The 72,089-nt window shown below is 35.8% G+C and overlaps 6 protein-coding genes and 1 long non-coding RNA gene across 8 annotated transcripts in view; 4 read left to right on the forward strand and 3 right to left on the reverse strand.

Moving 5' to 3' along the window:
* Positions 1 to 22,607: 22,607 nt before the first annotated feature.
* On the forward strand, positions 22,608 to 24,413 carry LOC108215566 (uncharacterized). Its single transcript, XM_017388068.2, has one exon. The coding sequence runs from the start codon at positions 22,649 to 22,651 to the stop codon at positions 24,248 to 24,250; it is 1,602 nt and encodes a 533-aa protein (XP_017243557.1). The 5' UTR covers positions 22,608 to 22,648; the 3' UTR covers positions 24,251 to 24,413.
* Positions 24,414 to 30,271: 5,858 nt separating this feature from the next.
* On the reverse strand, positions 30,272 to 30,904 carry LOC108219712 (uncharacterized). Its single transcript, XM_017393217.1, has one exon. It carries the CDS (start codon positions 30,902 to 30,904, stop codon positions 30,272 to 30,274), a length of 633 nt encoding a protein of 210 aa, XP_017248706.1.
* Positions 30,905 to 30,919: 15 nt separating this feature from the next.
* LOC108219719 (uncharacterized) lies at positions 30,920 to 32,539 on the reverse strand. The gene is made up of 2 exons (XM_017393224.1): positions 32,354 to 32,539; positions 30,920 to 32,170 (listed from the first exon to the last, which is right to left on the reverse strand). Exons 1-2 carry the CDS (start codon positions 32,537 to 32,539, stop codon positions 30,920 to 30,922), a joined length of 1,437 nt encoding a protein of 478 aa, XP_017248713.1.
* Positions 32,540 to 33,013: 474 nt separating this feature from the next.
* On the reverse strand, positions 33,014 to 36,283 carry LOC108200554 (uncharacterized). Of its 2 annotated transcripts, none has more exons than XR_001802729.2 (4): positions 36,133 to 36,283; positions 35,960 to 36,053; positions 35,782 to 35,877; positions 33,014 to 34,752 (listed from the first exon to the last, which is right to left on the reverse strand). It is a non-coding gene; the product is annotated as an uncharacterized LOC108200554 (long non-coding RNA). The 2 variants fall into 2 exon arrangements; XR_010289214.1 differs by having other exon boundaries at positions 33,014 to 34,762.
* Positions 36,284 to 37,639: 1,356 nt separating this feature from the next.
* On the forward strand, positions 37,640 to 38,206 carry LOC108219729 (uncharacterized). The gene has a single exon (XM_017393235.2). The coding sequence runs from the start codon at positions 37,640 to 37,642 to the stop codon at positions 38,204 to 38,206; it is 567 nt and encodes a 188-aa protein (XP_017248724.2).
* Positions 38,207 to 60,451: 22,245 nt separating this feature from the next.
* On the forward strand, positions 60,452 to 66,995 carry LOC108204904 (alpha-L-fucosidase 2). Its single transcript, XM_017374578.2, has 10 exons — positions 60,452 to 60,963; positions 61,441 to 61,586; positions 62,694 to 63,571; positions 64,071 to 64,203; positions 64,346 to 64,504; positions 64,915 to 65,139; positions 65,225 to 65,326; positions 65,446 to 65,581; positions 65,838 to 66,033; positions 66,521 to 66,995. Exons 1-10 carry the CDS (start codon positions 60,741 to 60,743, stop codon positions 66,828 to 66,830), a joined length of 2,508 nt encoding a protein of 835 aa, XP_017230067.1. The 5' UTR covers positions 60,452 to 60,740; the 3' UTR covers positions 66,831 to 66,995.
* Positions 66,996 to 67,729: 734 nt separating this feature from the next.
* The window catches only part of LOC108204905 (alpha-L-fucosidase 2), a 5,190-nt gene continuing 830 nt past the window's right edge, over positions 67,730 to 72,089 (forward strand). Inside the window, exons 1-9 of the mRNA XM_017374581.2 lie at positions 67,730 to 67,993; positions 68,145 to 68,290; positions 68,780 to 69,618; positions 69,939 to 70,071; positions 70,239 to 70,397; positions 70,877 to 71,101; positions 71,180 to 71,281; positions 71,385 to 71,520; positions 71,756 to 71,951. Of these exons, the coding sequence (XP_017230070.1) occupies positions 67,807 to 67,993; positions 68,145 to 68,290; positions 68,780 to 69,618; positions 69,939 to 70,071; positions 70,239 to 70,397; positions 70,877 to 71,101; positions 71,180 to 71,281; positions 71,385 to 71,520; positions 71,756 to 71,951 (2,123 nt within the window). The 5' untranslated portion in view covers positions 67,730 to 67,806. The remainder of the gene's footprint in view (positions 67,994 to 68,144; positions 68,291 to 68,779; positions 69,619 to 69,938; positions 70,072 to 70,238; positions 70,398 to 70,876; positions 71,102 to 71,179; positions 71,282 to 71,384; positions 71,521 to 71,755; positions 71,952 to 72,089) is intronic.

A 72,089-nucleotide genomic window follows, 5' to 3' on the forward strand; every position in this document is an offset into this window, starting at 1 on the left:
CAGCTTCAGCCCAGAAATAGATTGGAAGTCTTGATTGACTAATCATAGTCCTTGCTGCTTCAATCAAGGTTCTGTTCTTCCTTTCTACGACACCATTTTGTTGTGGAGTCCTTGGAGCTGAATACTGACGAGAAATGCCCTTATCAGTACAGAAGTCATTAAGAACAGCATTACGAAATTCTGTTCCATTATCTGATCTGATTGCCCTTACTGGCAGATCTGCTTCCTTTTCAATCTTCTTGATATGATCAATGATGACGAGTGCTGCTTCATCCTTTGAATGTAAGAATAATACCCATGTGTATTTTGAGTAGTCATCGACGATCACAAGAGCATATCTTTTCCTTGATATAGAAGGAATGTTGACTGGTCCAAACAGATCCATATGAATCAGTTGAAGGGGTGAACCAATATCAGTCATGCCTTTGCTCCTGTGTGATGCTTTCTTTGACTTCCCTTTTTCACATGCATCACAGAGTCCTTCTTGACAGAATTCTTTCTGTGGCAATCCTCTCACAAGTTCCCTTTTGACTAAAGAGTTCATAGTCTTAAAGTTCAAGTGTGAGAGCTTCCGATGCCATAACCAACTATCATCAGCAGAGGCCTTGGTGTAGAAACACTTGACCTCCCCCTTACTTGCTGAGTCTATGTCGGCTATAAACAAACTTGATTTTCTTACACCACGGAGTGTAAGATCCTTGTTCTTCCGGTTCTGGATTAAGCAAACTTCCTTCTGAAAAATTACGTCGTATCCTTTGTCACAGAACTGACTGATACTTAATAAATTATGCTTGAGTCCTTCCACCAGAGAGATGTCTTCAATTATGACATTTCCAACTTTCAGCTTACCATATCCCGTTGTAAAACCTTTGCTGTCATCTCCAAAGATTACAATTGGGCCGGTTCTCATCACCACATCTGTGAGCAGGGACTTTTCACCAGTCATGTGTCTTGAACAACCACTATCAAGAACCCACACAACTTTTCTTTTCTTTCCTGTGCCCTGCATTCACAAATGGATTAAACTTTCTTTGGTACCCAGACGTTCTTGGGTCCAGGTGATTTAGTAGAAACAGGATTATCAACAGGAACTTGTTTAACATGTGCTTGTTCAGGGGTGACTGGACTCTTCTCCTTTTTAGTCTTAGCAGAAGTGCTTTTAGACTTGGAGTTAGGAGTTTCCTTCTTCTTAGAAGGACTAGCAGTCTTTGCCACAGGGGCAACAGAAGGTGCAGGCATATTCATATTCATGGCAGATGGTGCAGAAAAAGATGCATTCAACATGGTAAAGCATGCAGACATCATATTCATAGCACATTGCATGCAACCTACTCTACCACATGGCAAATGAACAGCATTCATGTTAACAATGTTTGGCATGCTAGAAACAGAATTATCTACTTTAATCACTTTACATGCATGAGTAAGATGATTAGTAGAATTGCAGTTATTACAAACCTTTCTAGCATTAGAATTCCTAGAATTGGTGTTCTTAGGATCTAACTTGCCATTTCTGTTGTTCTTCTTTTTGTTGGAACTAGTACTTCCTAATCCAGTTTTATCGGAGTCATCTCTGACATGGGAATTAGAAGGTACATCTTGTGATTCCTGTTTTACTTGAGGCTTAACAACTTCCTCATTTTTCAACTCTTCCTTGATGACAAGGTCTTCTTCTATCAGAGGTTCTGTTTGTGCCATTCTAAAGATAGGGGTCTTGGTGTTCTTTAGAATTTTAGGTATATTTGTTCCTTCAGGAGCATTCTCAGTTCCTGCTGAAACAAATATGCCTTCATTCTCTTTTCTTTTCTTTCTTTTAGCTCTTTCCAAAGAACTATAGTCAAGGCCAATAGCAACCTTCTTATCAACCCTTTGACTATCCAAGATCTCTTTCTGTAGAAAGGCAGAATTCTGATAGGCCCTAAGCTTAGTTTCTAGGTCAGCAATCTGAGACCTAAGGGACTCCTCAATTTCTGCACTACACTTCTCCTTATTCTCTAGATATTCAATTCTATCTTTAAGGTTAGTGTTTATGAGTTTCTCTAAAGCTAATTCATCTACTCTTTCTTCAAGTTTAGCTATCTTTAGAGAAAGACTACTGTTATCTGATTCTGAAGCTAATAAACTAGTGTGCAAGTTATACATCTCTTGACCTAGTTCATTTATAGTCTTTTTATAATCAGCAGTAGTCATGTCATCAACAGAAATTTCAGGAGATACCTGAGATGGAGATTCCTCGACAGTGTCAGCCATTAATGCAAATGCATAATTGCTTTGGACAGGTTCATCATCAGAATCTGTGTCATCCCAGCTTTTTCCCTCAGCAATGTAAGCCCTTCCTTTGTGCTTGGCCACCATTGCTTCCAACTTAGCTTTCAGCTTCTCATTCTCTTTCTTCAGATCCTCATAAGAATTCTTCTTATCATATGAGTTGCTTCTGACAGGAGCAGCTTTGGGTTTCCTGCACTCTGTTGCAAAGTGCCCTAAGTCATTGCAGTTGTAGCATCTGACCTTGCTCTTGTCGTACATGTTTGGTTTGAAACTGCCAGTAGTCTTTGACCCTGAGCCTGAGTATCCTCCTTTACCCTGAAACTTGTTCCCTGAAGTTTTCTTGTACCGGGGGTTCTTCCTGAACTTGATATGCTTGAACCTTGCAGCCATATAAGCCATTGACTTATCTTCCAGCTGCTCCAGCTCTTCTTGAGTGTAGAACTCATCCTCCGGTTCTTCAGAAACTTCATCAACTTCAGCTTCTACAATCTCAGTAATGGTAGAAGGATAGTCAGCTTTGATGGATGAACAATCACTCTGAGCAACAGTGTGATCATTGATACCATATTCAACTAATTGTTGATAACCAAAGTATGGTTGATCAGCAATCAGTGCAGTGGTCTTCTGTAAGGCCATACTCTTGGATTCTGTTGATCCACCACCATATATGATCTTTCTCTGTTCAAGTTCCATCTCAAACGTCTTCAGTTTTCCAAACAGCTTTTCCAAAGTCATAGTCCTGAAGTCGCTTCTTTCCCGGATGGTCTCTGTCTTAACAACTAGATGGGGTGGCATCACAAATGAGAACTTTCTGTTTATCTCTTTCTGTGGATAAGTCTTTCCATGCAGGGTGAGTTCATTCAGTAACAACATGAACCTCTCGTAGATTTGAGAAATGTTCTCTCCAGGTATTGCCTGAAATGCTTCATATCTGGCAATTAGCATATCGTATCTGTTTTCCCTGACTTCTTCAGATCCCTCCATCAATGCCTCAATAGTATCCCACATCTGTTTTGAAGTTTTCAGACTTAGTATCAGATGTGTCATTGTCTTGGTCATTGATTCAACAATTATGAGTTGCAGATTATGATCTTGTGCAACATATTCCTTATCAGTGTCAGTGTATTCACTTTTCTCTTTTGGAACAGACTTCTGTGGAATACGAACACCATTTTCAACAGATTCAGGAATAATCTTCATAGGCACAAATGGACCATTTTCCAGAATCCCAATGAACATGGGATTAGCAACTCTGATGTACAGCAACATCTTCATCTTCCAGTTGTTGTAGTCATCCTTGTCAAATGGAGGTACTTTGATTCCTAACTTGTGCGTCGACATTGTTATCAGATAAAATTACGATTGTACGGACAGCTAGCTTTTCAGATTGGTTACGGATCTCAGATCTGTATATCGATCAGCTAAGCTCTGATACCAATTGTTAGGTCCAATCAGACGTAGAAGGGGGGGTTGAATACGTCGTACCAATTTCTTCGATTTAATTTAATTGCGGATAATCTGTTTCAGTCCATGTTAAATCAATCGTAAATAAATAACTCCAGCAAGTCGGGGAATATTCTTATATTAGAAATAATCCTCGGGTGCTACAAATTCCAACACAAGTGTCGGCTGCAGAGACTACAATCACTCTATTACAAACTCTCGATAAATACGATCTTCTAATTGAACTCTCGAGAACGTGTATAGTGTGTGCACTTACAAAGTGTGTAGTTGTTTTCAAATGAAAACATCAAGCTCTATTTATAGGCTTCTCAACAACTAACCATGGTTAACGAGTTCGTCCTGGACGACTTGAGTTCGTCCTGGACGGATTCGATTTATAAAAATAAATCTAACTCCACAATATGCAGGAAGTGGCGCCAACTTTATATACATATATATACTTGTATATATATATAACAAAGTTGCGCTCCATTTACTTATTACTGCATTCCCTTTACTTAGAATAAATCTCAAGTAAAAGTGTGTGAGGGGACTGTATTGAAAGGAGGCGCAACATTTGACTTTTGGTCAAATGTTGCGCTCCATTCTCTAGTGGAGTGGCCTTCACAGTGTAAACAACTTAGAGAATTAGTGAGAAGTGGCGCTCAGGTTGCTTTACTGTATGAGGGTGGCGCCAACTTTGACTGGAGTCAAAGTTTGCGCCCATATACCTCCAGTAAGGTGTCCACGTACTTAGACAAATTTCCAGTGCTTGTATATGTGCATTGGACACTGTTGAAGTCGCAACCTTTGACTTGGTCAAAGGTTGCGCCCCATCTCACTGTGTAGTCCATTGCCTTAGAATATTTTGCCTTAGTCTTCCATTTGCACTACTTATTAAATATATATATATATATATATATATATATAGAATTAATTGTGTTTAATTAATTACTTGAATTATTTATGTTCAAGTAATTCACAATTAATATATATACATATACATATGTATATTAATAAGTTCTTTGACGATATTCTGGAGCAGCTCGATTGACTTGATCAATTAATTCGTTGATCGAATTCACTGAATACTTTCGTACGTCCTGACGTCCTGTGCACTGGTCTGGTTCACGAACGACTCGAACTGAAATAATCCTTTGAATCCTTTGCTTGATAATATACTTGATCAGTCATTCCGGGTTAGATGTTGCTTCGATAAATTTGATTATAAATAATCAAATTAACTATACTGGAATCTTCTGGTCTTTGATACTTGATCTTCAGGCAATATTGATATCAGACACATTGAACTTTATTCTTCACTGAGGCTTGAACATATTAATGAACTTCTTTCAGTGGACGGATGCTCGTCTCAGATATCTTGATTGTCTTTGTCTGTTCGTATCGAATCTCCAACCTGTAGATTCCTGTATTATACTTACGTATTGTTTCCTGTCTTTTGTTGTGTTGAGTTATCGTAATTACATTTACGTTACATTATGCTTTACAACAAATCCTGATTTCAAGTTTCAGTTTTCAAATGTCATTTTCGACCTCATCTTTGGAGTCATTATATATATATATATATATATATATATATATGGATTCCAAATATGAGGTCGAAAATGACATTTGAAAACTGAAACTCGAAATCAGGAATTCAGTTGCATATATAGTTGCATATGGTTGTATTCAGTTGCATATGGTTGCATTCAGTTGATTATATTGCAATCTAATGGCCCCGCCAGGGGCACACCATACATCCGTTGCAACTTACAGTTTTCAGTTGCATTTAGTTGCATATGAGGTTGCATTTAGTTGCCTATGAGGTTGCATTCAGTTGATTCTATTGCAATCTAATGGCCCCGCCAGGGGCACCCATACTTCAGTTGGAACTTACAGTTTTCAGTTGCATATGAGGTTGCATTTAGTTGCATATGAGGTTGCATTCAGTTGATTCTACACTACTAGAAATTCGTCAATAGACATCGCACATTAGACATCAGTCAGAAATGTCCCCGATGTAAAATGCCTTTTTTACATCGCTCGTTTAATATGTGATGTCTTTCGGGTATCTTTACATCAGTCCTTAACATAAGTGATGTCTAGGCTCTCATTTTAAAATTTTTTCACATCACATTGTTTATGAAGCGATGTCTAATGGCCCCGCCAGGGGCACCCATACATCATTTGGAACTTACAGTTTTCAATTGCATTTAGTTGCATATGAGGTTGCATGCAACCTCATATGCAACCGAAACTGTAAGTTGCAACTGATGTATGGGTGCCCCTGCGGGGCCATTAGATTACAATAGAATCAACTGAATACAACCTCATATGCAACCATATATGCAACTGAATCCCTGATTTCAAGTTGCAGATTTCAAATGTCATTTTCGACGATGAGGTCGAAAATGACATTTGAAATCTGCAACTTGAAATCAGGATTTGTAGTTGCATATATGGTTGCATATACAACCACAGTATTTTTGAAAATATTTTAGAGAAGGTAGTATTTTTGAAAATAAGATTGGATAAGGTAATATTTTTAGAAATAAGATTGAAATCGTGGTTATGAATAAAAAAAACCCAATGAAAAATACTAGATAACTTTTTGTACAGATAAATGTATAAAGGTGTGGTAAGTGACAACTTGTAACAGTAAACAACAAAATATTGAAGGGCTGAGTGTTACTCCGTGAGCATGCAGATTGTCTGGTATTAACCAACCAGTTTGTCTGCTTGCATTTCTTCCTCATTACAGATATCTAGCTAAACAACTTGAGAGAAATTATGCTGGTTTTGCTTGCTTTCTACAATACCATTTACACTTAAAACCCAATAACAAAGAAACTATGTCATTAATTTCTTCTGCTAGATCATCCTTTTGACAGTAATCAATGATGATTAATATAGTGCAGAGATATAGTCTATACATCATCGTCATGAGCCCTTGAAAGAATGTAATAATAACAGTACTATAGTATATTGACGTATGATCATGTTACAAAAAATACCTATAAAAAAACAAAAACCGAATACATAACTTATATATATTCACCTCGTACAAAATCTAAAACAAACGCAAACTTCTGATCCTACGAAGCTGCATCTCCACCGTTTTGATGCTGCAAGCTCTTCATATTAGTAGGCTTTAATTCCCAGATTTTATGTACCAGAATAATTAATTGAGAAGCTTGTAGTTAATGCCCACGGCCGCGACGGCTAGGCCCCGAGTAAGCCCTCTCCAGCAGCAACCCGAGAAAACACGAAGACGACGACGATGAGGAGTAATTATTAGCAATTGGCCGCGAGCTCTGGACGCTCGAGATCATGAGGAAAAATATGACGACAAAAATGGCATTGAAAGCCAGAAGAAGAGAGGATGCCATTTTTGGTTGTTATGAATAATAAGAGTACAAATGGGAATGGGTGTATATATACATGCAAAGAGCTGGGAAAGGGGGCAGGTGCTTTCTTGAACAAGTTAAGGGAGTATGTTTCTTTGACATTTCTGAGGCGAGGTGGGCTAGCACGAGGAATGAGTTCTCATTTGGAGCAACTCTATTTATTACATTTTGAATTGTTTTGTGTTCCAAACGTGTAGCTCAAGAACTCAACATGCCGGATTTCAAGCCTTATTCCAAGTCAATAATAAACACTATCCTCTCCGGTTTTAAAATGCAGATAATTTAATCAAGCTAGTAATTAATAAAGTTGTCATTTTTATTTGCTTGCTTTCGAGTTTTTAATAGGGACTAAAATCAGTGAAGATACACAAATTCATCAGCATATTTTCATTTCAGATGATATTTTCATTTCAAAATTATGATAAAAGGAATTTATTTATATTTGTATATCTGCAAAAATCGACCTACCACGGACGAACAAATTACTAATTAATTAATTTTGTATTTGTAGTAATCACTCAGCTAAGCCTCGGTTAAACTAATAATAATGTAAATGACCACAGTCCACAGATCGACTTGGTGCCTAGATTTGCTAGCACACCTGTGTGTGGGTACATATAATATATTGACTTCCGTCCTGTACTATTTGACGTTTATGGAGTTTGGTAATAATTTTCAATACATTTGAAATTTTCAATATTCAAATTTTCATGGCTTTAATTTTTCCAAACCTACTCTAATTTGCAAGATTTACCAACCATATTTTAGGTGTCCGGCTGTTATATGTCAAATGATAATACTCGCTAGCTTACTACTATTCATTCGGATAGTATTTTTGTTAGAAAATGAGAAATTTGGAACATATTATTAATATGTTCTTGATGTAATTTTTTAAAATTAATAGTTGCAAGTTGTTCCTAATTACGAGGACTTAAATTTACATTTTTGAATCTAAAACAATTTTTTAATATAATACATAAATAAGTTGAGACGAAACGACTAGTTTTAAATGGGTGTGTTTGATTGAATTTTGTAAAACATGAGAACCACATTAATTTGATAACAGAGAGGTTGTTGCTTTATAGTTCGTGACATGCAGTTGTAATATAGAACTATTAAGACATACGAGGGTTCATGTGTCTGTGCTTCACGCGCCGCCGCCGTCACGTCTCGCCACATCACACGCCACCGCCGCCTCGCCACGTCACGGCATGATTCGGGTCAAAGGACAATTTGAACGAATGTTTTGGCGTCTTGAATATGCGATTCGGATCGGGTCGAAGGCCGATTTGAACGAATGTTTCGGCATCTCACGTACACGAGACGATTTGGGAGAAAATTTATTATCAAATGAAATTAAAATAATTATTGATTTAATATTATTTTAATGTGAATATTAATTATAATTTTTGTATATTATATATACAAAAATTGTGCCGTTACATATAATTATAACAGATTCGGATGAATATTCTGTATTAAAATTAATTAATCAAATTAATTATATTTAATTATATATTTTTTCTAGCTACTCTTTTGCTTATATATGGAACTAAAATGTACTCCCTCCATCTGATATTATGTGTCTTGTTTTGGCTATTGAAAAATCAAGTTAACTAAACTTTGACCACAAATTACACATATATTATTCATTTTAAAAAGATTAAAAAATTTATTTTATTAGAAAGTATATCTAATCCCTTTCAATATCCATTTTTCAGATTTTTAAAATAATTAATAAATTTTCTATAATTAATGGTCAAAATTTGGTCAAATTGACTCCTTTTTTTTTTTTTTGACAGAAGGTCAAATTGACTCCTTAATAGTACACATAATATCAGATACAGGAGTATTGACGAGAGATATAGCAAATTCTACTCCTAGCAGCCTCTACTCTATCTATCTTGATTTTCATACATACATATTGTTCTCGAGCAAATTGAAGTGTTGATCGTTGTTGATCGTTATCGTATTTGTGAACAAATCGATTTATCCGTGTTTGTGAACGAATCGATTTATGTTGTTTTATCCTAAAAGTGAAGACTGCAGCAACTCATCACAGGATAAGTGTGGTAATATTCACTTCAAGTACCGTCTAGTCATTATCGTGGGGTTAGATGACTTAGCTGATTTATAGATCTTCTGGCTTGTATTTGTCAAAGCGACGTCCAGCTAAGATTTCTTCTTTTCTTGTTAATTTTTTCGTCGCTGATTTATGTCGTGATGTTTTGTCGCTGATTTATGTCGTGTTTTCATCATAGTGATTTGTTTCTTATTCAATTGTGGTTGTTCCTGTTTATATATATATATAACTGTTTGCTTGTTTTGTTTCCAACATTTTTTCTGTCAGTTCGTCCAGGATTCAGATAGTGTTCATTTTCATAACTGAGAAAAGCGTCAAACATATAGAATATATATTTTGCATAATATCTCTCGCCTTCTTTGTGTTGCACCACATTTTCAAACACCTTAGATTCTAAAAGTCTTCCGGTCATATTTTTATATGGGACGCCTTAAGATTTGAGGTCAACCAAAGGGGGCGAATTTAATTTGTTTGAAGTCTTATTTTACAAATTTTAAACTCTTTTTTTTGTATAAATGTTCAAAAAAGGCACACAGAGCAGCACCCAAACTTCAAAAACAATGATGCATATAACTTGATTTTCCTCCCCAGTTCACAAACACGCTATTCCGATAGTCAATAGTAAACACAAGTACTGGAGAATTGATTTTTATCTTCTCGGGCAATAGAAAATTATTTTAACGGAATAATATTTGACTTTTATTCATGTGAACTAAAACGGAGTGCTTTGTTCAACAGGTAAACAGGGAAGAAAGAAATGGTCCGGTTTTGAAGCGGCAGATGATACAAGTCAATGATAAATGGTTCCAACTTCCAGGTGTATGCAACAACTAGAGGTGGCCATTCGGGCGGTTTGGCTCGGCACGAACCGGACCGAACCGCCATTTAACCCGTATTTTAACGTGCCCGGTTCGAACCGGCACGAACCGGCACTAACCGTGGTTGCTGACGAGCCAGTTACGGTTCCTGGATCTTCGATTCGCAAACCGCCATGAACCGGCACGCCAAACCGAGCAAACCCGCGTTGAACCGCGAACCGCGCAAGCCCGCGGTGAACCGCGAACCGCACAGCCCGCGGTTCCTCCAACCCGCATAATCCGTGTTTTGTTTACTTCCATCAGGAAATGCTAATCAAAAGTTTGTAGTCAATAAAATATAGGAATACATTATGGGCGTATTTGATTTATATCATCAGCCTTATTGACAGTTTGACTTTATTATAAATAACTTACAAGTCATTTTAGCATAAAACTAATTTATAATTTCTGAATTGTAATTAACTTAGAAATCCAGCCAAACAATAATAAATGTATTTATTTCGTTATGTATTTATTTATTTAGTTTGTACAAGCGGTTTGTTCTGTTGAATTTTTTAGAGAGGAATCCTCTCACATTATTTGTAAAATCTATTTTCAATATATAAAATTGTTATTATTTATTACTAAAAAATTGTTTATTAGTTTACAATTTATTAAAAATGGGTTAATTATCTAGTTGGTCACTGAAGTGGGCTTAATGTATCAACTTGGTCACTCAACTCAAAACGGTATCAAAATGATCACTGAAGTGGCCATAAATATCAAACAAGTACCTTGAAATATGAGTTCAAGGAGTAAAAATATTATTTATAAAGTTGCACACATTATTTTTGAATGTTACCAAAACCAAGTAAAAGGTTATGACTTCTAATATTTATGATAATATATTTAGATTTCATCAAGTTTATTTATTATTCATTTTTAATTAAAACAAAGAAATAACTATATAATAAAATATATATAATAAATAAACTTGATAAAATATAAATATATTATTTTAAATACTAGAAGTCATAACCTTTTAGTCGGTTGTGGTAACATTTAAAAATAATGTGTAAAACTTTATAAATAATATTTTTACTGCTTGAACTCATATTTCAAGGTACTTGTTTGATATTTATAGTGACTTTAGTGACCATCTTGATAGCATTTTGAGTTCAGTGACCAACTTGATACATTAAGTCCACTTCAATGACCAACTTGATAATTAACCCTATTAAAAATTAGTCATATAAAACTTTATTATCGATTTTTAAAATTTAAGAATTATTAAAATTTAAACATGTAATTATAAAACAAAATAAACTAAAAAAAGAAAAAGAAAAACGCACGCACGCATAGTCTATTCAGTAACAGTGCTACAGGCTATAGCCTATATGCTATGTTCACATCACATACCACAACTAAAGTGACCGGACACGATTGAACCGCAGTCAGCCGAACGTCAACCCACCGAACCGCTTAAACCGGAGAACCGTTTGAACCGTATTCCACGGTTACGGTTTCCAAATTCTCAGCCCGGCCCGGCCCGAACCGGACCGTCAGTATTGGCGTGCCGGTGACGGTTCCACTGGTGACGGTTCCAAAACCGCCTGAACCGGCCCGAACCGCCCCGGCCCGCCCGAATGGCCGGGTCTAGCAACAACATATCCAGCAGGCAAACCTTGTGTATGCATGTCATGATCAGGATATAATAAATTTTGCTTTACTTTATTTATGTTTTGTACTATTAAAATTGATACTCTTTGTGCTCTTTTTCACAGGTTATTTGACATTTTCATATAAATTCAGAAGCTTTGAACACATATTTAAAATTTATAATTTATAAAATTTTATTTTTTTGAATGAAAATATTTGTTTCATATTTTTAATCGCAAGCAGAAAATATGTAAATAGTTAAACTATGGGAAAATAGATTTTTTCGCCACCCAACTTATTGTGTATGTGTATTTAGAAACTTACCACTAAACTATAATTTTTTTTGTCACTAATGTTAGTTTCGGATTTTTTCATCATTAACGTTAGGTTTGGATTTGATTATTAACATTATGTTATATTTTTTAGCATCATTAAAACATAGTGGTCGTCTGTAATATTATGATGATTTAATATATGTTTATATGTAGTACCCCCAAGTGGTTTATGTTGGAGAACGAGAGTTTGACACGAATTTTAAGGCTTCTAAAAAATTTAGTTTCATAAATTATTTTAATTATTTTTGATTAAAATTATGATTGTCTATTGTCTATATTATATATTGTTTTATATTATTGCAATTATTTATACTATTGTACAAAAATAAGAACGAATACTATAACAAAAATAGACTATAGTCAATTATAGAAATTCCTAATCTTGATTTGTGATTTATATGATATCTAAATTGGTGGTTGAACTCCACAAAAATATAGTATCACTTGACTCAATTTTTCTTGAGAATTGATTGTTGATGATGTATTGTTTGAAATCATTGATTTCAGATTGATGATTTAATGTGATTTTTTAGAATTCTAATTATAATTCTTCCCGATTTCACCGCTCAATTATGTTATTATTACTCCCTCCATCAATCTCATTTATTTTAGGAGCTTTAAAATTCTTGTCAAACTCTCATCCTCCAACATAAACTACCTAGGGTACATATGGAGTACTACATATATAGATATAGACACATATCAGATCACCATAATATTGCAGACTACCACTATATTTTTATTTTGACGGAAAGCTGGGGATTTTATTAATTCAATAAATCCTTCTCAATACATTTTATTACGCTGATAGGCACAGGCCACCTATCCAGCTTACGACTAGATATTATATATGATTCCGTAGCAAGCTAATTGGCCACCATATTTGCAGATCGTTTCACAAATAACAATTCCGTATTGTTTAGACGATGCATAATATTTCGGCATTCCAGAATGATTATACCAAAATGAGACCGCATCGGAGCATTACTTCTAATTGCCTAAACCACTACCAGACAATCCGACTTCAACATGACAATCGGCCATTTCATGTGCTTAATCCAGCTCAAGACCTCTTTCACTCTCATGGCTTCTTCTACAACCGGATCTGACAGCTGACTATGGGCTACTGCTTTTGCTTCAATGAGGCCACCATCCGAGTCTCTTGCAACCATGCCAAAACCAATCTTTTCCCTGTCTTCGAAAACTACAGCATCAACTGAACTTAAATATGTTTGGTTGGGGCTTTGCCAAGAAAGAAACTCTATCTCCCTTATGAAATGGTTGAAGAGGAATAGAATAAGACCTATTCTGAGCTAATTTCCATTGTTGCTTTGCTGTTGCTACAATTCTGCCGACTGTTGATGATTTCTGGTTCCAAATCAAATCATTTCGAGCTCTCCATATATATAGCCCAACAAAGAGTTACAGCTGATTCCCGACGCTGTTCTGATTCTGCGCATAACATTTCTTCCATCAATGCTCTAAGATCTGAATGTTGATCACCAGTAACTTGCAAATTTAAAAGCAGCCAATATTGTTTTGCCAATGAACACGACACCAAGCTATGCATTACAGTATCGGGTTCTTCTTGACAGAATGGACACCACACCTGCACTGGAACGTGCTTTAACTGAAGGTTAATAAGACTTGGTAAACATAGTGTTAACACTACAAAAAAAACAGCTTCAGACAACGCTCAAATGAAAAAGTGTTGCCTAGAGTTAACAAACAATCGTCTATTTTCATCTTCAATTTCACGTTGTCTAATCCAAGGTTACGACAACTGTTTTGCAAACCATTTTGTGAATGTTACAGTTATCAAGCTACTAGACAACCGTTTATAAAGCGATTGCGTTATACCATATCAGACAATGAGTGTATTGAGGCCTTACACTACATTTTACAAAACACTTGTATTATAGCTATCTACATAACAATATATTAACCGTTGTCCTAACGTGCAATGGTTATTTACCTTGTATTAGGCATTGCACAAGTTTAGTTTCAGATGCCAAACTAAAAAACCTTTGTTTTAACCGGTGTTCAAACAACAGTTTCAGATGCCAAACTCGTTGTCTTCCTTCTAATAAGACAACAAGCAGTGTCGTTCTGAGACGCATAAGAGACGGCTCCCCGATAGTCAACGGAAAAAAATGGAATTGACAACGGATAAAAACCGTTGTATGAGCCATTTTTCTTGTAGTGTAATAATCGAATCCGAACCTAACATTAGTGGCAAGAAAAAAATCAAATCGAACATTAGTGACAAAAAGAAAAAAAATTATAATTTAGTGGTATGTTTCTAAATATACAATAAATTGGATGGCAAAACAATCTGTTTTCCCTTAAACTATTTATAAACAAGATCAGAAGGAATATATTCTTTTATTTGACCTATACAGTTTAACTCTTGCAAATAATCAATAAACAATTACCCCCGTCCCCTAAGTTGTATATGCAGGAGGAGCGGCAAACACTTTAATACTTCTCTGAATTATAGTTGATCCTGTTCCTTGCCAACTGGTTGCCGGGAAGGGGTTATCTAACACACTGTACGGGGGCCATTAGATTTAGATTTCAAGGGCTCAGATCCAATCTTGAGTTTTTAATGTATCCGCGGATATTATCCGCGGAAAGGAAAACTTCCCTTCCGCGGATATTTATAGCGGATACCTTAAAAACTCAGATTGGATATGAGCCCTTCAAATCTAATTCTAATGGCCCCCGTACAGTGTGTTAGATAACCCCTTCCCGGCAACCGGTTGGCAAGGAACAGGACCCATTATAGTTTTATAAGTTATTCCCTCTGTCCCCCTTATTTCTTTAAGTTACTTTTTGGCACGCTTTTTTACACTCATCTAAAGTATAGTTCCATAATATATTTTTAAAAAATTTTCACTCTGTATAAAAGTTTGATATTTAAACTTTTATTCAAAAAAAGAAACTATATAGGAGCCTCAAAATGCGTGCAAACAGTGAACGTAAACTACCTAGAGGGACGAAGGGAGTATTTTTTAAATATTTTTCTGAATAAAAATTAACTATTATATTTTTATTTAGAAAAAAAATCTTAAAAATAAGTTATATAATCATATTTTGTGGAAACATTAAAATATGTGTCAGATATTGAATGTATAGAATTAAATGGGACATGGGCAATATGTTTAAGATTTTAGTCCTTTTGTTCGCTATTTTCTCCGTCCCACTGAATTTTTTACGATTTTGATATTTGGATATCTCGTCATTTCTTTACATTATAAAATTTTTCAAAAACAATAGAGTTTTATAACATAAGAACTTTGAGAAATGTTATTTTCGGAGCAAATTTTTTATTTTCAAAGCTGAAAAAGCATGAAAAGACGAGATTACTCTCACATTATTTTGTTCTTTTACTGTAATTATGTATGCATGGGTCAGTTTTTGTCTTTTCATGCTTTGTTTGTTCTGACAATTCAAAATCAACTCTGGTATAACATTTCCCAATACATTTCTAAATACAACTTTTTAGTAGGGATGGCAGAAAAGACCGATCCGAATGGATACCCGACCGTTTCGACCCGAATGGATTTTACCGAACCCGATAGTTTGGATTTGGATTTGGATTTAATTTTTAGACCCGAACGAGTTTGGATTTGGATTTGGATATTAGGTATTCCATATCGAAACCCGACCCGAAATCCAAATCCGATCCGAACCCGATCCAAACCCGAAACCCGAAATAAAATCCGAATAATATATTATATATAAATATATATTATATTATTTATAATTACTGAGGCCATAATCTGTAATATACATATATTTTCAATTTTTAGTGGTGGTTTAATATTATATATTATGTTTAGGGATGAGCAAAACCGAATCAAAAACCGAAACCGAAACCGAAACCATAAAAAACCGAACAAAACCGCACCATTAAAAACCGAACCATTTAATAACCAAACCGAATAAAAACCGAACCAATAATATGGTTACGCTTTGGTTTTAAATTTTTTAAAACCGAATATAAACCGAACCGAACCGAATAGAATTAATTATACTAGCCTTAAACCCGTGCAAAGCACGGGCGACTATGTAATTGCATATTTATTATTTATAATTTAAATTTTAATATTATTTTATTAGTGTTTTAGTATTAATGAATTAAAATTTTATTAAATTATATTAATTGGATAATTATATTCATTCCTGAAAATTTAACTAATTATAAATTATATAAAGGAATGGTGGAGTTTTTATCATCTCCTGGTACATGACAAAGTGTTTGTAATTTGAACAATATGAAACTGTTTAATGGTGTAAGAGGGATAGAACTCTACTTGTTGCAGACTTATAGTTATAAAGGAAAATGACCGAACCAAAATTTTGGACGACTACAAATTATACCTATGTTGGCTTATTATATTATAGTATATATAGTATATATATATATATATATATATATATATATATATATATATATATATATATATATATATATATATATATATATATATATATATATATATTAAATTATATATATAATAATAATATCTTAATATAAATTTATAAATTATATTATATAATTTTTCATTTATGTTTCTTGCTAGTGTTTGTCTGCTTTTCTGTTCTATGCTTTTATTTCTGATCCTTGGAGTCTGCTGTTCTATTCTGTGCTTTTAGTTATTGATCTACGGGGTCTTAACTTACTTTATTCAAGGTTTATGTCATCTGCTAATCTTTTAAATTCTGTACAGATGTTCTTACCTATGCTAAACCAAACAATTATGCTTGCTAATATTTTTAAGTCTGCTTTACTCTCCCCCATTTTGTCAACTGTATTATCAATCTGGTATAGCTTATTCATTTACTTATTGATTGCATCTTGCTTTCTTGTACTCAAATTCTAACATCATCTAATATTAAAAAGATAACAAGAAAAAATTTAAATTAGAAAAACAATACAAGAATTTTTTTAATTTGGTTTAAAACCGAAACCAAACCATTTTCAAACCGAAACCATGATTAAAAACCGAAACCGCACCAACGGTATATGGTTTGGTTTTGGTTTTTGATTTTAGAAACCGAATAAATATGGTTACGGTTTGGTTTTCGGTCGAAACCGAACCAAACCGAACCACGCTCATCCCTAATTATGTTAAGTTACTAAATACTTTACTCATTCAATAACTTAAGTCACGTGCATTTCAGTCATTCACGGGTCATTAGACTCAATAGACAATACCTCAAGTCTCACCTCTCATCTCCCCTCTCAGCGATCAAATTAAAAACCCTAATTTTTATTTTCATCTCAGCCTCTCCGCCGCCTAGTTCAAGTCGCCACCTGCAACTCTGTTGTCCACCTCCGTTGCTTTGTCTCTGAGTCCGCTGTCCGCCTCCAGGCTCTGCTGTCTCCACGTCCGCTGTATATTGATGTTATTGTATGTATTTGAACTATAAAGCACTGTGTAAGCCTAGAGTCTAATGCTTAATGTTGCTTAATTATTTAGATGCTATTTTGATTCCAATTCAGGTACTGTTGTTCAATTATCAGTTAAATTTTTTTTGTCAAAATTCGGGTTTGGATAAAACCCGAACCCGATCCGAAATCCGTTGGATCGGGTTCGGGTTTGGTTTTTCAAATCCAAACGGGTTTGGATCGGGTTCGGGTTTGGTGAAAATTTTCGGGTTCGGGTTTGGATATCACAGATATCCGAACCGATCCGACCCGTTGTGATCCCTACTTTTTAGCTGATAGTCGCAGGTCAGTATAACGCTCATGTGTAATGGATTCAGTTCGTCCAACACAAGCTCGGTCCAAGTAGGCTCGATCCACTAGATACGTTTGCTTTTGAAAATAGGAAAGAAAGAAAGTGAAAATTAATTGTGTTCCTTCATCCGTTCTGTTTATTTGTATATGTTTTTTTAACTTTCTAGCACGTATTTTAATACTTTTATATATAATAACTAGTGAAAAAAGCCGCGCTTCGCGGCGGCGTTATAAATTTTGATATGAATAGCATAAAAATTATTTTAAGTCATCTTCCCATTAAACATATCACTAATAAAAAAATATTATAATTAGTATAAAAATTTGTATAAGTGGTCATCATGTAAAACACAATAGTAATAATAAAATTAGTTCAAACTTCTCTCCCGTCAAAGATAATATTAATCCATAATTATTATTTTTAAGATAAAATTAAATATTATAATTTAGATCAAAATTAGTTTGAGCCGCTCTCTTGTCAAACACAATACTAATAACAAAACATTATAATTTAGATATTAGTTTGAGTCGCTCTGTCAAACACAATACTAATAAAATTATTCTAATTATGATAAAATTAAAGATTATAACTGGATAAAAATTAATTTGAACCGCGGTACCTTTTCAACAAAAAAAATATATTATAACATGGACAAAAAATTATTTTAGCCACTTTCCCGTCAAACATAATACTAATAGAAAATTTATTATTATTTAGATAAAAATTTGTTTGGGCCGCCTCCCGTGCCCGTCAAACACAATACTAATCAAGAATCATTTACATTATTATAAGATCAATATATGATTCCTATTTTATATATCCTAATTTATTTTGTAATTATTTTGGACCGCCGTTTTAACACAAAAAATATTATAACATAGATAAAAATTATATTAGCCACTCTCCCATCAAACATAATACGAATAGAAAAATTATTATTATTTAGATAAAAATTAGTTTGGGCCGCCTCCCGTGTCCGTCAAACACAATACTACTCAAGAATCATTTACATTATTATAAAATCAATATATGATTCTTATTTTATATATCCTATTTTTTGTTAATTATTTTTATTTTATGATTCCTATTTATTGGTTAAAACCTGATTTTTTAAATATAATTCTATTTCTTTTAGGGTTACTAAATAAGAAAAAAAAATGTATCATCTTTAGAATTCAATAAGAAATACTAAATAAAAAGGAAAAGAGTTGTATCATCTTTAGAATTCAATAAGAAAAGAGCTGTATTACTTTTAGAATTCTTGAACCTTATTTTTTGAATTATAATTATATTTTCTCTCCGAAATTTAAGAAAAATTAGAAGACTGAATCGAACAATTCTAGAGACCCCCGCATCCTCCTTTATATATATATATATATATATATATATATATATATATATATATATATATATATATATATATATATATAGGGGCTTATTCCACTACAAACCACACTCTCATACAAACCTAAAAACCACTATTTCCACTCCCATTTTTGCTATGAGCACTCCAATCTTTTTATTTTTTATTTTTTTTATTTTTCCGGGGGGGTCCACTGCTGACATCATCTGCCACGTCAGCACCTGCTGACGTGGCACTGCCACATCAGCTGCCACGTCAGCACTGGGTCAGCCCACTGCTGCCGTGGCAGATGACGTGGCAGTGCCACGTCAGCAGGTGCTGACGTGGCAGATGACGTGGCAGTGCCACGTCAGCAGTGGGTGTGACCCAGTGCTGACGTGGCAGTGCCACGTCAGCAGTGGGGGACCCCCTGCGCTGACGTGGCGTGGTGACGTGGCGGGGTGGAAAGTGTAAGTTTGGGGAAGTTGATGGCAAAGCTAGGGGGGGTGATATTGTTAGTTTTTAAGAGTTTAGGGGATATTTGTTTAGTTTTGAAATTGGTTTTTAGGTTTTTATGATAAAGTTGGTTTGTATTTGAACAAACCCCTATATATATATATATATTGATGATATACTCTATTTTTAAAATTTTTTTTCTGAATAAAAATTAAAATTTGTAAAAACAATCTGAATAAAAATTAAAATTTTCAAAAACAATCTTAAAAATAATTTATACAACTATAATTCACAAAAGCATTAAAGTACTTGTCACGTCCTCATGCCCCACATATACAAGTCAGAGGATAACAGAGTACTATATTTGAATTAGGGATCATTTGATAACGCCTAGAGGATAAAAATTATGAACTCATTCAAAATGAAGACTCGTTAAGATTATTTGATTGTAATTTATTCAGACAGGACTTTCTTGGGATGACAAGTAAAAGGTTATTTGGACGACGCATCCTCGATTAATCGTCTCGATAGCTCTCCAATTCATCGATTCCTAAGATAACTCGTTATTGTTACATCTGATTCGCAGGTTTTTTTAGGTTTTTTGGCACGTATACTTCTCACTTCTGCTTTTTAAGTATTTACCGAGTTGTGTAGTTTCTTCTCATCTCCCAATCCCATGTCTTCACTTTGGTACTAGTTTTTTCGACCTAAATTGTTAATATTAGTATATTTTTGTTTCGTCGGTGTGTTGTTTTTCATGTGTGTTTTGTTTATCATTTTTATGGTCTCACCTCTCAAACAACTTTGCAAATTGTTAATCATGTGTAGAAAAATTACAATTTACAATCATCCTCAAATTTCTAGTGTTTACTTTAACAGTATTGGAACAATTGTTACTTCTAATATAGCAATGACATAGTTAGATGTTAGTTATTCTTGGAAATTTATGGTCTATTTTGTCATGTATGTGATTTTGAACGTATGTGATTTTGAACGCATTGACATTCATTGGCCTTTTTCGTGAAATGATTCAATAGTTTAATATTTCAAAAAGTTTATCTACTATGTTAATATCGAATTTTCTAGTGTGTACTACACACACTAACAACCATTTTTTGACGAGATAAAGAATTTCTATTGATTAAAATCTCATTAATAATCTTGACCCCATGCATACACAAAAAATATGATCAATAAAAATCTCCTATCTCAACCAAAAGTAGATGTTATTTGTTAGTGTGTGCACATGGGCACGCACTAGAAAGACTACAGTTGTTTAGTTTGCTGGCACTGCACTCCATTTTGGGTTTATGGTAAATTTAAAGAATACAATTGAGGTTTGTAATGCATGAAAGCAGGAGTGAAGGAGTGAGAGTTTAGTTAATAATTAATACTCCCTCCGTTTCTTTTTTCTTTTCCTGTTTGTGATGTCGGTATTGTTCATAACATGAGACATATTACTAATTTACATCTAATCTATAAAACTAAATATAGTCATGAGTGATCTTGTTAGATTCGTATTCACGAGTATTTTAATACGGTGAAGTTTTTATATTTAATGCTACTACGAAATGAAAGATATGAACGATCAAAAGTGTGTGTTGGCAAACGTGAAAAGTACAAACAGGAAAAGTATTTAGAGACGGAGGGAGTAATAATTTCAACAATACTCCACGTGATAATATTATAAGTCATAATGATCACTCTATAAAGATATGTAATTATCTTGAATATATTATTCATTTCTTTTTTTTCTCCCGGCCGTCTCGAAAAGACAAAAGAAAGATCTTGTTGTTTCTTCAACAATTTATGATCTCTAGTGGACCTTTCAGTAGGATTCGAACCCAGATGAAGTTTTGATCATCAGTTAGAGAAAAAAAAACGAACGGATCTTGTAGAATTCCCAAGAAATTCTTCGATTTCTTCCGGAAGCAGATGATAATCATCTGCTTCTCACATTCCGTGAATAGCCAGGATGTAGATTCCGATACTCTATCCGCATAATACATAAATACTTTCAAGTTTTGAATGTAATGATGAAATTTGTAAAAGAAATCATTGATCCTATACTAACAAATCAAAACTCAAATATTTCATAGGTACAGAGAAAACTATGAAAAATATTTGTGGTTAGTATGATTATGTTTTTATTCGTTACTTATTATATTTTGATTAATACTTGTCACTACATTCTTATGATATTCAACATATATTCTTATGATGTTTTGGATATTAAATTCACAATATATTTTTTAAAAAAAAGATATTTTGACAAAAGGCCAAATACCTTTTATTTATATAATTTTGCAGCAGATAAAAATATTTACTTGTTTTCTGACATATGATCAGTTTAAGTAAATTTATATATTTTGATGAATGCATGGTTCTTGTATCTTGACACTTCAAAATTTATCAATATTTTTTATGGTACCACAATAATGTTATCACAGACACAGAGGATTTATTTATATTTGCTTAACGTGTATTCATGTACATGCAACTCGTATCCTGAATTTGCACCACACAAGTCCTCATCCCTACTACAAACAAACAACATTCCACGTCCCCATTTTTCATTCGTCAATTACCATCGTCCATGCAAATTTTACAATAAATCATCACAATTTGTCATAATAAATTATAATGTTATCATAATCACAGGCGGAACAAAGGAAGAAGCTGCTGCTAGGACGAAGGCTCAACTTAGCAAAGAAATCAATAGATATTTTTATTTTTATTTTTAATCATCAAATTTTAATTTTAAAATCAGTATATCTGTTCGCTTGAATAACTGTTAATCTGGAATAATTAATAAACAATTAGCATTCTGGAATTTAGCGCGGGCCGTGCCAATTTCTGATTGATCTGGTCATTCACAAGAACATACAAAACTTGATATTCAAGAAACAAAATCTTCTTCATGCAATTAATGCAAACCGAATTCGTGCCTCAAATCCGCAACTCTAACTTACAACCACCGGTTCTGTACCTCCATACACGGCCAAAACCTATCCTAACATGGCTCAATCTCCACCGTTCACTGCATCTATAAATCCATTTCTCGTTCATCTATTCATGAAACCTTAAACAACTTAAACTTTGGAAATGGAGATTTGGTCTTGGATATGTGAGCTTCTCGAGTTCGGCCAGTGGAGCACCGATGAGTCCAACTCGCCACTCTTCTTCCCACTCGTTACTAGTTCCGCCTATAAATCACCGAGTCGAGTGTCAGACAAGGGTACTGGCGATGATTTTCAACCGATTCAAATCAAAGCTGAAAGATCATTCGACACTGACTCGGGCGCAGCGGCGACCTTTTCGATACTCCACGGGGAGAACACTCTCTGGGTCTCTGACACATGTCCCTTAGATTCGAAACAGCCTTTCCTTCCTCTCATCCTACAGCTTCTCCAGGAAATTATTTCATGCGCACCCACGGCGCAGGACGGCTGCTGCCCTCGTTCACAGCTCCAGAAGCTGAAACCCGACCCTGTTTTGTGGATCCTCGAATCCCACTCATCCGAATCCATCTCAAATTTTTTCGACGTGGTTTTGTTGATGCGCTTATTCTGGCTGTGCGTCTGTAACGCACCGCCAGAAGTCGGCTCCATGTACTTCCACACTCTTCTGGCTCCGAACCTCGAATTGTTCTCGTGTAGCCAGGCGCCTGTGCTGCGAAACTTCTTCGTATCCGTTGGCGTCGACGTGGAAATGTGTTTTATGCGCACCTTCGGATACATGACAGCGAAGCTGCTGATTCTGAAGGAGTTAGGCGTAGGGTTACAGATGGTAATGCCTCAGCCGTTTCGGAATCTTGGATTTTCTTATGCGGTGGAGTCGCATGGATTATGGATCATGAAGTCTTATGCAGCTGTTTCCGCAATGAGGCTCACGCGTCGTAACAAACAAATAGGCCGATTTTCGGGCTTGCATCCTCAGGAGGCTGTGCTGAAATACGCCTTGGCACACCAGCAGCTCGAGGCCGTTATGCAATTGGAATATTCAGTCAAGTTTAGTGATGGTTTCATCCAAGTTGGCGCGCGTGTCGATAATCTCCGGTTCCACATTGCAAAATTAGGCTTTAATAAGAACGAAGATGACGATTTTATCAACGAGATGTATTTCCCCTCGAAAGTGAAGGTTTGGGTTGGACCGGAAATGGGAGCAAATTATGTGACGAGTTTGAGTCTAGGCCGGTCCACGGATAATTCGGAACAAGAAGTGGAAACGCAGAGGGTTCTGAAGGGTAATTTCGGGAAGCTAAAAGCACCGGAACTAAAGACCACGTCAAGAACTATGACGAGATCGAAGATGAGGAGTTGGAGGTGGGATCAGAGTGCGGATGGAAATGTGGCTAATTTTGAATCAACATTGTGTGATAACGCGACGGGCGTTGAGGTGGCGTCGTGGGAGCCATCGAACGGGGGTGGAGATTATAAGCTGGGTGAGCATTTTCGAGATCGTTACACCGGGGCGAACCGGGCTTTTGGGAAAAACGGGGACTTGATCTTCAGCGGGAGTGAGTGTGGGGAAAGGGTTGAGTGGAGATTGAACAGAGAAATGGAAGGGAGTGTGTTGAAGTGGAGGATGGGAGGGCAGGTTTGGCTCAGTTACTTGCCTAATGAAGTGAGTAGTTCGTATTTCGAAACGAGATGTGTGGAGTGGTGTGATGAGGTTGATTTACCTTTGATCATTAGCGATCAGTAAGCATTTGTGTAGTATACAAGTGTGTATATACTAATAAACAAACTGTACTCTGCAGATCAATTCAAATGATGTATAATCTCGTTATCATGCAAAAGCTTAATGAGTTTGTACCAACATTAATTGGCTTATATACACAGAGGCATATATATTTATACATGGTTAATTCTCGAGGCCAGCAGATTTTAATTCATCATTTTCGATTATTGAGGACTTGAAGTCGTAGATGGCCATAGTATTTGCCGAATCGAGGTCATGTGCCCTTAGTATGAGTTTGTTGTATCAGTAGTTGTTCTGAGTTTCATGTTTTTGCCGGGTTTGGTTCTTTTGAAACTGAGAGACCACAGTCAGAGTTTACAAAATAGAAAACAACTAACTTAATCTATAATTCTAAATATATTTTCTAAATACTTGATTTAAGGGTTTTATATCAAAAGAGTCACTTATTCTGTCCAAAAATCTCACCTAGACCACCTATTAAAAAACCATATCATTTACACCACTAAATTGAGTATATATATCATTCTGTTTGATAACGTCATGGTAATTGATGGAGAATGATAAATTTTTAAACTTGCTATCCCTTTCAAACTTGAGGGGTCGAATTTATGACCTCTCAAATGCATTTTCTCCCGAATGAATAGTTTAATTTGGGCTTTTATTCTACTTACATGTTTTTATTAGGTTGGCCCGATTAATCTATTTAATTTATCTTTTTTTCTAGACGCCATGTCGGATGCATGCCGGAAGCAACGTTGTTGAACACGTCAACTTTGAATTGGGACAGAAAGTTTAAAAACTTAACATTTTGTGTCAATTACCATAACCTTACCAAACAACGATATATATACTCAATTTAGTGGTCTAAATGATATGATTTTTTAATGGGTGGTCTAGATGAGATTTTTGAGCAGAACGAGTGGCCCATTTGATATAAAACCCCTTGATTTCGCATAGTCATAATCATGGGCTAAATTGGACCCGTTAAAGCATCTCCAACCATGAGAAGTCCTTAGCTAAAAGTCTAGGTGGTTTACCTGAAGGAATTTACGGAAGAGCGGAAGCATGATATAACAATTATCAATCCATAAATCATGAATCGCGCATATAGAAAGACACATAAATTACACATACGATTTATGAAATAGTTTTAGAATCGAATTCTAACCTTTAAAAGCGATCCAAGGAAGACAAAGAGAGGTCCTAGCAGTTGCTTCTCAATGCGTGAAGCACTCTACCGGTATCCACCAAGATTAATCCTTCGATGAAACTTTTATAAAGATGGAGCCCTTCTACTTTTGAGAGAGAGAGAGAGATGAAGAAGGTGAGGGAGGCTACTAGGTTTTCACAAAACCCCCAGTTGTCTAAAGCCTTCTCATCTCTTTCTTTATATAGGGCTCTCCTAGGTTTTACACAATTATTATATCAATATATATTAATATATATAAATCCCACACTTTATCTTATAAAATGTTTAAATAATAATTAAAACTATTTTAATTATTATTATTTTCTAAACTCCTTAGAAAATAACCTGCTCTCTCAAAAAATCCCTTCATCAATAAATTAATCTTTTTATGGTGTGACCCTGTAGGTTCAATATTATGCCGGTAGTAGAAATAAATAATAATAAACCTTTTATTAATTATTTATATGAATTCTAAAATTCACTAAATATAATTAACTGATTAATTATATTTATTCTACATCGTGAGTGATGCTTCTCAACATATCGCGACTATCCGGATAATATGAATTCTCTGCTTAGAATAACAAGAACCTGTCAGTGACTAGTTACCGTACAATTAATTCCTTCTACCCTTACAATATCCCGATTAAATACAAGGCATGGATCTCGTGTCAAGCCTATCAAATTTAATCATATGATTTCTTGTTCTTAATGCGAAGTTCATATTAATGCAAATTAGAAACTCCTTTCTAATTTCATACACTCTGGCCAGAGATTCCAGAACTTGCATAGAAAGAATAACATAGGATATTCTCTTCCTATACTGGAAGGGGTAGATCCTCTATTGACGTTAACTATCTCTATACATAAATCCCTATGCCCAGAATAGTCCTAATGGTTGTCCTTGAGACTAAGGACTAAACCAAAGCACAGTTCTTTATATATAAGATAACTTTAACGATCTCAAGTCTTTGGACACTTGTACAACTATCACTCAGTGAATAACTATTGACACGTGAGTAATCTCCATTAGTTATTCAACTTATCGAGTCATGTTCAGTGAACTTATTCCCCAATAAGCACCTACATACTGGCTATAGTGTCACCACACAAATGCCTATGAGAACAGACATCCTCCTCAAGGGAGCAAGCACAGTATGTACCAATCTTTGCGGATTTACTAACTTCCGATTAGTTATCCTATGATCAGGAACTGTTTAAGTCCAGAGTTATCATCTTCTAGATCTCACTATTATAATCTCATTATAATTCTAGAAGCTTTACTCCAAACTATGGAACATCTTATTTAAAACACTTTAAATAGATAAATCCCATAATAAAATCAAAACTAGTCTTTTATTAATATTAATGAAATCAAATACGAATACAAGAAAGTATTTCCTAACTCATCATACATGATTGGATTTAGGACAAACACTTTCATTACCAAAATGAAAAATTATAGCTAATGCCCACAATAAACAATGCTCCAACCACAGCAAACCCTTGTCTCTAATTATAGTCATCCCCCTTATGGATGGCTATAATTGTCGATCTGTAGTGATTACCACGTCATCTCCCGCAATTTATTTTCCTTCTTCCCGCCGATTACATATTATTTCTACCATATTAAGCTGATATATTCTATTTATAACAATCAAAGTATTAATAACATACTATTCTAAATTATAGCCAACCAATATAGTCAATACCATTTAAGCACAATGTCTTACAGGTTTAGAAAATTTTACATAATGTCTTATAGGTCGAGTTTAGCCAACGATTATAGCCAACGCCATTGGAGATGCTCTTAGACATTATTCAAAATACTTGATTTAATCGCATAGCCAAAATAGCCAAGAACATCTCCAACGGGGTTGGACATAATGATTGGCAAATTGGATCCGTAGGACATTATGTAAAATTTGCTGAAGTTGTAAGAAATTTTGCTTCGATGGTATTGACTATATTGGTTGGCTATAATTTAAAAATAGTATATTATTAATATTTTAGATGTTATAAATAGAACCTTTTTGGAAGTTAGAGATTTGCGGTAAAATTAGAGGTTTGGAGTGGTTTAGAGGTTTGACCGTTTCAATCGGCTAATGCTAGTGTTTGATAGTTAGCGAATTGATATAGTAGTTTTGTCTCAAAAAGCTAATTTTCAAAAAGTTACTTTGAGAGGTTTTTTGGTTTGGAGGTTTTGATATGTGTCACAAAAAATTAATCAAGCAGCTATTTACCAAACAATTTCACAATAAACCGCTAATCCATTCCGCCAGTCAAAGCATCTAATTCAATCCGCTAATAGATAACCGCTAACTGTTAATTCCCAAACTGAATCTATCATTTTTATATTTGACATGCCAACTGAGATTTTAGTTAAGGGTTTCTCATGATTGGAAATGCTTTAATTTCACTGACTTCTAACTGGCAATTGCCAAATATGTCATCAACTCTAGCTTTAAGAGCTATTATTAATGTTTATTTGCGGTTCAAAACAAATTTAATAATGTCACGTGTTTACTGATTAAAGTAAATAAATGACGATTTTTTGTTGAAAAGTTTTTTTTATACCAAGGAGTATCGCATATTGTGAAAAATCGGGAAAAAAAATATAAAACATGGCCCAAGGTTTTTCAAGCACACTATCAATCTCGTGTATTGCACTCAAAGTAATATTCATTTGATAGATCCTCCTCGGAATTGCGTGCAATGTTTCTTGCATTTTGGTCTCGTGAAACATTGGAGCAGTGATTTTGTTTTGTAGCAAAAAATCTCACGAATCGTGTGAGATCTGTATCAATTTCAGTACTTTAACTAATATTTTAAAGTTTTATACTCTATTAACTTAAAATTGAAAATAATACGATCATAATTTCATTATAATAAAAAAAGATAATTTTATTTACAATGATAAAAGATAATTTTCACCTCTTCCCAAACTAACCTACTTTTTATATTTTCTAATATTTAGTTATAATTACAAATTATATAATATTATTAATATATATACTGAATTATTAGTATGATAAATTAAAATATTAAACTATAATAATTTATTAGTACTAATACATAATTTTTTGGATAATACACTACAATAAAAACATTACAATATATAGACTTAGTAAACTAACAGCTTAATAATTAAATTAAAAATATTACATTAAATATCTTTTTGAGGACAAAGGTCACTGCATCTCGTGTGACCTTGTTATCCACATTTTCCACATATTTTACTGGTATGTGAGTTCCATTTTAGTGTGAAATCTTTGAATTTGACTTTTGCTGTGCTTTTTCTTTTTCTTCTTCCTCAAATCCTCATTAGGTATGAGCATTCTATACCTCTCCCAATTATTTGCTATTGAAAACGTCCAATATGATTGATGAGATATTGGGGAGAATTCATATTGTTACTTCTCATGTAATTTTGATAGAGTTTGATATGGTTCAATGTATTGCTTCCAATCTAGATTACATGTCATACAAGCAGCAACTATATGAAAACACGGAGAATGATATATACATGTGCCATTTTCCACAAGAACAGTATCCTTTAGAGAGATCTATATGATGCTTGTTTTCACCTTTTCATAATCCCTTATCTGTTTTGTATGTTGTCACCTCAAATACTCTTATATACTGATTGTATGGAATAATCTTATGTGCAGATGTCTTTTTTCAATCTCTTGAAAGAGCTCTCTCGAATTCTTACAATATACATGACCATTTTGAAGATCGATCAATGTTTGAGTTCGTCTTTCAGCAACAAGTTTGCACTCTGATAATATATGTACTCTACCATTAAAGTGATTGGGAGATGACGAGCGGATCGTAATTGACCATTACATGTTTCAACCGTATTTGTTGTTGCTTGATCATAGCGATATCCTCCATTATGAGACATAGTCCACATCTCTAGTGGAATATTTCGTAGCGATTCTTCAGCAGTCGAATTAAGTTCTTTGATTTTTTTCATTGCACTTTCAAATTTCCTTACTTAAGATGTATTTCCAGCCAACCAACATAATATCTTCAAATGTGCCACCTGAATGAGCTGAAGAAAAATTACCATGAATATGTAAAAGACAAAAATGATGGATGCCCATATTACCCGTGAAGCCATTTCTTTCCTTTCTTATTGCTTCAATGATTCCGTCATGACAATCCGAAATGATGCCAACACCCATTCTTTGCCGGCATACATATCTTCGAAGATGACACAAGAACCAAGACTAGTTGGAGGTTGTTTTCATATCGACTAAACTGAACGCAAGCGGCTATTGTTGATTATTACAATAGAACCCTATTGTAATTAATAAACTCCATTATACCTTTCTTATTTAAAAATGTGCCATCAATACTAATAACTGGTCGAGCATTTTGTCATCCCCTCTATCATCGGCTTGAATGTCCACCACACACGTTTACAAACATATGCATCGACTCTTATAAGATCAGCTTCAGCTTCAATTGAAGCAATAGTTCCTGGATTATAGTACATCAATACACTTAACAATTTCGGAAGTTTAGAGTACGAAGTCGTCTAATACCCATAAACATTTGAGATTGCCTTTTGTTTTCCTAGCCACGCCTTCTTATAACTCACATGATACTTGTAGATAGTTGTCATTTGAGTCACTGGCGAATCCTGAATTTAGTTCCAGGGGGAGCAAAATATATATATATATATATATATATATATATATATATTGATTTTTAAAGATGAAGTACACCTCTATGTGATTTCATATTTTGAAATCGTTGGATGATGTCTTCATTTTTACAGTCAGAAAGACATCTCTTTCAATATACGTGACCAAAAGATCATTCAATCACTCATCTCCTATTCGATTGTGCAACCGAGTTTTAACTATTTTCATTGCAGAGAATGATCTTTCAACCCTGGCCGTTGCTACAGGTAATAGCAAAGCAAGCTTCAAAAGTTTGTATACTGTTGGATGAACTAAATCCTTTCCAGTTTCCACCATTTTAGTTGCAAGTCCTGATATACCTCCAAGTTCTCCGAATCTCTGATCATGGCTGACATCTTCAATATAAGTATACAGAGACCACTCAAGTTCCATAAGATTAACCTCAGAAAATTCAGCTGGATAAAACTTAGCAAACCTTATAAGTTTTTCTTGATCAAATGCTTCAAATGAATTTTTCGGATCAAGAGAAGACATACTCAAAAGAAGTTCCGTGCCAATTTCTCCAGAACGGTCATCTAACTCTCTTATTTGTCTATATAAGATGGCAATAAATTTATCAACATGATAATGATGATCATTAGTTAATTCTTCTATCATCCTGAATTTTTTTCGAGAGTCAACATACTTTTGATACATATCAACTACATCAACATTATATTTCTGGCAAAATAAACCAACTTCAGTAAATAAAGACTCCCAACCAGCTCCTTTCATTTTCTTGAACAATCTCCTAGTTGCATTAACTAGATTCATTGCATTCACTATATCCTACTCATTCTTTTGCAGTGCTTGTGATAATTCGTTACTAACTTCAAGAATATTTTTCAATAAATGCAAGTAAAACACAAAGTCAAAATTATTCATGGATACCAACATAAGCTCTGCATTACCACGAAGCTTATGATCATCAGTATGTTCTGCAACATGTTCCAGGACATTATCTACCGGACTCCATAGCCGAATCAAGCTTAAAAGTGTCATGTAGTAAAAGCCCCACCGCGTGTCTCCTGCCCTTTTTAAATTTGCTTCTTGGTTAAATCCCTTTCCTGTCATAATTTCACCTAAACATATTCCTTGAAGTACCTCTTCGGTTTGTTTATCTCGAAGCAAGTCCTGTCTTTTGCACGAACCATAAACCACATTGGTCAAAGTAGATATTTGAGTAAAGAATACAGCAATCTTTCGATCATTTTTAACAACACCAATAAGCGCCAATTGTAGTTGATGCGCAAAACAGTGGATATAATAAGCACATGGATTGTCCTTCAAAATCAAGATATTCAATCCGTTAAATTTACCTTGCATATTACTCGCTCCATCGTAGCCTTGCCCACGTATTTTTGCAATACTTAATCTGTGCTTGTTTGAAAGTTCAACATCATGTTTAAGTGATAGAGAAGTGGTATCGTTAACGTGCACAACTCCAAGAAATCGCTCAGCAACAGAACCATATTTGTCCACATAACGTATCAACAACACCATTTGTTCTTTGATTGAAATATCCCTGGACTCGTCAACTAAAATGCTAAACAATTTGTCTCCTAGATCTTTAAGGATAATATTAGTCGTGTCAATTGTCACTGCATTCATTATATCATTTTGAATATTTGGAGCTATCAACTTATTATTTCCAAGAGCATGATCAAGCATAACCTTCTTTACTTCTTCATTATGTTTAGCAAGAAATTCAAGTATAGTAAGAAAATTAACCCGCTTAAGTGAGTTCTCTGTTTCATCGTGTCCCCGAAATGCCAACCCTTGGCTCAAACACAATCTGATAACGTCTATTGTTGCATCCAAGCGAGTGCGGTAATCCAAACATGATTGTTCTATTTCCCTGGACAAGACAACTTCTATATGCTGTTTCTGGTTCATTAAATCTTGAGCAACCTTTCTACATTTGTTATGTATACTATTATGATCCCCGACGTGCTCCCTTAATCTCTTCAGACCTAACCTCCAATTTGTAAATCCCTCACTAACAAATGAGTCACCGCCACTTTGACCACCGCATGCCGGCTTGAAGAGGTAACAATATAAGCAATATGCTGAATCAATAGAAATGATGTATTCAAGACAAGTCGAATGTTCTTCAAGTTTGAACCAGCTAAAAATAAACCTGCGATTCTCATTTCCAAATTTTTTCCGCGGAAAAGTTATGTTAGGTTGAAACGGACCCTATTCTAAATAATATCTTCGCACCCTGTCTTTTTCATTTGCGGCAAATGCATATATACTCCTTCTCTTTGCTGGGTCTGTTGGCAGCTCAATCTCATGAGCTATATTGATGTCCTGAAGTGGCTGGATTGTAGGCATTTCTCTGGATTCTTGAGTAGGCGTTTCAGTAGCATTCTCCGGTTGCTTTCTTTTCGAAAAATACCTCTCCATTCTATCATAAAAAAGGAAATTATAATTGAGTCAAATGCCAACAAAATCTATAACAAAACTTCATAGAGACAATCAATCAAACACTTTTGTTACGATAAAAAAACAAGCTTCAGATAAACAACAGAATGTATAGAATAAGGCGTAAGGGATAATGAATATATGACTAACCTTAATTTGTAGATTGAAAACAAAGAGAAGAGATTAAAATTTGAGAAACGAGGAGATTGATTAGGAGTACAGAGAACAAGCAGAGAGTAGAAATATAGAATGGTTGGAACTTGGAGTGTTGGACACTGGAGTGGACTTGGGCCTCTTTTAACTTTAACAGAGGTTTATACTTTTTTAATAAAAAAAATTGCAAAAAATTTGAACCCAGCGTACTCGGTCGCGTACCCTCGGCAGTGTGTAGATACGGCCCTGATTTGAGTCATAATATTATTCACTTTTATTGATGGACTCTCTAAGACCTTATCACATGTAAAAGGTGTTCACCTCAAGTCTTCTAGAGTATTATTCAGCTAGACAAAAAATACATCAAGATTAGCGAAATAACAAAGATCGGATATATAACATCACAACTAATATTCATAATTTTTTTTAATTTTTTAATAAATACTTTTGCAATGTGAAAATTGACTATACATTACACCAATGCCTCCCATAAAATTATTGTAAAAGAAATTTGAAGTTAATGTCGACAACTTTTCTTGCAGCACATAAAGTATCAATCAATAACTCCGCAGAAGTACTCTTTACAATTCTACTGAGGATGGGTATTACACTCAACAAACCATCTGCAACTATCTACCTTCAAGGCCTCCTGCATAAAAAAAGTCTACAAATCTAGAATTTCAAATTCTTTATTCATTAGAAAAGCAATATCTTATTAATCAAAAGCACTCACATGTCAAATGAATCATCCAACCATTAGCAATTACAAAAAAAGGACATAAACTCCAATTAAGCTCTATCAAAAGATCAGATCCAAAAACTAAATACAATGACAATTAACATATAAGTGGATCAATAATCAAAGCAAATAGAATTAGTATACCTGGCTAAATTGGATTTGATGATTTCACTTAAATGCTGTCTGATTTCAGTTTAGCATGCAAGAAGTTTATGATTTCACTCTGATGTCGTCTGATTTTAGTTTAGGTTGTAGCTTGTGTAATACAGGATCTAATGGAGTTATACATGGGCATTTTGATAATATCATACACTTTTTTTTGGCACCTTTTTTCTTTACGTAGGCATATATACAGTATGGTCCCCTGATGATGAAAGTAAACTTGCTTGAGATTTAGACATGTAAAAGTTATAATTTTTATATTTACATATGTTACATGATGCTTAATTGATGATGTACCCGCTCCCTGAAAGTGTTGCAGTGAAGATTTTTTATTGCACCTTTATTCTTAACTTTGGTAAAATGACCAAAATATTCTTGTATGACTCTAAACCACTGAAAAGGACATTCTACCATGCATCATAGATGAAACTCATACAAACTACACATATTGTCAAACAGAAATGACAAGAGCGGGTGATATAATCTAACATCTAGCTTTCCTCGTCAAATATATCTGATATATCTGGTAGACTGGTGTCGTTAGATTATGAAGAACCTAATTATTTTTGAAGAATTTGTATAATGTAAAATAAGGTTTGAATTTTATATTGATTATCATCTATATCATCTTATGGAAAGCGATTTATAACCAATTTTACATAAAATAAAGGAACTTGTTCATTATTGGATAAAAAGAGAGTTCTATATACTAATCATATACTGCATTATTGTATAATCATGTAATAATCTCGTTTAGAAAAATTCAAACTATTATAATCTATATATTTTTCGGTCTTGAATTAACAAATAAAATTCTGCCAATGACAGAGAGCTGGAAATAGTTGGTCCTACCACTGCAAGATCCTAACTTTTAAAGAACCTAATAGTTAATCAAAGATCAGAATTCATGCTCAAGAGCAATATAGAAAACCAATCACAACATGCTAAACAATGAATTGCATGTATTTAAAAACATTATTGATAAAAACTGTATAAAATTACCTTAACACCTATCTGTCAAATATACCTTTTTGGCTCTTCCTCTGTCCCAGCTAAACATGAGCCTACAATATTTCTATTCCACCCCTTCCACTTCTTAATCCTCCTTTCCACAATCAAATTCAAATACCCTCTCCATGACCTATGAACCACTAAACACAACTCAAGTTAAGTTGATCTTTTCTGGCCGGATAACCAAATATGTGGTTTGTGCTCCGTTTTATCAGCTTGCTGGTTGTGTGTAATAGAGTGTAAATGAGACGATGTTGAATAAAGATAAAAAATGAAAACATATATATTATATAAGTAAAGAGAGAGTAGGGAGGGGGAAGCAAAATAAGTGGTAGTGGAAAATCTGTTAAGTGTTAGACAATTGTTTACAGATGTAACGTTTATAATTGTTTTGTTTGAAAAACCACTTATCTCCCAATATAAATTTGATGTAATAACTATTGTGCTACTTTGAACTCTAAATCAACAACCACTCCATGAAATTCATATTAAAATTTTTGACTTAAACGATACATTTACAAAATCATGATAAACAAAGAAGCTGATATATCATAATCTCATATCTATGTTACATGCTCCTAGGGAAAAAAGGAAGCAGACACCAGACAATAGCAAAGAAAGCACATGGACTGTAACTATTTTGAATTCCATTTCTACCAAGATTTGTATGTCGCTTGTTATGGATTTGGGAATAGAAACAAGATCTTTTTTTCGTTACCTTGATAGCATAAAAGATACTAAACGAAGTTGAATGTTGACATATTATATATAGCCTCTCAAATAATCCAGATCATACACATGGCCGGCTCAAGATATTTTGGAGTCCTAGGCGAATCTCAAAATGAGGCCTAATTTTTAAAAAGATTCAAATATTATATTGATACTATAAATAAAATTAGTGTAATAATCGAATATATATATAACTGGTCTTGAACATATATTCCAACAATTTGAGGAATAAATATATATATATATATATATATATATATATATATATTACACATATTGCTTGTTTATTATGACAACTGGTTAAGTCATGGAAATAACTTAAATATTTAAAATTTAAAAACGCAGCGTCAAACAAAGCAAGAGAGAAGGTAAATTCATTTAAAAGATATATAGATATTCAAAAATTGAAAGCAATTTTAGCCAATCTTACTTTTTCGAAGTGCCCGTCCATTGAACACGAGCGACCAACACAGTTTCCTGTCAATTGTCCTACCTATGGCAAACCACTGGTACAACTCAGAAACACCTGGTTTAAGCGGAAAATCAGTAAAATCACTTGTAATCTACTTGCACACACAACTGGCATGACAAATACCCAATTTACATACCTATGTCATCGTCGAAGGCTCAACTCTCCGATTCCCCTCCTATCTTTGGAATTTCAATTGTTTATGGGCTCCACTCTCGCTGCCTCAGAAACACCTGCTTGAGACGGCAAACCAGTATAAGCGTCTAATCACTTGCACACACAACTCACATAATAAATCCCAAATCTACATACCCGTGTTATCGTCGAAGGCTCCACTCTCCGATTCCCCTTCCTAATTTTGAAACTTCGACTGTTTATGGCTCCTTCTCGTTGCCTGATTTACTGGCTATGATCAGATTTTAACCTGAGAACGGATTCTATATTTGTTCCGTCTGAGAAGATGTTTGGGTTTTCTTCCATTATGAATTTATGACTCTGAGTACGTACTAAAAAGGGTTTCTGGTTTGATTGTAATTTGATGACCTGCAAGGGTATATGGGTAATTTTCCACCCAATTTCTTGATATATTTTGCCCCTAGTCGGTCTTTTATATATATAAGTAGATGTTTGAATATCGGAAAAAATGAAAACAATATATGTCAACCTATATTTTTTAACGCCCTGAATATGAATTTATAAATAAGTTTTTTTAATTGCTGAAACAAGAAATATGGAAAACGAAATTAAAAAAAATTATCATATATATTATATTTAAGCAAGTATTAATGAATATTATATTTTAATATTTTTATTTATTACTGAAAATATAATATTAAAATATTAATTCATTATATTTATATATATTAATCATATTGTGTAATTTATAATTATAATTAAATATTAGAATATATTTATATTAAAATTAGGTTAGTCAGAGAAAAGTCTGAAAAAAAAAATAAAACATTTTCAGAAGAAATGAATTGTTATGTTGTGAAAGCAAATGATGATTGTCAAAATCACCTTCCAGAATGGGAAAGTCCAATACACGGAGCCAGCCAGCAAACTTATGTTTCCAATACTAGCACACAATTACATTTACTGTATTCATACTAGCAGGCTACTAAATCTTCTACTATAAATTGAAATGTAGTCATTCATCTTTGGACGCACAACATGAGAATAATACAAGCACCCCTTTACTCTTACTTTGCTCTTCCAATTTAGGCTTATAAATTTATAGCGAGTCGAGTTTTATCAGCACGAGTCTCTGCCTGAGTTTTATTTGGATAAAGGAGTACAAAATTTTATCCGGGTTTATTTCGATAAAAGAGTACAAGATTTTATCCGGGTTTTATTTCAACGAAGAAGAATGACGAATCTTGCAAAATTAGAGTTCGTTGCCTTGGATGTTTCCGGAAATAATTATATGTCATGGGTCCTTGATGCGGAATTACACCTTAGTGCTAATGGCCTAAAAGATACTATTGACCCAAAAGAAATCCCAACTGTTGAACAAAATGCAAAAACAATTATCTTTCTTAGGCATCACATCCATGAAGACCTAAAATCTGAATATCTCACTATCAAAAATCCACCCACCCTTTGGAATAATCTCAAAGATAGATTTGATCACCAGAAACTTGTTCACTTGCCATTTGCCCAATATGACTAGATTAATTTGAGGCTACAGGATTTCAAATCTGTAGCTGAATATAATTCTGCTCTTTTCAAGAAAAGCTCAAAATTAATTTTATGTGGTGAAAATATTACTGATGCTGTTATGATTGAAAAGACCTTCTCAACCTTTCACCCCAACACTATGATCCTAGCTCAACAATATAGGGAGCGGAATTTTCAGAAATATGGCGAGCTGATATCTCTCCTTCTTGTGGTTGAAAAGAATAATGAGTTGTTATTGAAAAACCATCAGATACGTCCCACAGGCTCTGCCCAGTTACCTGAAGTACATAACACGTCATTCCAGAAGAATGAACATGGGAAAGGGCATAGAGGAGGACGAGGTTATGGACGAAACCGTGGACGTGGAAATTTCCGTGGTCGGTTTCGCAATCATTATAATTCTGGCCACCTGAAGTGGCAACGTGATGGTTACAACAAGTGCCAATGTGAAGTGTCAAACAAAAGAAAGGCACCCCAAGAAGGAGAGAAACGAGACATATGTCATAGGTGCGGAACTGAGGGACACTGGCAACGTACTTGTCGCACACCCAAACATCTTGTTGATCTCTACGAGTCATTCAATAGGAATACTGGAAAGAGAGTGGAAACAAACTTTGCTAATTATAATCTAGTTAATGAATCAGTCAATAAGGCCTCAAATGAAATAGACACTGGTGCTAATCTTTATTATGGTTTAGACGACTAGGCTTCATAGGTATTGTCTTACTTTACTTATTTCCTTTGTGTTTAATGTGTTTCCATTATGTACTCTGTTAGATATAATTGATAATTACTAATGTTCTTAAAGTTTGTTTTAGAACAGGGATCATCAGAGTTTAATCTGGAAGCTGATCAGAGTTTAGTAAAGTCTGACAGAGTTTGATAAAGTCTGACAGAGTTTGATAAAGTCTGACCAGAGTTTACATAGTCAAGACTCGTCAGAGTTTACACGTGGAAAGAGCTCAGAAGCGGATATACTTCAAGGAAGGATAGAAGCGGAGGAGTGATTTGCTGACTATGGAAACTAAACAGAAAACTGGAGCAATCTTTGATTGATAGAATACATAGCTGATTTATAGGATATCAAATCAGAGATTGATTTTGTAACTGTGTCTATATAAACACAGATTAGGGTTACTCTAGATGAGTTGAGTTATCGAGTACATTGTTAATAACCCTAGCAGCTCTTAGTGATACAATATAAATCACTGAGAGAGTTTTTGTAACCATTCAAGCTTTGTGAATAAGAGTTTATTGTTTTCAATCTCTTATATTGTCATACTGTGTTACATATTGTGATCACTATATCATCTTATATAGTGAGTTTATAGGACCTAACAAGTGGTATCAGAGCCAGCTCTGTTAAGATTACTACAGTGAGATCTTAATCACAATCATGTCTGAAAAATCACAAGCTTCATCCTTTAGAGTTCCAATCCTTAAGGCATCTGAATATCCAGTCTGGAAAGAGAGAATGATAATATTCTTAGACTCTGTTGATCCAGAATACCTTGACAGGATCTTTGATGGACCACATATGCCCACCAAGCTCTCTGTTGGGCTTGCTGATGAACCTCAGAAGATGGTTCCAAAAGAAAAGAAAGATTATACCTGATAAGTGGTATTTATACACACTTATAGGCCTTCATTTCCGCTTAAATTGGTTGGTTGTACTTAAGTGTTTAGTGTCTTTTGATGTGTTTTTATTGTTTTTCTGTGCAGGTCACGAGTTGAGGTGATGAAGTGATTTTCTATCATTTTAGGTTGGTTTTGGTGCATTATTTGCAAGAATAGAGAATTGTGGATTCACTGCGACTTGGGATTTTGTGGGTATATCTTCTACAAACCCTCACGAGAGCACACTCGTCCACTAGAGCTATCTAGGGGTTTAAAGGTCTTGTTGCATATGCTAAATGCAACCGTGATCACCTACGGAAGTGGTACTAGAAGCGAGGAAGGACATGCACGCGAGAACGAGCGAGAAACGAAGAAACGGGAGTGCCATCACAGACACTAGCGCGCCCGCGCTAACCTGTAGCGCGCCCGCGCTACAGTCTGCTACATCTAGCGCGCCCGCGCTAGAGTAGCGCGGTGGCGCCCCACAGAAACTTCCCGGGCCGATTTTTACAGCTTTTTAGTGGATTTTCGCAGCGGCCGAGGCCCGGTTGACTTAGTCAATGCATTTTATTTCTCGTGTGTAAAAACCCTAGCCATATAGTAGTTAGAATATGGGAACAATTTCATAGTTTAGTTTTTTCTTGTAATCAAACACATTATCAGTTTGTATTAGATCGTTCTTTGCGAGGAAGTGACAGTTTCGAGCAAGATCGTGAACATCAAATCTGTAACGTGTGATCCTTATTATATTCAATTCAAGCATTTTTATTCCATTTAATTCTTGTCTTTATTCTATCATGTTTTCATTAGAAACCATGATGTCGATTAGTTCGATTATGAACTAACCGCCTTCATGGGATTCTAATGGATTTATCGATGTAGTCTAGTAACGAATATTAATTACTTGATCTTGCGACGTACGTTGATTTCTTTGCATGAGCCGTGCTTATTCTTCTTAGAAGCGTAGCTAACTTCTAAGTTGTTTGTTAATTCTTTCTGAAGCGAGAGTGGATGATTGAATTTAGAACCATGCCATGTAAACATAGGATTATGTGAATGAAACATAATTTGTGGTAGACTTGAACTATTTTTATCACCCTGTGTAATCACGATAGACGACTTGTTATTTAAACCTCTCTGCTTACACTACCGCTATAGAGATATAGGGTCTGAGCTTTGTTGGTGTCCATGAGATTTCTATCTTAATTGTGGATTTTGATTGGTATGATATGTGTGCAACGAGAGTTGGCATGTATTACTTTCGTGTTGTCTGATTAGGATCAACAGTCGCATGATAATCAGTAATTTCAATTCTAGATGAATTCGATAATGAAGTTAGAATCCCATGTGTTTTCCTATTCTGAATTTGATTAGTAATTTTAGTATTAGTATAAAAGAAACAAATCCTTGTTAATTGTCTTAGCAGTGATAATTGATCATACATTGTGGCATAGGTGCGTATTCTTAATTCACCAGTCTCTGTGGGAACGAACAAATATATTACTTATGATCACGTGCGCTTGCGTGTAGATTTCACCGAACAAGTTTTTGGCGCCGCTGCCGGGGACTCGGTGTTAATTAATTAGTTTATGTACTTGTCATCAGTGTGCATTAAAATTCACTGACTCGGATTCTTTTCTCGCTTTTCTTAGTTGTTGTTGTATCTATTGTTTTTGTTTAGTTATTTATAATGTTTCCTTTGCCTCCTTGGGACTTCAGTTCCAAGTGAAGTAGCTTTTACTGCGTTCTTGGCTGTGTTTGTGCTGTTATAGGGTTACAATGGAAGAAGTCGATACCTTTGCTCTTCTATCTTCCATAGTTGAGGCATATTCGTCGAAAGCTACAGAGCCTACCTTGTATCCGATGAGTGTCGATGAGATGTCACAAGTTGCCCCTACAACATACAGCTTCTGTCAAGTTTGTGGTGTTCAGGGTCACTATAGTTATGAATGCTCTTATAACCACTTCAACTCTCAAAATACTCAGTCGGGACATGGATATAATTATCAGGAAGGATATGAGTACAATCAGTATTCTAATTCTTATGATCAAGAATGGATGGATCAACCAGATTTCTCTTACATGGACAACAATTTTGGTGATTTCCCATATCATGGTCAACATCAATTTCAAGAACAAAAATTTCAGCAACAATGTTATGAAGAACCTCCAATGCAACAATATGATCAGTTTGAGCAACAGTATTATCAGCCTCAATATGAGCAACCATAATCTCAACAGTATCAATATCCTCAAGTACAAGATCTACAGGTTCCTCAACCCACTGTAGAAGTGCCTTCTGATCAAACAAATGAGGTATATGATATGTTTGTAAACATAAACAAGACGCTTAAGGAACTCAAGGCTACACAACTGATGATGGAGGCTCGACTTGAGCGGTTAGCTAGTTCTTTTACTGTCGAACAACCCGATTCTTCTCCACTTATAGCCACCCAAGTTGAAGATGACATAAATGCTACCATTCTTACAAATGATGGAGATTGTGATAGTTTTTCGACCTGGGATGATGATGTGCCTATTAATAAAGAGGAAGATCGTGTCGCTGACGGCAAAATCGATGAAGTTGTTGTTATGGACCGTGTGGGCGATGATGAGGTGCATGAAAAAAGCAATATCGAGTTGATCGTAGTTTCTCCTACACCAGGTGTGCTTGAATTACATTTCCTGAAGGGGATTAGCTCAATCAAGGTTGCTCCATGTTCTGATATTGAAAATTTGGCTTTCAATCCAACCTCTACCCCTATACTTGAGAGTACATGTTTTAAAGCTGACATGATGATTGTCCAAGATGATCTTACACAAAATCTGGTGGGTTATCCAGTCCAAAAGGCTATTACACTTCAACTCTTGGAAAAAGAGGATAGCAATTTCATCTCTTTATTCAGTGACATGAAAGGCCAAGAAGTTCTTATGACTCCTGTGAAAGTGAAGAGTTCTGAAAAACCACCACCCGAGCCTCCACCTTGTGTGAAAGTCGAAGGAGTTCGGTCCTCTAATGGATGTGAATTTTTTCGTTGTTTTATCACAAAGTTCTCTGAAAGTATAAATGTCGATCAATGGTTACTTCTTGAAGTGACAATTAAGTTTACTAACGTTTGTTTGGAGACTTTCTACAGGACAAAGACAATATTTGATGCTCTTGATTTTATTTGTGGTGGCGAGATTTTGTTTGAGAAAGTGGATACCCCATTTCTTAAACCTAAGCAATATCCTCCACCGGATTCACCTCCGGCAGAGGAGGGGGAGGACTCCGATTAGGTACGTGTGCGCTCTAGCCTTTTTATCACTTTCAATGGGGACATTGAAAATTTTAAGTTTGGGGGTGGTAATCTAAGGAAGAGCATATTATTATGTAGTTTATTATTGCATGTGTTAGTTAGTTCATGTAGTTCACGTTTTTTTTATTTTGCTTTGATTATTTCTCACGTTTTTCTATTTTTCTCATAATTTTTTTATTTTTACATGTTTAGTAGTAATTGTCGTAGTTAGTATCACGAGCATTTGCATGAATTATGAAGTTAAGCCAAGTTAATTGCCTATGATGAGTTATGTGCGTAGTTCTTGATTAGTAATTTCAATTGCAATGCTAGGTTAGTACTTGGAAATTGCTTGTGTTGGAAATTGTAATTCACATATGTTCTTGAGATAGGATTTAGACGTAATTCCATGAATTCTAGGATTGAATTGAACACCCTTCAGCTTAGGTCTGTAAATCTTAAGTTTGGGGGAACTGAGGAGTAGATATACTTTTCTAGAAAAAAAGAAAAAAAAGAAATAGTAGTAAATAAAATTCACTAGAAAAATAAGTGGTAGAATTAACTAGGTTGAGCTCATTAGTACTCGAGTAATTAAGTCTGAGGGGACTTTGTGCCTAACAACCTAAAGCCCTTCGTGGTTTGGGATTGTTGACCCAACGCTCGCTACATGGGTACTAGTGCATAAATCTTTAGGGATCTCAACCATTGCACAGTTAAATAAACCACTAGAATAAAGTGAATAATTGGTGTGTGAAGTCTTGTGGTGTTCGTAACGCATTTACACTGCGAAGCGCTCCGACCTTAGACCGAGCAATTAATCACCAATAAAAAGAGAAAAAAAAAATATATATATATATATAGTGAATAAAATAGAAGGGTGTGGACATTCTTTGGGACCTTGGCTTTTAGTTGGACTTGAGTGACGGGGTGTTAGTTTTAAACTTTTACGATTCTTGATTGGGATTCTGTGGGAGTAGTAGTTTTTGTCTTGTCTCAATAAAAGAGCATGCTTGCACACATTGGCACTCCACACTTGTAAATAGAAGAGTAATTGGCTTGGTAGCGAGAGAGATGAAATTCGAGAACATTAGCACAATCTGAGGTATTATAATTGGCAAGGCAATTACTTCATAGTTCACTCATTCATCACGTAGTTGCATTCATGCATTGCATTGTAGTATTGTTAGTGTCGTTGACGCTTGAGGACAAGCATCAGTTTAAGTTTGGGGGTGTGATAAGTGGTATTTATACACACTTATAGGCCTTCATTTCCGCTTAAATTGGTTGGTTGTACTTAAGTGTTTAGTGTCTTTTGATGTGTTTTTATTGTTTTTCTGTGCAGGTCACGAGTTGAGGTGATGAAGTGATTTTCTATCATTTTAGGTTGGTTTTGGTGCATTATTTGCAAGAATAGAGAATTGTGGATTCACTGCGACTTGGGATTTTGTGGGTATATCTTCTACAAACCCTCACGAGAGCACACTCGTCCACTAGAGCTATCTAGGGGTTTAAAGGGCTTGTTGCATATGCTAAATGCAACCGTGATCACCTACGGAAGTGGTACTAGAAGCGAGGAAGGACATGCACGCGAGAACGAGCGAGAAACGAAGAAACGGGAGTGCCATCACAGACACTAGCGCGCCCGCGCTAACCTGTAGCGCGCCCGCGCTACAGTCTGCTACATCTAGCGCGCCCGCGCTAGAGTAGCGCGGTGGCGCCCCACAGAAACTTCCCGGGCCGATTTTTACAGCTTTTTAGTGGATTTTCGCAGCGGCCGAGGCCCGGTTGACTTAGTCAATGCATTTTATTTCTCGTGTGTAAAAACCCTAGCCATATAGTAGTTAGAATATGGGAACAATTTCATAGTTTAGTTTTTTCTTGTAATCAAACACATTATCAGTTTGTATTAGATCGTTCTTTGCGAGGAAGTGACAGTTTCGAGCAAGATCGTGAACATCAAATCTGTAACGTGTGATCCTTATTATATTCAATTCAAGCATTTTTATTCCATTTAATTCTTGTCTTTATTCTATCATGTTTTCATTAGAAACCATGATGTCGATTAGTTCGATTATGAACTAACCGCCTTCATGGGATTCTAATGGATTTATCGATGTAGTCTAGTAACGAATATTAATTACTTGATCTTGCGACGTACGTTGATTTCTTTGCATGAGCCGTGCTTATTCTTCTTAGAAGCGTAGCTAACTTCTAAGTTGTTTGTTAATTCTTTCTGAAGCGAGAGTGGATGATTGAATTTAGAACCATGCCATGTAAACATAGGATTATGTGAATGAAACATAATTTGTGGTAGACTTGAACTATTTTTATCACCCTGTGTAATCACGATAGACGACTTGTTATTTAAACCTCTCTGCTTACACTACCGCTATAGAGATATAGGGTCTGAGCTTTGTTGGTGTCCATGAGATTTCTATCTTAATTGTGGATTTTGATTGGTATGATATGTGTGCAACGAGAGTTGGCATGTATTACTTTCGTGTTGTCTGATTAGGATCAACAGTCGCATGATAATCAGTAATTTCAATTCTAGATGAATTCGATAATGAAGTTAGAATCCCATGTGTTTTCCTATTCTGAATTTGATTAGTAATTTTAGTATTAGTATAAAAGAAACAAATCCTTGTTAATTGTCTTAGCAGTGATAATTGATCATACATTGTGGCATAGGTGCGTATTCTTAATTCACCAGTCTCTGTGGGAACGAACAAATATATTACTTATGATCACGTGCGCTTGCGTGTAGATTTCACCGAACAATACCCCTGAGGACATCCTGTCAATTGGTAAAGACTCCAAGGTGAAACACCTTCTGCACAGTGCCCTTGACAATGCAATGTCTAACAGGGTGATTGGGTGCAAAACTGCTAAACAAATCTGGGATGCTCTGGAAACCAGATGTCAAGGAACTCAGGCCATAAAGAAAAATAGAAAAACAATCCTTACACAGGAGTATGAACACTTTGACTCAAAGTCTGGTGAGTCCTTGACAGATCTGTATGACAGATTTGTCAAACTGCTGAATGACTTATCTCTGGTGAACAAGGAATATGATCTTGAAGACTCAAACCTCAAATTTCTTCTGGCTCTTCCTGAAAAGTGGGATTTGAAAGTTACCACAATAAGAGACAATCTTGATCTTGGAGAAATGTCTCTTGATGATGTTTTTGGAAGACTGAAGACCCATGAACTTGAGATGGAGCAAAGAAGCAAACGTCATGGAGGCAAATCAAAGTCTGTTGCTCTGAAAGTACAAGAGGAAGCTGCTAAGAACAAAGGAAAAGCTCATGTCACAAAGTCTGACATTGAGTCATCAAACTCTGATGACTCAAACTCTGATGTCTCAGACTCTGATGACAGTGATGATGAAATGATGCAGTTAGCAGCATTGATGGTGAAAAGCTTCAAGAGATTGGCCTACAAAAAGTTCAACAAAGGCAAAAGTTTTTCAAGGAAAGATAGAAACTCTGACAGAGTTTATGATAAGAAGAACTTCAAGAAGAATGAGGGCAAGGAAGGGAAAGCTGGAAAAGCTGACAAGTATACCTGTTTCAACTGTGGTGAAAAGGGTCACTTTGCATCTGAATGCAAGAAAGCCAAGAAGGAAAAAGAAAAAGCCTTTATCACCAAGAAAGGAAACTGGACAGATACATCTGATTCAGAAGAAGAAGTCAATTATGCTCTGATGGCAAACACTGACAACAACTCTGAATCTACTGCAAAGGTACCTCATTCTACTCTTGCCTTTGATACTGAAGATATAACTGAGTTAAGATTGTTTCTTAAAACTTTGCATACCAGCTTTAGAGATCAGACTTTAGAAAATGAAAGATTAAAATCTGAAACTCTAAGTGTAAAGAAAAGGAATGATTATCTAGAAAAAGAATTAGTTCAGATGTTGGAAGTTCAGAAAGAAAGAGATGATGCTGTCATTGTCAAAGATGAATTATTAAAGAGGTATGCATCTCTTCAATCAGAACTTGCTAAGGAAAGGGAAATCATTAAGACATGGACTAATTCAGGCAAAACTACTCATGATATCTTAGGTAGTGGAAACTGGAAGAAGGGACTAGGTTACACTGATAACTCAGAAGCTGAGTCATCAAAAACAGAGTTTGTTAAAACTCAAAAACCTAAGGTTAAACCTGTTAAATTTGTTGCTGAATCCTCTAAGTCTAAACAGAATAGACCAAAATCAGAGATTAACAACAATTTAAAATCTGATAAGCCCAAACAGGTTAACATAGGACTGATGACTCAGAAACAGCTTAAACATAAGCTTAAAGAGGTAAAGTCTGATAGCAAAGACAAGGAGCCTAGGAAAAATAGAAATGGCAAGGTTGGAATAGACAAGAGTAATAACTATATGCCTATTCCAAATGCACCTAGGAAGACATGCCATAACTGTGGGAATACTAATCATCTTGCTAATTTTTGCAGGAAGAACAAGGACATTAACTCTTTACCTACAAAGTCTGGAGTTAGAAAAAGTAGTATTAGATATAAACCACAAGATCCATGTTTTCATTGTGGTAGTTTATGGCATTCTATTTATACTTGCAAAGAATATCATAGTTTGTATTATGATTATTATCAATTGAAACCTTCTTTGAAGAAGTTTAATAAAAGCTCTGCAAGTACAAAATCTGTTTCCAGTACAAACTCTGTTGCAAAGTCTGTTAGCTCAAACTCTGATAAAAATAATTCCGCTGCAAAAGCTAACAAACTTAATAAGGCCAAAGGATCCAAGCAAGTCTGGGTCCTTAAAACTAACAATTAGTGGTCTTTGTGATTGCAGGGCAACAGGAAGAATATTCTAGTCTTGGACAGTGGATGTTCAGGACACATGACTGGAAATAAGGCCCTGCTGTCAGAGTTTGTGGAAAAGGCTGGCCCAAGTGTTTCTTATGGAGATGGCAACATAGGAAGGACTCTGGGATATGGCAACATCAATCTTGGAAATGTCATCATATCAAATGTAGCTCTTGTTCAAGGGCTAAAACACAATTTACTCTCTGTCAGTCAAATCTGTGACAGAGGATATCATGTTGATTTCTATGGAGAACACAGTGAGATAGTAAGCAAGTCAACAGGCAAGGTGGCAGTGATTGCTCACAGACATGGAAATATTTATGAAATCCACCTGCCTACAAACTCTGAAGGAAAAGCAATTTGCTTATCTACAAGAATCTCTGCAGAAGAAAGTTGGAAGTGGCATAAGAAGCTCTCACACCTGAATTTCAACTCCATAAATGAGCTTATAAAGAAAAAGCTTGTGAGAGGACTCCCTGAATCACTACTCACATCTGATGGATTATGTGATTCATGTCAAAAGGCCAAGCAAAGGAAGACATCCTTCAAGAGTAAGACTGAATTCTCAATAAAGAAACCATATCATCTTCTACATGTTGATCTATTTGGACCAGTTAATGTACCATCCATTGCAAGGAAGAAATATGCTCTTGTCATTGTTGATGAGTATACCAGATACACTTGGGTATATTTTCTTCACTCTAAAGATGAAACAGCCTTGCATCTGATGGATCATGTGAAACAACTGGATCATGGATCTGAAGACAAAGTGAAGATCATTAGAAGTGATAATGGAACTGAGTTCAGAAATTCAACAATGGAAGAGTTCTGCAAAGAAAGAGGTGTAGTGCAACAATTCTCTGCACCTGGTACACCACAGCAAAATGGTGTAGTTGAAAGGAAAAACAGGACTCTTATAGAAGCTGCCAGAACTATGCTTGATGAGGCTAAATTGCCTACTTATTTCTGGGCAGAAGCTGTTCAAACAGCTTGTTTCACTCAAAATGCAACACTGATTAATAAGCATGGCAAGACCCCATATGAGATGGTGAAGAAAAAGAAGCCAAATCTGAAGTACTTTCATATATTTGGATGCAAATGCTTTGTCTTGAAGACTCATCCAGAACAGCTTACCAAGTTTGATTTAAAAGCTGATGAAGGCATCTTTGTAGGTTATCCTCTGATAACAAAGGCCTTCAGAGTCTACAATCTAAGAACCAAGGTGATCATGGAATCCATACATGTGTCATTTGATGACAAGAAAATCATGGGCTTAACAGATATGGATGATCATGAAAAACTGCATTTTGAAAATGAAGAAATATTCTCTGATTCGATAAACTCTGATGAACAGTCAAACTCTGACTGTGAACAAGATACAGCAAACTCTGATGAAAATTTACAAGTTCATGATGATGAAGCACTTGCTGAGGGGGAGCATCAGAATGTTTCAGACTCTACCCAAGACTCATCAGAGAATGCTAACTCAAACTCATCAGAGAATACTGATTCAATCTCTGATAGCACAAATGCAGGGGGAGCTACAGAGAATAATCAACAGAATCAGGAGAGCATGGATCAAGGGGGAGGATCCAATGATGAAAATAGTCAACTTCCACATGCTAGGAAGTGGACAAAATCTCACACACCTGATTTAATAATTGGAGATCCAGAAGCAGGTGTGCAAACAAGGACAGCTACAGCAAATGAGTGTTTACATCATTGCTTTCTGTCACAAACAGAACCTAAAAAGGTGGAGGAAGCTCTTCAAGATGCTGACTGGATTCAAGCAATGCAAGAGGAGCTAAATGAGTTTGAGAGAAACAAAGTATGGACCCTAGTACCAAGACCTAAAGACAGATCCATAGTTGGTACAAAATGGGTGTTCAGAAACAAAACTGACAGTGAGGGTGTCATTACAAGGAATAAAGCAAGGCTTGTGGCAAAAGGGTACTCACAACAGGAAGGTATTGACTATGATGAGACATTTGCCCCAGTTGCAAGATTGGAGGCAATCAGAATCTTTCTGGCCTATGCTGCTCACAAGAGATTCAAGGTATTTCAGATGGATGTCAAGAGTGCTTTTCTGAATGGAAAACTGGATGAAGAGGTATATGTTGAACAACCTCCAGGATTTGTGGATCCAAAACATCCAGACTATGTCTACAGGTTGGACAAAGCACTTTATGGACTAAAGCAGGCTCCAAGGGCATGGTATGAAACTCTGGCTCAATTTCTTCTTGAAAGTGGATTTACTAGAGGTACCATAGATAAAACCCTGTTTTATTTGAATCATGGTAATGATCTGCTTTTAGTCCAAATCTATGTTGATGACATTATTTTTGGCTCCACTAATGCTAAACTCTGTCAAAGATTTGCCAAGCTCATGCAGTCTAGGTACCAAATGAGCATGATGGGGGAACTCAGTTATTTTCTGGGTTTACAAGTTAAACAGACTGAAGATGGGATTTTTATAAATCAAGCCAAGTATACCAGAAATCTTTTGAAGAAATTTGGTATGCAAGACAGTTCAGCTGCAACTACTCCTATGGCAACAGCAACCAAACTAGACAAAGACACTGGTGCATCAGTGGATATCACAAACTATAGAGGAATGATTGGATCTTTGCTTTATCTGACTGCAAGTAGACCAGACATCATGTATGCCACATGTCTATGTGCAAGATTCCAGGCAGATCCAAGAGAGCCTCATCTGATTGCAGTAAAGAGGATATTCAGATATCTCAAGGGAACCACATCATTGGGATTATGGTATCCTAGAGAATCAGATTTTAGTCTAATTGGATACTCTGATGCAGATTTTGCAGGTTGCAAAATTGACAGGAAAAGCACAAGTGGGAGTTGTCAATTTCTGGGTGGAAGACTTGTTTCTTGGTACAGCAAGAAGCAAAAGTCCATTTCAACATCAACAGCAGAATCAGAGTATATAGCTGCAGGCAGCTGCTGTGCTCAAATTCTTTGGATGAAGAATCAACTGTTGGACTATGGGTTATCCTTTTCTAAAATTCCTATTTATTGTGATAACCAAAGTGCTATTGCTATGACAGGAAACCCAGTTCAACATTCTCTGACAAAGCACATCAGTATAAGATATCATTTTATAAGGGAGCATGTGGAGGAAGGAACCATTGAACTTCACTTTGTTCCCACAGAACAGCAGCTAGCAGACATATTCACCAAACCACTAAGTGAAGCAACCTTCACTAGACTGGTGAATGAGCTAGGAATGATATCAGGAACTGAGTAAACATACTAGTCAGATCTTTCAAATTACAATTGTCAAATTACCATATGTATTGCTCACAAATTTGTCATGATATACTCTGATTGTTAAAATCTGATGACATTCTCTGATGATATACTCTGTGTGCTATACTCTGATGATATTCTCTGATCGTCATTCTCTGACGATATTCTCTGATGTTTGTAAACTCTGAATCTTGATTAATGATTTCATTTTTATTTCTCTGAGAAAACAAACCTGTGAAGATACTATGAAGCATGATATGAATTAGTAATCATGAATCTCAGTTCAGTTCTTTAATCTTGATCTCAATTTTGTGCTACTACTTAACACTATATGCATATTGATATCATTGAGACTCTATTACTTCACATATCTTAATTATAAGTGAGACTGACTAATTTGCATTTTCTCTCAGTAAATTAGACAGTGATTATAAACTCTGATGCTATATACACCCCTGCAAATAAGCATGGTACTCCTTTGAGATCTTAGATGTCTATATGACAGTGACTGGGAAGACCCAAACACTTACTGGTATTAAGTAATTGCCAAGATTTTAAAATCTATGGTGACCAGTCACAATCTCTGATTACTGGAGAAATACTGTGGCAAAATTATCCTTAAAAGGTCGTGATTCATTTACACTGAAAAGCGTCCTTTTGAATTGATTGAATGAAGAAAAAAAAAAAAAAGGGGGTTTAGTTTATTTTATATATTTCTCCATCAGAGTATGTCTTTTGTCTATGTCTTGAGAGTTTAAATAAATTATTCTTGTCTACCTTATAATTACGAAATTGTGAAATTCTTCAGTCTCTGATCTCATATGTTCAATCACACCCATTATTTCACAAGCACATTATTGAGCTATGGATTTTGTGACAAACTCTGATTTTCTGATGAATTTTCTAAAAATCATGTCTTTATTCTGAGGTACTTAGAAATTTATTTTCTTTGATGTAAATCACAGAGTTTAAAATTCGAGAGATTTAATCTTGATTTTTAAATCTTGTACATTTCAGGAGTACAAAATATTCAGAGAATATGAAGGGAGTATTTCAAACGGATGTATTGTTAGTGGGTTTACATGAAAAACATTTTAATAGGAGAACGTGTAATCAGCATTTATTACTGCACATGTTTTACTGCGCTCATGATTATCACTCTCGTTTCTCTATCCCACTAACATTCAACTACCAGTTAAAATCTGACAGGTGTCCAAGTGAACAAAGAGCCCAAGCGTGTACAGCTAAACAAAATCTGAAGAGTTTATCATCAGATTTTATTGCTTTTTCTTCACTTCTACACTTAATCTTTACACACAAACTCTTACTCTCTTCTCTCTGAAATTCAAATCTTCTCACACACATTTTCTCAAACACATCTCTATACTCACAATCTCTGATATAATGGCAACTACTACATTTACCCATGCAGGTGTGGACTTTGTCCCCAACAACTACGCAGCCATTCTTGACACTACTGAAGCCCCAAGAGATTATCATCCCTTCCAGCGCTTCTTGGCACAGAGTGCTCTGGCCACAGCCCTTACAGCTCCTGCCAGACTCTCTGGAAGTCAGATTATAAATTTTTGGAGGACGGGTCATTATGATAATGGTGGTACAAATGGATCTCCATCCATTGTATTCTCTTACGAAGGAGAGGAGTATGCTGTAACTCCAGCCACAGTCCGTCAAGCTCTTAACCTACCTGAACATTCAAATTACATCACAAATGGCGATGCAAATCTAAGAGTCATGATGACTGACTTGGGCTACTATGACTCTCTGGACAAATTGGGCCAACTGAAGCGTCCTGGACTAAGGAAGGAGTGGAGTTTCTTCTTTGATTGCATAACCAGGGCTTTCCAGAAGAAATCTACCAACTGGGATGCAATACCCATGGACATGCTACAAATTGGGTATTCTCTGATCTATTCTACTAATTTCGATTATGGTAGATTAGTTATTCGAAATATTGGTGAAAGAATGAATGAAAATCGTAAAGTTGTCTATTTTTCTCGATTTTGCCAATTATTGTTCAATGCATCTGTTGGAGAGGTAGCATTTGATGATGAGATCAGACCTTTTAAGTTGCATAAAAGGGCTTTCAAAGATCTCATCTCTAAAGATGAAAAGAGGCCAGTTCTCAGGCCGTTACAAGTTCCAGCTCAAATTAGAGATAGACTGAACATGCCTCCAGCAAATCAACAATCTCCAGTCTCTTCTCAAGCACCCAGAACTTCTGCATCCAAGTCCAAAAGGGCTGCAAAGTCTGATGCAGCCCCTTCTACTGCCAAAAGAACAAGAACCTCTGTTGCTACACATGTTCTGAAACCAAACACTGATGAGCAGACAAACACTGATGAGCCAGTAAACTCTGAGGCTCATTTAAACTCTGACCCTCAAGCAAACTCTGATATTCCAGTAAACACTGAAGCTGCTACTCCTCAAAAGCAGAAGAAAAGAAGAAGACTTGTTGCAGCATATGAATATGATGATCTAGAACCTGCCCAAGAGGCAAACTCTGAACCTGTTCAAGCTAGTCCTCAGAAGCCAGCCAGATTCAAAAGAAGGGCTCAAAAGCCTGCAAGAGCAAAAGTCCCAGTTACTGAAATCACAGACTTCACAGTTGAGGAAGACCAAACACCATCAACTCCAGTTACTGAACATTCTCAAGCTCTGATGGTGCTTCCTATCCATGCTGTTCCTCTACCATCTCCTACAGCATCTACTTCATCCTCTGAAGTAGATGAAGAAATAAAGTGTGATGAATCAGTTACAACTGAAGCTGGAGCAAACATATCTGATCCTCATACTCCATTATCTGATCATGGACCCTCCACTCAAATTCCTAATTCTCCAATGAAAATTCCAGAGGGTGCCATAGTTCATGATACAGCTCCAGAAAACTACAGGTCTGATGTAGTTGATGAATCTGACAGAGTAGCTATGGAAGCTCTACAGTCTCTTGCTCAGACTGGTGAAGAGCCTATCAAATCACAGTCTGAAGCTCAAGAAAAATCTGCTCAAGATACTGTGGAGAAAGTTGCTGATCCTATTCCTGAAACTGACAAAGCAAACTCTGATGCTGATACTGATGATGATGATAGTTCAGATACTGACAAGGATGAAGATGATGGAGTCCCTCTGACACAACAAAAGTGGGAGTCTACTAGCCAGTACAATGCAAGGCTACAAACTCTGAATACAGACTCTGAGCCACTTCCCAGGGATCTTCAGGTTGATCCACCAAATGAAGTCTGGGATAAACTCTGGTTGAGCCACCAACATTCTCTGGAGCCAGCAAAAGCTGAAGATTTTCTCTCTATGGCAGAGAACAAAATTTCAAACTCTGATGTTATGTCAAGCCTCAAAGGCACAATTCTCTATCTGAAGACATTTCATCCTGCTCATGCTCAGACATCTAAATCAATAGATAGTCTAAGAACAGAGGTGGCAAATATCAAGGAGACAAATGAACTGGAAAAGAAAAGGACCATGCTACCTCTGAAAGAGAATGTACAGAAGCTGGTGACTGCCAATGAATCTCTGGACAAACGGATGACCATGATTGAATCAAATCAAGAAAAGATGTCCAAGCAGCTGGAAGCCATCCAATCCTCACTTTCTCTAATCACATCAATACTGATTCCTGATGAGGATGATGTCAAAAAGGGGGAGAGAGTAGCTAAAGTCAAATGCAAGTCTACTACTCAAACTCTGAAGAGAAAGAAGAAGGATGATGATGATGATGATGTTGATGATTTCACAAAGCACAAAAGATTTCAATCAGGGACTGGTGGAAGAGTTTCAAACTCTGACAGTCAGAAACAGTCTAAGCAAAGCACAAAGTCTGCTCCAACACATAATTTCACATCTGGATCTAAGCAAAGACCAGTGACTGGATCAGACAAACCCATGACTGATGAAGAGCTTGCTAGATTGATTTTTGAACAAGAAAATCCAGAAGCCAATTTGGATTTGGAGTTGATTGCTGCAGAAGAAGCTGAGCTGAAGAAAGAACATGTTGAAGCTATAAACTCTGGAAAGATCCAAAAGACTGCAAAATCAACTGCCAGACCAAAAGAAAAGGGAATTATGATCAAGGAAGCCACTGTTGCTGATCAGAGTTTGTCTGTCAAAAAGATATACTCTGAGGATGAGTATACATCTAAAGGCAAAAGCAAAGTGGATTAACATCTTGAGAGAGGATTCACTCTGAAGAAATCTACAACCTCTGACAAAGATCAAGTTGTAAAGGAAAAGAAAACAGAAGCTGCAATCTCTGACAAAGCTCATGTTGCAGAACATCAAAAAGAAAGATTAACCTCTGACATAGCTCAAGTTAATAAGGATGCAAAGAAGGACACAACCTCTGACAAGGCTCAAGCTGTGTTCAAACCAACAACTACTCCACTGGCTGGATTTGCAAGACTGGAGTATTGCAAGACAAAATGGACAAACTTGATTCAGTCCAGCTGGTGAAGAATGACAGAGGAGATAATATTCTTATCTACTTCATGTCTGATGGAACAGTGTTTAGAGTTCTTGAAGCAGATCTCTATGCTAAACACTGGGAGGAATTGAGATATGTCTCACACATATTTCTTGTAAAGAACAAGTCATGCCAACACATCTCCAACCTGCTCAAGGATCAAATCAGAAGAAAGATGGGTATTACAGGAAACAAAAATGCTGGACCTTTCATTCCTAAATACTTCAATCATAAGGGACAACTGGTTGAGATGAAGAAAAATTCAGCAAAGATTGAAACAATAGGTGGAATCAGAACTCTTGCATTTAATGAAGAGTCTGATAAAGCTTACAATATCAGGCTGGATAGAGACTTGAGAAGAAATAAGATATATGATCTCAGAGCTGCAATTTACCAAACTGGAGTTTCAGATCCAGAGCTGAGAGAGATCAAGAGACAAATGATTACAGTACTTGAAGAAGCTGAAAGAGAACTCCTCAGAGGGTATCTACAGACAGCAAATGGTGTCTATGAAGCTAAGGAGTAAAGTATCTGTAAGTTTTAAAAGTTTTCTGTTATATAGTTAAACTCTGTTGCATTTGACTTAAATGTTTTGACATCATCAATTATCTGTTAACTTGCACATAATGTATTTATGCACAAGTTGGGGGAGATTGTTAGATATAATTGATGATTACTAATGTTCTTAAAGTTTGTTTTAGAACAGGGATCATCAGAGTTTAATCTGGAAGCTGATCAGAGTTTAGTAAAGTCTGACAGAGTTTGATAAAGTCTGACAGAGTTTGATAAAGTCTGACCAGAGTTTACATAGTCAAGACTCGTCAGAGTTTACACGTGGAAAGAGCTCAGAAGCGGATATACTTCAAGGAAGGATAGAAGCGGAGGAGTGATTTGCTGACTATGGAAACTAAACAGAAAACTGGAGCAATCTTTGATTGATAGAATACATAGCTGATTTATAGGATATCAAATCAGAGATTGATTTTGTAACTGTGTCTATATAAACACAGATTAGGGTTACTCTAGATGAGTTGAGTTATCGAGTACATTGTTAATAACCCTAGCAGCTCTTAGTGATACAATATAAATCACTGAGAGAGTTTTTGTAACCATTCAAGCTTTGTGAATAAGAGTTTATTGTTTTCAATCTCTTATATTGTCATACTGTGTTACATATTGTGATCACTATATCATCTTATATAGTGAGTTTATAGGACCTAACATACTCATTTAATGTACTTGTTTCATGTTGTTATTCTATGTACTCGGTGTGTTTTTAATAAAGATGTTTTTCGTTTATATATGTGTATAGAGATGGAAGATATATGCATTGTTGACTGCGCAACCACACACACTATTTTACAGAGTCAGAAATACTTCTCACAGTTGACTAAAACCAACTCACATGTCTGGACGGTATCGGGCACATCAAATATAATAAAAGGTTTTGGGAAAGCTAGTTTTATTCTACCAAATAAGACACACATACACATACAAGAGGCTCTATACTCTAGCAAGTCAACTAGAAACCTATTGAGTTTTAAAGATATTCGTCTTAATGGGTTTCACATTGAAACTACTAATGAGAATGAAAAAGAATACCTTCTCATCACCTCAAACACCGTTGACAATAAAAAGGTCCTAGAAAAATGCCACTCGATTTCTTCGGGATTATATGTTACGAGTATACGAGTTATTGAATCTCATAGTGTCAACATCCCCAAAGTCATAGACCCAAAACTACTTTCCCTTTGGCACGAAAGACTTGGTCATCCAGGAGTATCTATGATGCGTCGTATCGTTGAAAATTCTGTAGGACACTCTCTTAAAACACAAAAGATAATACCCCAAGATGAACTTCATTGTTCAACATGTTCCTTAGAAAAACTGATTGTTCGACCATCCCCAGTTAAGCTTCAAACTGAGTCCCCGAAATTCTTAGAAAGAATTCAAGGTGACACTTGTGGTCCAATTCATCCATCTTCTGGCCCATTTAGGTACTTTATGGTTTTAATTGATGCGTCAACTAGATTGTCCCATGTATGTCTACTTACAACCCGAAACACAGCCTTTGTCAAATTACTTGCCCAAATCATTAAACTCCGAGCTCCGTTTCCTGATCATCCCATTAAATCAATCCGACTAGATAATGCTGCTGAATTCACATCTGCAACTTTTAATGATTACTGCATGTCAGTAGGAATCTCAGTCGAACATCCGGTAGCTCATGTACATACACAAAATGGTTTAGCAGAATCCTTAATTAAAAGACTTCAACTTATTGCCCGTCCCTTACTCCTAAAAGCAAAGTTACCTATTTCTGTTTGGGGTCATGCAATACTTCATGCTGCAAATATAATTAGAATAAGGCCTTCTGCTTACCACAAACAATCCCCTCAAGAATTGGTTCTTAGTCAAGCACCTAATATCTCTCATTTAAAAGTATTTGGTTGTGCTGTGTATGTTCCCATATCACCACCACAAAGAACTAAAATGGGACCTCAAAGAAGAATTGGTATATATGTTGGTTTTGATTCTCCGTCTATTATAAGGTATCTAGAACCATTGACTGGTGATGTTTTTACTGCTCGGTATGCTGATTGTCATTTTGATGAATCTATGTTCCCTACATTAGGGGGAGATATAATTTTGCATAAATTAAATTCAGAAATATCATGGAATGCCTTGGGATTAAATGCTATTGATCCACGTACTAAACAATGTGAATCTGAGGTTCAAAGAATTATACATATGCAAAATATTGCTAATCAAATGCCAGATGCTTTTAATGATTCTAGAAATATTGTGAAATCGTATATACCTGCTGTTAATGCTCCGGCCAGAATTGAAATTCCTGGCAATAAATCAATTAGAGAGGAATTAATTGGTGATTCAAAGCCACGCCAAAAATATGGTAGACCTATTGGTGCAAAAGATATTGTACCACGAAAATGTAAATTGATTGGAATTGCCCCAGAAGTGGCAAAAGTTTCAGGAAAATACCCCAGAAGTGGTATTGCCTCCTGAAGAGGTTCAAGCCCATGAAGTGGCTGTAACAAAATATCCTGAAGAGGAAATTGCCCCAAAAGTGGCACATGCCCCAGAAGTGGCAAATGCTTCCATAGAAGCAAAGGTACCAAAGAATTATGAGATCTCAATGAGTTATGTACATAACGGGAAATTATTTGATCGTGAGAGTACTGAAATCGATGATGTGTATGCTTTTTCTGTGGCATTTGATATTATTATGAACTCTGATCCTGAACCACAAAGTGTTGAAGAATGTCGACAAAGAGATGATTGGCCAAAATGGAAAATCACAATTCAAGAAGAATTGCAATCATTGCGCAAAAGAAATGTATTTGGACTTGCAGTCCAAACTCCAGATGGGGTAGTCCCTGTTGGTAATAGATGTGTATTTGTACGAAAACGAAATGAGAGAAATGAAATTGTGAGACATAAAGCCCGGCTTGTAGTCCAGGGATTCTCTCAAAGACCTGGTTTTGATTACCAGGAAACATACTCTCCTGTGATGGATGGAGTTACCTTTCGTTTTCTAATGGGTATGGCTTGTATGGAAAAACTAGAAACACGTTGGATGGACGTCGTGATAGCATACCTATATGGATCACTTGATTGTGATATTTATATGAAAATCCCTGAAGGATTAAATATAGAGGACACTAAGCCTCGACATTTATATTCTGTTAAATTACAACAATCATTGTATGGTTTGAAACAATCTGGTCGTATGTGGTACAACAGGCTTAGTGAATACTTATTGAATGATGGATATGTTAATAATCAAGTGTGTCCGTGCATTTTCATTAAACGATCATCAACTGGTTTTATTATCATTGATGTATATGTGGATGACATGAATATTATTGGCACTACTGAAGATATTACTAATGCTGCTAACTATTTGAAAAATGAGTTTGAAATGAAAGATCTTGGAAAGACAAGATTTTGTTCAGGTATACAGGTGGAGCACTTATCTTCAGGAATATTTGTTCATCAATCAAGCTACACTGAAAAGATTCTTGATCGGTTCTACATGGACAAAGCTCATCCACTAACCACACCAATGGTTGTTCGATCACTTGAGGTTGAAAAGGATCCTTTCCGTCCTAGAAAGAAAGATGAAGAGGCTCTTGGACCTGAGACTCCATATCTCAGTGCAATTGATGCTCTCATGTACCTCGCAAACAACACACGACCTGATATTGCATTTGCAGTGAACCTGTTGGCGAGATTTAGTTCTGACCCTACTAAAAGGCATTGGGATGGAATCAAACATATATTCAGATATCTTCGGGGTACAATTGATCTTGGGTTATTCTTTCCAAACAGTTCAAGATCACAACTAACTGGATATGCAGATGCTGGATACATGTCAGATCCTCACTTTGGACGATCACGTACTGGTTATTTGTTTACATATTGTGGTACTGCTATTTCTTGGAAGTCTACAAAACAGACGATGGCTGCAACTTCATCAAACCACGCAGAGTTATTAGCAATTCATGAAGCAAGCAGAGAATGTATTTGGCTAAGGTCTGTCATTCAACATATTCGAGAATCATGTGGATTATCAAGTATTTCAGACGGTCCTACAGTTTTATTTGAAGATAACTCGGTCTGCATCAAACAGCTTAAGGAAGGATATATTAAAGGGGATCGAACAAAACACATATTGCCAAAATTCTTCTACACTCATGAATTTCAAGAAAATGGTGATATTGATGTACAACAAGTTCGCTCATGCGATAACCTGGCAGATATACTTACAAAGTCACTACCTACATCAACATTTGAGAAGCTACGAAATAATATGGGAATGCGAAGGTTAACAAGGCTACTACATCAAGATGTCAAAATGTGAGACATTTTATTCAGGAGGAGACTGTACTCTTTTTTCTTCGACGAGGTTTTTATCCCATTGGGTTTTTCCTTGCAAGGTTTTAACGAGGTAGTCAATCTTTGAAATAACTGATATTTGACAATCAAGGGGGAGTGTTATGATGTGAAAGCAAATGATAATTGTCAAAATCACCTTCCAGAATGGGGAAGTCCAATACACGGAGCCCGCCAGTAAACTTATGTTTCCAATACTAGCACACAATTACATTTACTGTAATCATACTAGCAGGCTACTAAATCTTCTACTAAATGTAGTCATTCATCTTTGGACACACTAACAGGAGAATTATACAAGCACCCCTTTACTCTTACTTTGCTCTTCCAATTTAGGCTTATAAATTTATAGTGAGTCGAGTTTTATAACATGAATAAAATAGATTTGTTCGGAAAAGTGAACAATGCCTTTCTTTGGTTGCAACTTTTGAATTTGAATGCAGATGTACAAGTACCTCTTTTTCAAACATCGAGTCTGTAAATTGTAAAGTCTCCATAATCCATAGGATAAATCATAAAAGTATGGAGAAAAGTTGGGAAAAAGCAACGAAAAAGGCATGGCCCCATTTTGCTGAAAGAAAACAGACACAAGATAAATGCATCCGGCCCCACACTTCGTAAATCTCTCGCCAACCGCCATCCTCACTTGTCATATGTACTCCTCTCACTTCACGTGGCCAACTTCACAACATTAACAGACCTTTGTCTGTAAATCTAAACATTCAGATTACAGAGAGAGAGAGAGAGCGAGATTTGGCAGAGAGATTGTACTAAGAAACACAAAACACTTCATACTATAGCATACAGAGTACCTTCACACATTATACATAGAAATGGAGGAGGATGGTGGATGGGTTATGGTGGGGAAGCCCACAGACAGAGATGTGTGGAGTCCAAGCAGAATGGTGGGTGTTGAAGCAGAGGAAGCTGCTAAGCCTTTGAAAATTACATCTTTTGAGCCGGCAAAACACTGGACTGATGCTCTGCCTATTGGGAATGGGCGTTTAGGTGGGATGATATGGGGTGGTGTGGCTTCAGACACTATCAATCTTAATGGTACTACACTTCACACTTGTGTTGTCTACTTACTTATATGGACACTTTTTTTTTTCTTTTTTTCTTTACTTGTGGTACATTTATTTGATCTAATTAGCTGTTTTGCTAGTAACTTTTTAACCAAAATGTACTTATAAAGTCTGTTCAAATGGACAAAATGCGCATACATGTAACGGAATAGGAACTCTGATGTTGCAATTGGTAGTTTCAAAAGTGTAGTATCATGTGGCATATCGACCAAAGTGCAAGTACACAAAATGTACTTTACTCGACCACTCAATGAAGCCATTGGCTTGATTTCTTGTTTGGTTGCCTTCGTGGGATGTTTGATTTATTTTTTGGTTTTGGTTTTTCTACGCGGTTTATTATGAGTAGTCCTCTCTGCTTATGGTTATATTTATGCTTATGTTTTTTTTGTGCTCCATTTTCCCTGAGTTGATTTTTTTTTTTTATCTTTTGTTATATATGTTTGTGTAGATGACACGCTTTGGACTGGGGATCCTGGGAATTACACAAACCCAGATGCTCCAAAGGTATTATCGGAGGTCAGAAAACTTGTTGATGATGGCAAGTATGCGGAGGCTACTAAGGCAGCAGTTAATTTGTCGGGGAATCCTTCTGATGTATGCCACCTTATCTTCTTAAATGATGCTCCTGTGTTTTTCTTGATTAACAAATTGCAATAGAATTGACATAACTTTTTCATAATTCGGAAACATGCTAGTGAACATTCCCCGAAACATGTGGTCGCAATATATGAAATCAGAAGCAAGTGGTCTAGCATATATGGTTTGAACATTTATTGAGGTGAATCACTACATTTTCTTTGACAGATAGGATTACAATTAGAACAATAATGAAGATATCTATGATTACCTCAGCCTTCAGTTTTTAATGTGTATACTATATATTTTTGTCTTCCCTGCTGAATACAAAACGTTTATACTTGAATGTTTGTGTGTATGAAGAGCAAACACCACATCAGTCGAGCATTTGCAATTATATATCGTGGTAGTGCCTAAAGCCTTACATGTTGGTTCAGGCATTTGGATAGTAACTGATTCTCTAGTATTATATTCTAACTTTGCTTTGAGTCTCAAAGCTTCATCAGACTCATGTTAAAATTAAATGTATTCCCCTTCTTTGAAGTTATGTGTTCCCCTTTGACTGTGAAGAATATTAAAATAGGAAAATGCCAGGTACCCCAAAAGATTGTTCCCAAAAATTTTCTCAAATCTTAGTTGGCAATGTATAATTGGTTACACTCACACTAAGAAGAGTAATGATGAGTATCCCAAATTTTGTTCCCAATTTTTTTTCAAATGACGTGACAGACATATGACTAATTTTAATTGGGTGGTTACATTTCCCGGTAATAATAATAGGATCCCGTGTATGCACATAAGCCACCCAATTATAATTAGCCATCTATCCGCCACGTCATTAAGGAAAAAATTTGGAACATAATTTGGGGCATGTAGGATCACTCGTTAAAATAACACATTTTCATACTCAAAATTGATGTGTTGTGTGTATTGAGGAAGTTTCATAGTTAGGATTTAGAGTATTTTGTTATTTATAACTTCAATAAGTAAATTAGCTTAAATTAGGTGAAAACGTATAAATCTGGAAATGAGTCAATAGGACCCTTAAATGTAAAAAAGTATTAAGTAATTTGGAAAGGTTGCTACTGTGCAATTGAACCCTAATAATTTGTTGCCTAATTGAAGGTATACCAGCTTCTGGGAGATATTAAGTTAGAGTTTGATGAGTCTCATGCAGCGTATGATGAAAAAACCTATGTGAGAGAACTGGACTTGGATACTGCCATAGTAACAGTAAAGTATACTGCAGGCGGAATAGAATATAGTAGGGAACAATTTTCGTCAAGTCCAGATCAAGTAATAGTGACTAATATTTCTGGAAGCAAACCTGGGTCGTTATCGTTCATGGTATATCTTGACAGCAAATTACATCATGGATCACGTGTAAATGGACAAAATCAGATTATCATGGAAGGAAGCTGTCGGGGTAAAAGAATAGCACCAAAGTCCTTTGAGAATGAGGACCCCATGGGTGTTCAGTTTTCCGCAGTTCTTGATCTTAAAATTAGTGATGGAACTGGTAAGATACATGTCGTAGATGACAAGAAGCTTAAGATCGAGGGTGCTGACTGGGCTGTTATCCTCCTGGCTGCATCTTCTTCATTTGATGGGCCATTCACTAAGGCCTCTGAATCCAAAAAGAACCCTACATCAGATTCTCTCAAAGTTATAGATTTAATAAAGAAATTCTCCTATGCTGAGCTTTCTGCACGCCACTTGGACGACTATCAAAAGTTATTTCACCGTGTCTCTCTGCAGCTTTCGAAAAGTACAAAAAATGTTGCAAGCGATGAGTGCTCTAATACTCGTAAGCATCTGAAAGCTACTGATGAGAAAGTGTCAACTGCTCAAAGGGTGAAATCCTTTAAGATAGATGAAGATCCCTCCTTTGTGGAGCTTTTGTTCCAATACGGTCGATATCTTCTAATATCTTGTTCCAGACCTGGAACACAGGCATCAAACCTGCAGGGGATCTGGAACAAAGATGTTGAGCCAGCATGGGAGTATGTTCATTTGTCCTTCGTGTTATACCTTCCTTTCTCCATTCTTTAATTGGTTTTTCGATGCATCACTCTCTCAGAAAAGTACGAAACTTTTCAGTTTGAAAGGAATTAGACTTCCAAAAGAATATAATAGAAAATTACTGTATGTTGACTTGAAAATGTAAGTTTAAAATTAAACTACGTAGGTATAAACTTTCCAAGAACATATTACATAGTTGATCGAGTAGAAAAATTAAAACTAAGATAGAGTGAGTATCATCTTTTGTGATGTATCAAGGTCATAATTTGGAAGTTGTGGGACATGCATTTCCTCTATCTCACTAATATTGCCCGTGTCTTATATAAATCTTATGATCCTGCGTTATCAGATGAATATGACCACTGTTTTGTATCTTTATAGAGTAGTGTGATTTGTGTCAATATCCTTTATAAAATGTTGATTTCTCTGCACTGTGGTGCACCCATTCGCTTCACATGTCTTCATGTCTTCCTTCTACAGTGGTGCTCCACACACAAATATCAATCTTCAAATGAACTACTGGCCTGCACTCCCCTGCAACCTTAAGGAGTGCCAAGAGCCTTTGTTTGATTACATTTCCTCCCTGGCAGTCAATGGCAGTAAAACTGCAAAAGTAAGACATTTTTCCTCTATGTTACCCATTCCTGATTACACACATATAGTTTGACTTGTAAACCATTTAACATCATATTATTATTCTCTGCACCTTTAGATCTTTGTAGAACTTTTGAGTATTTAGTTACAGAATGTTACAGGTCAACTATGAAGCAAGCGGTTGGGTTGTCCATCAGGTATCTGATATTTGGGCAAAAACATCTCCTGATCGAGGCGAGGCTGTGTGGGCTTTGTGGCCCATGGGTGGGGCTTGGCTTTGTACCCATCTGTGGGAACATTTTACTTACACAATGGACAAAGTAAGTTTCATAGTGAATCCAGTTTATCCTTTGCTTCATGATTTTTTTTAGTAATGATGTTAATGGTTTTATACTTCTTTATGATAAGCTGTATAATCTTTAAAGAAATCATATATTTAAAAAAAGGTAATCATAGGATGTGATATTGGGATATTGGTCCTTTGTTTGCTCAAGTAACAATGGCTAGTTTTCATTCCACGTTAATGTGTATATGTTAATTGTCATACTGCGCCTGAAGAAATCAAGTTCAATGACTCAAATTTGAATATATATATTAGACTTCTATGCATAGAACTTCAATAAATCATTCTTATTAGCTTGTTAGACAATAAGTGAAACAAACATGTTTGTATTAAAATCAAAGTACATTCAACAGTCAACTACATACTAATGTGAATCCTCAAATATAGGATTTTCTGAAAAATAAAGCATATCCCTTAATGGAAGGATGTGCTTCATTCCTTTTGGACTGGTTAATTGAAGGCCGTGGAGGATATCTAGAAACGAATCCATCAACTTCTCCAGAACATATGTTTGTTGCTCCTGATGGTCAGCCGGCTAGCGTGAGCTACTCAACAACCATGGATATGTCAATTATAAGAGAAGTATTTTCTGCTGTCATTTCTGCCTCTGAGGTAATTCAGTAACTAAAGAACTATAATATATTATTTCTTAAATCCTCTCTTAGTTTTTCTTATCAAGAACAAAAATTTTGAGCAGGTGTTGGGAAAAAGTCAAGATGATCTGGTTAAAAATGTTCTTAAAGCTCAGTCGCGTCTTTATCCGACAAAAATTGCTAGGGATGGGTCAATCATGGAATGGGTATCTTAAATATCTTTGTTTATATCCTTTGATTGCTCTTCTTTGTAAGTAGGGAAAGTTATTGACCCCTAAGCTGTGCAAGAAATTGGATCGTTTCAATATAACTCTACTCTAAACAGGCACAAGATTTTGAAGATCCAGAGGTGCATCATAGACATGTGTCACACCTATTTGGTCTTTTCCCGGGGCATACAATAACTTTGGAGAAAACTCCTGATCTTTGTAAAGCTGTGGATTATACTCTGTATAAACGAGGTGTGTAGACATTGTCTTTTTGCTGACTAACAGTCCATAGAAAATTATGGTACTAGTTCTGGCTTAAGGTGTTTCTCGAATCATTCAACATATAGTCGCTTAATAATTTACCATGTCTTACATTCCTCTTATACGGAGCAGAGTACTATGTAATAACCATAAATTCTATGTTATTCTCTGGATAGAAGAACAGATTGTTCATTAGTATACTTATATACGTTATATATTCTGATGTATTATGCTCGATCTTCAACAGGGGAGGACGGGCCAGGATGGTCGACTACATGGAAAGCTGCTCTCTGGGCACGTCTTCACAGCAGTGAGCATGCATATAGAATGGTAAAGCATTTGGTTGACTTGGTAGATCCTGATCATGAAGCCGATTTTGAGGGAGGACTTTACAGTAACCTGTTCACTGCACACCCTCCTTTCCAGATCGACGCCAACTTTGGGTAAAAAGCAATATCTTTGGACTTTTTTTTTGTTCATTTGTTTGGAATCTGATTCATGTTTATTTAACTATATTCAAAGTCCATTGTTGATTCCAAAAAAATAAAATAAATTCAAAGTCATGAAACAAATATTCCACATCTACGATTTGAAAATACAAAAGTCATGCTCATCTGGTTGCGGTTGTATTGTTGTGACACTAATACTAAACCCATAACCGATAACCATCAGAATTACATATCCCTGAATCTATTAAAAGGTTTCGAATTTACCTATATATTTGTTTTCTATAACTGAAACAAACACTTATAAGAGGGGCAGCAAGTGCCAAGTATAGCTGACATATTTCATGCATAACTACTAACGTAGGAAAGCAATGAGATTAAAATGCTCGATTACTGTTTGTCTTGAATCCCGACTTGATAAACATACATAGCTAGCAGAAAGACTGTTATTTATATAAACAACACTAACTTGGCAATCTACCAGTTTTTGTGCAGCAATAGCCGAGATGCTTGTCCAGAGCACTACAAAAGACTTGTACTTACTTCCTGCTCTACCGCGTGACAAGTGGCCAAATGGTTGTGTCAAAGGCTTGAAGGCAAGAGGTGGTGTAACAGTCGGCATTTGCTGGACCGAAGGAGATCTTCATGAAGTTGGTTTGTGGTCTAATAATTCTAACTCAGTTTCCACCATTAGATTACATTACAGAGGAAACACAGTCACCACAAAAGTCACATCTGGAAGAGTATACACATTCAACAAGAAGTTGAAGTGCACAAGTGCATGTTTTCTATAAGATTCTGAGACTTGTAACCTGAGGCCATTGTGATTTTTGAAGAGGATTATTCATAATTTTTGAACGAGGCTAATGGATTTATTCTTAAATTATGTTAGCTTAATGATTCAAATTGTTATCACATATTTTAGGCAATAATATAATACATAAGTTAATTATTTTTTATCTCTAAACCAAGTACTATCTCTAATTAATTATAAAAATATGTGTTCTAAATATTTATATTTTAAATGTTTAGTTTTACTTAATGAACTCCTAAATGTCGGGGGAGCAGTAGAAATTGGACTTAATCGGTGAAATGACGGAAAAAGGATTAATCATCGGATTGATCATTAATCGGGAATTAATCAGAATGATCGGGGATTAATCAGAGATTTAATCAATTCGGCGAGCATGTAAAAAGGGACGGATGGATGATATTAACCGGAAATTCGAATGTATATATATATTCTAAGCTAAGTATAGATAAGATACAAACGGGGACAACGTGCAAAGGAAGAACGTATATAGAAAGTTAAGAAGAAATGAAGGAAGCAAGCAAAATGCATGGCCCCGGTTGCCGGTTATGAGGAAATGTTACTGCTACTTCACGCAGGTTCTTAGGGGACGTTTGAGTTTGGAGCTGAGCAGAATCGTGAATGAGAATAAAGGGTTCATAGAAATGAGAATGATGTGAAGTGTATGATTTGAACATCTATGAAAAGAGGCTCGAATTTCATATAATCAAATAACTAATATCCAAATAATACTCTTGTTCCGATTTCCGTTAACAGGACTTTTGTCATGAACGTAAGACCCTCACAATGGTACAGTGTGCCCACACAAACCAACCAACCACCATGTCCTTAATTGTTCTTAACTTCACTTGCTCATCACCCAAAATTTGTCCCCACAGTTGAATATGTTAAGACAGAACTGAAAGCTGAGTTCATCTATATATACTGACACACACACAAGCACACAAAAGTAAAGAAAAATGGAGGGAAAAGCTACAGAGAGAGATGTATGGGGTGCAAGCACTATGGAGAAAACAACTCATAAGGCTTTAAAGATAAGGTCTAATGAGGCTGCACAACACTGGACTGATGCTCTCCCCATTGGGAATGGGCGTTTGGGGGGCATGATTTGGGGTGGCGTTGCTTCCGACACCATCAACCTCAATGGTACGTACTACTAATTCATCAGAGTTTTAAGAATGCCTATAGCTATCATAATTCAGAATGTGTTGGATAGTTAAGAAACACATTGACCAATGTTAAATGTTCCGTTATTTGTTTGTTAAGTTCTGTTAATCTTTTGTGTCTGTATGTGTAGACGACACACTTTGGACAGGGAATCCTGGGAATTACACAAACCCGGATGCTCCAAAGGTATTATCAGAGGTCAGAAAACTGGTTAATGATGGCAAGTATGCGGAGGCTACTAAGGCAGCGGTTAATTTGTCTGGAAATCCTTCTGAGGTCTGCTACCTTCTTTTCTTTTAATTATTACTGGCGTAAATACTTTCTAATCTTGCATGTTGATGTACTGTCTTGCACTCTTGCTTCTTATGAGAGTACTTAATAACATAATAACATGCATAATTGGTGACATAACTTGTTTGTAATCGCTATTTTGTCATTGTATCTTGCTCGTAGAGCATGTAAGTATGTAACATAACATGTAAAAGGCTGGAAAGATGTAAAAAAAACCAGGCACTAAAATTACCTGTAGTAGTTTCATAACTTATGTAAAAAACTCAAAATGGTTTTATTTTGGGTACTGTAAAATTACAGAATCAGGATTACTATTAGTTGGTAAATTTAATAGCTGAAGTCAGGAAAAGATACATCATTTTTGAATTTGAAAAATAGCCAATCTGATGCTTAATGTAAAGATTATTCAAGTATATATGTTGCAAAGGGTTCTACTTACAAACTATACCCTAACGTTTTGTTGCCTAATTGAAGGCTTACCAGCTTCTGGGTGATATTAAGATAGACTTTGATGAGTCTCATGCTGTGTATGATAAAGAAACCTACGAGAGAGAGCTGGACTTGGATACGGCCATTGTAAAAGTTAAGTATACTGCAGGTGGAATAAATTATACTAGGGAACATTTTTCCTCAAGTCCAGACAAAATATTAGTGACTAATATCTCTGCAAGCAAACCTGGGTCTTTATCGTTCACCATATATCTTGACAGCAAGTTACAGCATGAATCAAGTGTACAAGGACAAAATCAGATAACGATGGAAGGAGGTGCTCCAATGGGTATCAAGTTCTCTGCAGTTCTTGAATTGAAAATTAGTGATGGTACTGGTCAGCTACATGTCGTAGATGACAAGAAGATCAATGTTAAGGGTGCTGACTGGGCTGTTATTTGCCTGGCTGCATCTTCCTCATTTGATGGGCCATTCACTAAGGCCTCAGAATCCAAAAAGAATCCTACTTCAGAATCTCAAAAAGTTTTGGATTTAATAAAGAATTTATCATACGCTGAACTTTCTGCTCGCCACTTGAATGATTATCAGAAGTTATTTCACCGCGTCTCTCTACAGCTTTCTAAAAGCTCAACAACTGTTGAAAAGGATTTGTGCTCTGTAACTGGTAATCAATCGAAAGCTACTGAAGATGAGAAAATGTCAACAGCTCAGAGGGTGAAATCCTTCAAAACAGATGAAGATCCTTCCTTTGTAGAGCTTTTGTTCCAATATGGTCGTTATCTGCTTATATCTTGTTCGAGGCCAGGAACTCAGGCATCAAACCTGCAGGGAATCTGGAACAAGGAAATTTATCCACCATGGGAGTATGTTCATTCGTCTTTCACTTTAGACCTTCTTCTCTCTATTCAATTATTCAATTTGGTTTTATTAATACATCACTTAAAAAGTCTCTTTGTTTTAACATATGTCTTTCCTTCATCACAAATGTTAAATCTATCCATCAGAGACATTTCTTAATGCTTTTTAATAAGAGAAGTATGATCATCTTTACATATCATAATAAGCTAGCATGTTTATGTCAATGCTCATAATGCATCATTTTCCTTGTCCATTTCCTCCAGTTTTTCCTCTTCTATGGTGCTTGCATTCACTTTAATACATGTCTTATGTCACCCTTCTTCAGTGGTGCCCCACACGCAAATATTAATCTCCAAATGAACTACTGGCCGTCACTCCCCTGCAACCTTAAAGAGTGCCAAGAGCCTTTGTTCGATTACATTTCCTCCCTGGCAGTCAATGGCACTAAAACGGCTAAAGTAAGACATTCTTTCACAATCTGTTACACATTCCTTATGGCTACACACTTCCAGACATATCTGTGACACATGACTTGGTATAATATTACTGTCTTCTCCAAAACAATGTACTTTGTTTTACCTACCTCCCTGTAGAAACTCGGTATTTAGGCAAGAAAATGTTGCAGGTGAACTATGAAGCGAGTGGTTGGGTTGTTCATCAGGTATCTGATATTTGGGCAAAAACATCCCCTGATCGAGGCGAAGCTGTTTGGGCTTTATGGCCAATGGGCGGAGCTTGGCTTTGCACCCATCTGTGGGAGCATTATACATACACACTAGACAAAGTAAGTCGGCTAACCATGCAGTTTATCTTTCATCTTGAGCTTCATTACACTAAACAAGTAAGCATTGGGCTGGGACAGTGCATATTGGTCTTGTGTTCTCTCAATGTAAAAGGTGACATACTCATATTAGTTAGTTACAATAATCACATACCATAACTTGCTCTTTATAGATGTATATTATTATTCCATTTATTCCAGAATATATATGTATAAGTATGTTGATTCTTTAAGTTTGGTTGCTTAAATGAATGGTTAGTAATAATTTTGCAGTCAGTTCCAGGAGGAATCAAGTTAAGATAAGTTAGATTTGGGCATTGTTTTTTAATCCTTTGAATGAATATCCGATACAACCATTCCTTTTTGTTCTTGAATACTCTTTTGAGTCTTTAGTTGCAGAGGATAAGTAGAATAAGCATGTTCGTACTGTAATCATAGTGTAGCCAGCAGTCAGCTTAATACTAATGGCTTCGCATATATAGGATTTTCTTAAGAACAAAGCATATCCCTTAATGGAAGGATGTGCATTATTTCTTTTGGACTGGTTGATTGAAGGCCCTGGCGGATATCTAGAAACAAATCCTTCAACTTCTCCTGAACATATGTTTGTTGCTCCTGATGGACAGCCTGCTAGCGTGAGCTACTCCTCAACCATGGATATGTCAATAATTAGAGAAGTGTTCTCAGCTGTTGTTTCTGCTTCTGAGGTAAGTTTAGATCTCCAAGTTGCTACTCTTTCTCCTCCGGCCTCTCTTATTTTTGGGAAATGACAATAATTCTTGCAGGTTTTGGGAAATAGTCAGGATGATCTGGTAAAAAAGGTTCTCAAAGCTCAATCACGTCTTTATCCAACTAAAATCGCCAAGGATGGGTCAATCTTGGAATGGGTAGGTTAAATCTCTAATCATATCCTTTAATTGTGCTTCTTTAGAATTATATTAATTTATCGACTAACAACTTATGGAATTTAAATTCTACTGCTATTGTCAGGCACAAGATTTTGAGGATCCAGAGGTGCATCATAGACATGTGTCACACCTATTTGGTCTTTTCCCAGGGCATACAATAACCCTTGAAAAAACTCCTGATCTTTGTAAAGCCGCAGATTTTACACTCCAGAAACGAGGTGTGTATATGAGTATTAATATGAGAATCTTTGTCATTCTTGTTTATATCAAAAGTTGGTTTACTCTTTTTATACAGCAGCTTGCTTTGTGTTATGACTACTTGTCCACATAGAAAATTTTGATAAATTACAGTGATTTATTCTGTTTAGGATATAATGAGTAGATTGTTTCCTGGTATGTTGAATGTGTACATTATGTTATATACTGCTATGTACAACGTTGATTTTTCGACAGGGGAGGAAGGTCCAGGATGGTCGACTACATGGAAAGCTGCTCTCTGGGCACGTCTTCACAACAGTGACAATGCATATGGAATGGTTAAGCATTTAATTGACTTGGTAGATCCTGATCGCGAAGCTGATTTTGAGGGAGGACTTTACAGTAACCTGTTTACCGCACACCCTCCTTTCCAGATTGATGGCAATTTTGGGTAAGAAGCAACCTGTTAGCACTGCTCATTTGGGTAAACAATTCTATATATGCATAATTCATATCTATACCAAAACCGAAAATTATAATCTTTTATCATTGTTCGTCTTGGATCCCAGAATTGTGTCCATAACTTGTT

This window comes from Daucus carota, chromosome 1 (genome assembly GCF_001625215.2).
Source record: "Daucus carota subsp. sativus chromosome 1, DH1 v3.0, whole genome shotgun sequence".
Lineage (NCBI taxonomy): Eukaryota > Viridiplantae > Streptophyta > Magnoliopsida > Apiales > Apiaceae > Daucus > Daucus carota.

Coding starts and splice junctions, on each gene's coding strand:
- LOC108215566 (XM_017388068.2), top strand. CDS start 22,649: ATGGAGATTTGGTCTTGGATATGTGAGCTTCTCGAGTTCGGCCAGTGG.
- LOC108219712 (XM_017393217.1), bottom strand. CDS start 30,904: ATGAATCTAGTTAATGCAACTAGGAGATTGTTCAAGAAAATGAAAGGA.
- LOC108219719 (XM_017393224.1), bottom strand. CDS start 32,539: ATGGAGAGGTATTTTTCGAAAAGAAAGCAACCGGAGAATGCTACTGAA. Junction 32,171..32,353: donor CCGCAAATGAAAAAGACAGG/GTGCGAAGATAT, acceptor TACCTCTTCAAG/CCGGCATGCGGTGGTCAAAG.
- LOC108219729 (XM_017393235.2), top strand. CDS start 37,640: ATGATCCTAGCTCAACAATATAGGGAGCGGAATTTTCAGAAATATGGC.
- LOC108204904 (XM_017374578.2), top strand. CDS start 60,741: ATGGAGGAGGATGGTGGATGGGTTATGGTGGGGAAGCCCACAGACAGA. Junction 64,204..64,345: donor ATGGCAGTAAAACTGCAAAA/GTAAGACATTTT, acceptor AGAATGTTACAG/GTCAACTATGAAGCAAGCGG. Junction 65,327..65,445: donor ATGGGTCAATCATGGAATGG/GTATCTTAAATA, acceptor TACTCTAAACAG/GCACAAGATTTTGAAGATCC.